Source organism: Arachis stenosperma, chromosome 10, assembly GCF_014773155.1.
Source record: "Arachis stenosperma cultivar V10309 chromosome 10, arast.V10309.gnm1.PFL2, whole genome shotgun sequence".
Classification (NCBI taxonomy): domain Eukaryota; kingdom Viridiplantae; phylum Streptophyta; class Magnoliopsida; order Fabales; family Fabaceae; genus Arachis; species Arachis stenosperma.
The window spans coordinates 52,814,687-52,886,775 of NC_080386.1; the positions used below are offsets into that span (position 1 = coordinate 52,814,687).

Below are 72,089 nucleotides of genomic sequence, written 5' to 3' on the forward strand. Positions count from 1 at the left end.
TCAGTATACCCGGGATCCAGACCCGTCCAACAGAGACGCCGGAAGCTCGGACCCGAGCGCATGCAGGCAATAGAAGAACAGGTACAAGCACTGCTAGATGCAGGATTCATTAGGGAAGTAAAATATCCCCTATGGCTCGCAAACGTGGTCCTGGTAAAAAAGCCCAACGGAAAATGGAGGATGTGCGTCGATTACACGGATCTCAACAAAGCCTGCCCCAAAGACCCATATCCACTACCAAACATCGACGCCTTAGTCGACGCAGCCTCAGGCTACAGATATCTCTCCTTCATGGATGCATACTCGGGATACAATCAAATCCCGATGTACGGACCCGACCAAGAAAGACCTCGTTCATAACCCCAAGGGCAAACTACTGCTACGTAGTAATGCCCTTCGGGCTGAAGAACGCCGGGGCAACCTACCAGAGGCTAATGAACAAAGTATTCTCAGAGCACATCGGGCTACAGCTAGAAGTGTACGTCGACGATATGCTGGTAAAGACACAAGAAGACAGAAACTTGGTTCCCGACCTCACAAGTGTCTTCGGCACCCTCAGGAAACACAACATGAGACTTAACCCGACCAAGTGCACCTTCGCCGCAGAAGCCGGAAAGTTCTTAGGCTTCATGCTGACTCAAAGAGGCATCGAAGCAAACCCGGACAAATGCCAAGCGATACTCAAAATGAAGAGCCCGACGTGTGTCAAAGAAGTACAACAACTAAATGGAAGGCTAGCCGCCCTATCAAGATTCTTGGCAGGATCAGCGATAAAATCACTACCTCTCTACTCACTCCTAAAGAAAGGGAAACCCTTCTCATGGACCCCGGAGTGCGAAAAAGCCTTCCAAGAATTCAAGGAATTCCTCGGGCAGCCACCAATCCTAACCCGACCTTTAAAAGGAGAAGAGCTCGTATTATACCTCTCGGTCGGACATCGGGCAGTTGCTTCAGCATTAATACGAGAAAATGACCAAGGACAACACCCCATATACTTCGTAAGCAAGGCACTACAAGGGGCCGAATTAAACTATCAGAAAATAGAGAAATTCGCCTACGCCCTAGTATTCACGGCTCGGAGGCTCCGTCCCTACTTTCAAGCCCACACCATCAAAGTCCGGACGAACCAACCCATGAGACACATCCTACAAAAAACAGACATGGCAGGACGAATCCTACAATGGGCGGTGGAACTGTCCGAGTTCGACCTCCACTATGAAGCCCGGACTGCCATAAAATCTCAATATCTAGCCGACTTCATCGCAGAATATACTGAGACCCCGGGAACCCCACTCTCGTGGAATCTGTATGTCGACGGGTCCTCAAACAAAACAGGAAGCGGAGCCAGTGTTATACTCGAAAGCGACCAAGGAACACGGATAGAGCTATCCTTAAAATTCGAGTTCCAGGCTTCAAACAACCAAGCCGAATACGAGGCCCTACTAGCAGGACTAAAGCTAGCCGAAGAGGTCGGAGCCCAGAGAATCACGATCTTCAGCGACTCCCAGGTCGTCACATCACAAGTAAATGGAAGTTACCAGGCCAAAGACCCTACTATGAAAAAATACCTGGACCAAACACAGGCACAATTACGACAATTCCCGGAAATACAAATCCAGCACATACCTCGGGAACAAAATGCCCGGGCAGACGCCCTCTCGAAGCTCGCTAGCACCAAGCCCGGAGGCAACAACAGAAGTCTTCTCCAAGAAACCCTACAATCTCCCTCCGTGCTAAGAGAGGAAGAAACGTTAAATATATCCAACCAACAACAAGGATGGATGACCCCCATACTCAACTACCTGAAGTCAGGAACTCTCCCCATAGAAAGAAAAGAAGCTAAAAGGCTTACAAAGGACGCCCAGAATTATACGCTAATTCACGACGTATTATACAGAAGAGGATTCTCAAACCCCTCCTTAGGTGCGTTCCGACCTCAGAAACAAAGGGCGTCCTCGAAGAAGTCCACGAAGGCATGTGTGGGAACCATCTCGGAGCTCGGGCACTATCCAAGAAAGTAGTCAGGGCCGGGTTCTACTGGCCGACCTTACAAAGAGACGCGACAGAGTTTGTGAAAATATGCCCCCCTGCCAAAAACACGCCATTTTTCACAAGGCACCGCCCGAAGACCTTATCAGCATCACTGCGCCATGGCCCTTCGCAAAATGGGGACTCGACCTACTCGGCCCGTTTCCACAAGGACCGGGGCAAGTCAAATACCTCATAGTAGGGGTCGACTACTTTACAAAGTGGATCGAAGCCGAACCCTTAGCCACTATTACGACTCAGAAAAGCCGTAAATTCCTATACAAAAACATCGTCACGAGGTTCGGAGTCCCCTACTCCATCACAACAGACAATGGAACGCAGTTCACGGACACAAGTTTTCAGAACTTGGTGGCCGAACTAAAAATCAAACAGCAATTCACATCGGTCGAGCACCCACAAGCCAATGGACAAGCAGAGGCTGCAAATAAAGTCATCTTGGCCGGGTTAAAGCGAAGACTCCAAGAGGCCAAAGGGGCGTGGGCCGACGAACTCCCCCAGGTACTATGGGCATATCGGACAACCCCGCACTCTACAACGGGAGAATCCCCATTCCGGCTAGCTTACGGGATGGAGGCAATGATTCCTATCGAAATAGATGAAGGGTCGCCCAGAGTCATCTTCTACAACGAAAGAGGCAACCCACAGGCACAAAGGGAAGAACTCGACCTCCTCCCCGAGGTCCGAGAAAGAGCCCGAATCCGAGAAGAAGCCTTAAAACGGCGAACGGCCCTCAGATACAATCAAAAGGTAATAAAGCGAAGCTTCTCCAGTCACGACCTGATTCTAATCCGAAATGACATCGGAACACAAAAGTCGGGAGAAGGAAAGCTAGCCGCAAATTGGAAAGGGCCCTACAAGGTAACAGAAGTCTTAGGGACAGGCTATTACAAAATATCCGACCTAGAAGGCAATGAGCTGCCCAGGACCTGGCACGCCTGTAATCTAAGACGCAAATCCTAGAAAGTACCCCACCAAGGTGCATTAATTTATGCTCGGCAAAACGCAAAAAATCATTTGCCAAGAGACCATACAAGGTCGGCAAAGATAAAGCGACGAGGTTCAAATTAATGTGAGAAGTTATAAAGTAACTCTGAAATGGCTCGAAAAGCCAAATAAAAAAGAGGTTACAAAAATAACTTAAAAAGGCCGACCAAACGACGAAGTCGGACCCAACAAAGAGTTATAAAGTAACTCTAAAATGGCTCAAAAAGCCAAATAAAAAGAGATTACAGAAATAACTCAAAAGGACCGACCAACGACAAAGTCGGACCTAACAAAAAGGAGGTACTCGAGCACCCGATGTCCGAGAAAAAGCTCGGCCCAAGAAAGAAGCCTTAAAACGGCAAGAACCAGGATTTCGAAAAACGCTTACTAAAAAGTTGCTTTACAAAAAGCAACTAAAAAGTACAAGCGAAAAGAACGAAATCGAAAGAAGTTTCAAAACGCTAGCTAAAAAGTTGTTAATCGAAAACAACTAAAAAGCACGAAAGCGGAAACATAAAGTCAAAACGCTAGCTAAAAAGTTGTTATCCGAAAAACAACTAAAAAGCACGAAAGCGGAAACATAAAGTCAAAACGCTAGCTAAAAAGTTGTTAATCGAAAACAACTAAAAAGCACAAAAGCGAAAACAAGAAGTCAAACGCTAGCTAAAAAGTTGTTATCCGAAAACGACTAAAAAGCACAAAAGCGGAAACAAAAAGTCAAGCGCGAACAAAAAACACCACATAATAAAGTTACTACAAGTAGCTAAATAAAACAAAAGGTGTCCAAAGTGTTCAACAGAAACCATCCAAAAACAGAAGAGCCCACAGGTCGGGCAAAACACCAAGAAGTACAAGATTACAGAGGATCGAGGCCCTTTCCGGACTCCACATCGACAGCAGGCTGAAACATAGATATCGGGACTGCATCGATGGCAACGTCATCCCGGTTTGAAACCTCCACACCAGATCTATCCTCAGCCAAAGGTGAAGTCGGGTTCACAACCGGAACCTCGGGGTCGGACACCGGAGCCTTGTGGTCGGACACCGGAACCTCATCCTCGGCAGGAGCAGGAACAATCTTTCCCTCCACAACAATGTTTTCCGTACTAAATAAGCTCAGATCCAGGTCGGGAGCAAGAACCCGGACCTGATCCCTCAAATTCACAAACATAGCATCCATACCCTTGGCCACATTATCTTCCAGCTCGTAAAAATCATCCCGAGCAGACTGCAACTTCTCCTTCGTCTCCACAAGCTCGGCATACAGCTTAGTATAGTTCTCCGTCGCCACCCTCGCCATCTCCTCAGATGTCTTCGCCGCCGCCACAGCCGCGGTGGCCCTAGTTTTCTCTTCCTCCAAAGAGGCCTCCAGCTCAGTAATCCTGGCAGCCTTCAGTTGACTAATCTTATCAAATCGGACCGTGCCTTCTCAAGTCGGGAGCTGGTCGCCCCAAGGGGAGCTTTCTTGAACTCCCGAGCAATAGCGGCATGAAGACTAGCCATCCGAACACAGCTCCGCGCCATATACTGAAAGTGATGCTCCATAGACGCATCATCAGTAGAAATAAAGGTCTGGGGGAGAATGTGCTGCTCAATCCAACCAAGAGCGTCAAAATCCTTATCATTGAAACCGGCAAGCTCTTGAGAGGTCTTCTGTTTCTTGGGGGGAGGACCCGAGGTCGAAGACGGGGAAAGGTGACCGGGTCCGGAGGTCGGAGGATCTTGAGTGATAGCTCGGAACTGAGGAGTCGGAATGGTCTTCGACCGAGTCTGAACACCCACGGTAGTCTTCTGCGGAGAAGATCGGGCAGAAGCCTCAGCCTCGATATTCCGAGCAGCCGCAGACTTCTTCGACCGACGAAGGAACTTCATGGAATCAGCCTGAGAAGACATCTCTGCAGAAACAAAAGAAAAGGATTATCACAACAGAAAAACCTCCAAAACGAAGCCAAAATACTAAGATGAAATCTCAAAGAGGTCGGGAACTACCTAACTCGGAACGGAGAAGGCTTGGATCTCCCAACATTTTCTTCGTATCCAAGTGAGGTGCCCGACCCCACAAACTGCTCAACACACCCACAAAAGCCTGCTCCACCTCATCTAGACTCTCAAAAGTATACTTAACCGACACTACATTCTCCTGCCAACAAAGAGGAAAAGAAGGCTCCCCACTCTCATCTAGAAAGAAAGGTCGGACATCTCCAGCAGCCCGGACCTTGAAATAGTAGTTCTTGAAATCATGAAACGACTCATCATACAAGGTACAAAACTTCTTTCCCAGGTTAGCCCTAAAAGAGACCCAGGACACCTTCCCAGCACCCGACCCCGGCTTCGTCAACACGAACAGATAGGAAAAAAGAGAAACAGAAGGGGAGACGCCCAAAAACTGACACAAAAGTTGAAACAGCTTTAAAAACGCCCAAGAATTTGGATGGAGTTGCGTAGGGGCAAGGTTACAAGACCAAAGGACCTCGGACTCCAAGTCGGTAAAAGGAAGTCGTACACCCAGCTTAGAGAAAAAAACAATCGTAAGCATAAAAGAATAGCTTCTCGGAACTTTCTAAAGGCGGGAAGCACACTCTCTCCTCGGACTCCGGGGCTACTAGCTCATAATCCCGCTCAGACTCCCTGTTCTCACAAATACTACACTCCCTACGGAACCTAACTAGATACTCAGAATCTACAACAGAAGGGACCCTTAGAGGAACAGGATCTACCCAACCAAGACCACTCGGAATCTTGGTCGACATTGCTTGAAACACCTTTCGAGACATAAAAAATCTTGCCTACAAAGAAGAATACAACAGCAAGCCAAAAATCACATAATAGGCAGACAGCAAAAAACCCATTCAGCAGAAGCAAGAAAACAAAAGTTCTTTTAGAAGAAAAAATGCAGTAACCCGAAAACAAAGTACCAAGAGAAAAGAGCCCCCCCCACATACAAACAACCAAAACAATGGCGGCGCCTCTTTTCGGGGCAACCCCAGCATAGAAGAAAAAGAAACAAAAGCATATGTGCACAGCGAAAGTAAAGACGAGAAACAAACCTGGAAGAAAGGAAGAAGACGACGAGCTCCGATGCAAGAAGAACGAAAACAGCGGCGCAGAGGAAACCCCGAAAAACAATGCACAGAAAGAATCGGAGAAGAAGAACAGAGAGAAAGAAGGAAGATGCTCGAAAGAGAGGTGGCGAAAAACCCAGAAAAAGGGAAAGGGAACAGAATAAACAAAGAAAATGAGGAAAGGGGCAAATAAATAATGCCTTCACAGAGCCCGAACGGAAATCGAGGAGAAACGGTAAAAAGCAATAAATGCTGAAACGGCCATTTTCAAAATTTTGAAAATACGACTATGCCCGAGCTCGACCTCTCAAAAGGACGAACTCGGACAGGGGCACTGTTCATACCCTGACCGAGCTCTCCAAACTCGGGAAGTTCGCAGAAGGTCCGACCTCATCCAAAGGCCCACGCCTAAAGGTCGGACCTCGGACATCATAGCAAGGAAGGCCCATCAAAAGGATAAGATAAGATAAGATAGAGATAAAACTCCCAAAAGATAAGATAAGATAAGAATATCTTATCCAGGGAAGATCACGGCCAACCACTATAAATACACTGGAGCACCCAGGTATAACTCATACTCTAATTCTACTCAATATCTGCTTGGACCCATGCTAACTTAAGCATCGGAGTGTCATTGCAGGTACAACCCCCAGCCGCTCAGCACACCAAGCTCGGGTCACGGTACCCCTACCTCGGGTCTTGCCAGACGACCGAGCTACACGTTTCAGGTAACCCTCGGAACACTATCCTTGTAGGTTGTGCCTCTTAAATTTACAGTCTTCTCATTATAAGCAGGGGCATCAGATTGGTATTTAAGCCAAAATTACAAAGGGTTGTGTCAAAAGTGACATTCCCAATAGTACAAGAAATCTGAAAGCTTGCTGGATCTGGCAGCTTGCTCTGAATGAGTGCACTATATTCCTTGGTTAGTACCACTATTTCATCCTCTTTAAGGCCTTTGATGAGCAGATAATTTATACGCTTTTTGGCATTGTTTTTAGGTAGTTTTTAGTATGTTTTAGTTACTTTTTATTATATTTTTATTAGTTTTCATGCAAAAATCATAATTTTTTACTTTACTATGAGTTTGTGTTTTTTTCTATAATTTCAAGTATTTTTTGGCTGAAATTGAGGGACCTGAGCAAAAATCTGATTCAGAGGCTGAGAAAGGACTGCAGATGCTGTTGGATTCTAACCTCCCTGCACTCAAATGTGCTTTTCTGGAGCTACAGAAGTCCAATTGGCGCGTTCTCAATTGGGCTGGAAAGCTAACATCTTGGGATTTCAAGCAATATATAATAGTCCATACTTTGTCCGAGATTTGATGGCCCAAACTGGCGTTAAAACGCCCACCAGAGACCCTTTTCTAGCGTAAAACGCTGGAACTGGCACCAAAACGGCAATTAAGTGCTCAAACTGGCATCCAAGCTGGTGTTTAACTCCAGAAAAAGCCTATGCACGTGTAAAGCTCAATTCTCAGCCCAAGTACACACCAAGTGTGCCCCGAAAGTAGATTTCTGCACTATCTGCACTTAGTTACTTATTTTCTGTAATCCTTAGTAACTAGTTTAGTATAAATAGCACTTTTTACTATTGTATTTTATCCTTTTTTCAGACTTTTATGAGATTTTTCATATTTGGGGAGGCTGGCCATTCGGCCATGCCTAGACCTTTTCTCTTATGTATTTACCAACGGTAGAGTTTCTACACCTCATAGATTAAGGTGCAGAGCTCTGCTGTTCTTCATGAATTAATTCAAGTACTATTATTTCTCTTTCAATTCACGCATACTTCTTCTCCAAGATATACTCTCGTACTTAATTTAGTTAAGTCAGAATGAAGGGGTGACCCGTGACAATCACCCACTATCTTCGTTACTCGCTTAGCCAAGATCCGCATGCCTGACAACCACAAGCGGTCTACATGATGTTCATCGTAGTTATTGGACGACAGCTGTAGTATAGTCTCTTGGGTCTCTGATCCACAGATCTGACTTGTCTCTCCTAACAATAGAGCATTCGAATCTGTAATATTAGAACCTTCGTGGTAGAGGCTAGAACCAATTGGCAGCATTCTTGAGATCCAGAAAGTCTAAACCTTGTCTGTGGTATTCTGAGTAGGATCTGGGACAGGATGATTGTGACGAGCTTCAAACTCACGAATGTTGGGCGCAATGACAGTGTGCAAAAGGATAGAGAGATCCTATTCCGACACTAGTGAGAACCGACAGATGATTAGCTGTGCGGTAGCTGTGCCTGGTATTTTACATCCGAGACGATAAATCCGACAGTTGATTAGCCGTACAGAAACCGTAGCTGGACTATTTTCACTGAGAGGACAGATGGTAGCCATTGACAACGGTGATCCACCAACATATAGCTTGCGATGAAAGGGAGCACGCATGATTGGATGAAGACAATAGGAAAGCAGAGGTTCAGAAGCAACAAAGCATCTCCAAACGCTTATCTGAAATTCCCACCAATGAATTACATAAGTATCTTTATTTTAATTTGCGTTTTATTTATCTTTCAATTATCAAAACTCATAACCAATTGAATCTGCCTGACTAAGATTTACAAGATGACCATAGCTTGCTTCAAGCCGGCAATCTCCGTGGGATCGACCCTTACCCGCGTAAGGTTTTATTACTTGGGCGACCCAGTGCACTTGCTGGTTAGTTGTACCGGAGTTGTGAAAAGTGTGATCACAATTCCGTGCACTAAGTTTTTGGCACCGTTGCCGGGGATTGTTCGAGTTTGGACAACTGACGGTTTATCTTGTTGCTTAGATTAGGTAACCTTTTCTTTTCTTATTTCAACCTTTATTTTCTTTTCAAAAAAAATTTGAAAAAAATACAAAAAGAAAATTAATAAAATCATAAAACCAAAAAAAAAATTATTTCTTGTTTGAGTATTGTGTCTAACTTTAAGTTTTGTGTCAACTGCATGTTTTAATTTTTCTTAATTTTCGAAAGTATATGCATTGTGTTCTTCTTGATCTTCAAGTTGTTCTTGATGATTTTCCTTGTTTGATCTTTAATTTTTCTTATTTTATGTATTTTCTTGTTTTTCTTGTGCATTTTCGAATTGTTAGTGTTCCTAGTACAAATGTTCTTAAGTTTGGTGTCTTACATGTCTTTCTTTTCTTAAAAATTTTCAAAAATATGTTATTGATGTTCATCATGATATTCAAAGTGTTCTTGGTGTTTATTTGACATTCAAAGTGTTCTTGCATGCATAATTTGTTTTGATCTTAAAATTTTATGTTTTGCTTCAATTTGTTGTTTTTCTCTCTCCTCATTAAAAATTCAAAAGTCAAAAAAATTATCTTTTCCTTTTTCTTCTCATAATTTTCGAAATTTTGAGTTGACTTGGTCAAAAATTTGTAAAATTTAGTTATTTCTTGTTTGTCAAGTCAAAATTTCAAATATATATATATATATATATATATATATATATATATATATATATATCTTTTCAATAAATAATACTGAGAAATGAAGGTTCAAAACATAAAGCAAAAGTATCATAGAGAAAAAGAGCTCACTGGCATTAAAACGCCAGTAAAGAGGCACTTTGGGCGTTAAACGCCAGAATAGCTATCATTCTGGGCGTTTAACGCCAGTAAAGGTATCATTTTGGGCGTTAAATGCCAGAATTGGCAGCATTTTAGGCGTTCAGAAAAACGCCCAGTAACAAGGGATTTCTGGCGTTTAACGCCAGCCAGGGTACTTGGCTGGGCGTTAAACGCCCAAAATGGCTACCAAATGGGCGTTAAACGCGAGAATGGCTATCATTCTGGGCGTTTAACTCTAGAATAGCAAAGGGGAGATAATTTCGTTTCCAATTCAATTTTTTTCAAATTTTCGTATTTTTATTCATAATTTTAAATGGTTATCCTTTTCATCTCTTTTAAATTTTAAAATCTTATCTTTTTTATATCATCTTTTTCTATCTTATCTTTTTTATTTTTCTTTTAATGTTTTCAAAAAATTTTAAAACTAATTTTTCAAAATCTTTTTTTTAATTTTATTTCATAATTTTCAAAATCCTTGCTAACAATTAATGTTTTGATTCAAAAAATTTCAAGTTTGTTACTTTCTTGTTAAGAAAGGTTCAACCTTTGAATTCTAGAATCATATCTTTTATTTTCTTATTAGTCAAGTCATCAACTTTAATTTTAAAAATCAAATCTTTTTAATTTCTTTTTCAATTCTTTTTCAAAATAAATTTCAATCATATCTTTTTAAAAATTTTAATATCAAAATTTTTTTCAAACTTCTTATCTTTTCAAAATTTATTTTCAAATCATTTTCAACTAACTACTTGACTTGTTTGTTTTAATTTTAAAAAAAAGTTTACTATTCCTTATCTTTTTCAAAACCACCTAACTATTTCTTTCACTTCTAATTTTCGAAAATCACCCACCACTTTTTCAAAATTCTTTCTAATTAACTAATTGTTTTAAATTCTAATTTTATTCTATTTCTTTTAATATTTTCAAAACTAACTTAGTTAATTAATTAAAAATAAGAATAATTTTCTTTTCCCTCTTTTAAAATTCAAATACTCTCTCTCTCTCATCTCTTTCTATTTATTCTATTTAATCACTAACACTTCTCTTCTACTCATAATTCGAACCCCTCTCTCTTCTCTCTATTCGAATTACCCATCCCCTCTCTCTTCTCATTCTTCTATTCTTCTATTCTTATACTCACATAAATGAATCTCTATACTGTGACATAGAAGATTCCACTACTCCCTTTGTTCTCTTCTTTTTTTCATATGAGTAGGAACAAGGATAAGGACATTCTTGTTGAAGCTGATCCTGAACATGAAAGGACTCTGAAGAGGAAGCTAAGAGAAGTTAAAGAACAACACTCCGGAGATGACCTCACAGAAAATCTCGAAAAAAAAGCAGACATGGCAGCCGAACCCAACAACAATGCTAGAGATGCAAGGAAGATGCTTGGTGACTATACTGCACCAACTTCCAACGTCTATGGGAGAAGCATCTCAATTCTTGCCATTGGAGCAAACAACTTTGAGCTTAAGCCTCAATTAGTTTCTCTAATGCAGCAGAATTGCAAGTTTCATGGACTTCTATTGGAAGATCCTCATCAGTTCTTAGCCAAATTCTTGCAGATCTGTGATACTGTTAAGACCAATGGGGTTGATCCCAAGGTCTACAGACTTATGCTTTTCCCTTTTGCTGTAAGAGACAGAGCTAGGATATGGTTGGACTCACAACCTAGAGAAAGCCTGAACTCTTGGGATAAGTTGGTCACTGCTTTCTTGGCCAAGTTTTTTCCACCTCAAAAGCTGGGCAAGCTTAGAGTAGACGTCCAAACCTTCAGACAGAAAGAAGGTGAATCCCTCTATGAAGCTTGGGAAAGATACAAGCAATTGATCAGAAGGTGTCCTTCTGACATGCTTTCAGAATGGAGCATCTTGGATATATTCTATGATGTTCTATCTGAATTGTCCAAGATGTCATTGGACCATTCTTCTGGTGGATCTCTTCATCTGAAGAGAACCTCTGCTGAAGCTCAGGAACTCATTGAGGTGGTTGCTAATAATCAGTTCATGTACACTTCTGATAGAAATCTTGTGAGTAATAGGATGACTCAGAAGAAATGAGTTTTTGAGATTGATACTCTGAATGCCATATTGGCTCAGAACAAAATATTGACTCAGCAAGTCAATATGATTTCTCAGAATCTGATTAGACTGCAAGCAGCATCCGGCAGTACTAAAGAAATCTCCTTTGAAGGAGAAGCTTATGACCCTGAGAATCCTGCAATGGAAGAGGTGCATTACATGGAAAAATCCTACGGAAACACCTATAATTCTTCATGGAGAAATCATCCAAATTTCTCATGGAAGGATCAACAGAAGCCTCAACAAGGCTTCAATAATAATAATAATGGTGGGAGAAATAGGTTTGGCAACAGCAAGCCTTTTCTATCATCTTCTCAGCAACAGACAGAGAATTCTGAGAAGAGCCTCTCTGGCTTAGCAACCATAGTCTCTGATCTATCTAAGGCCACTCTCAGTTTTATGACTGAAACAAAGTCCTCCATCAGAAATTTGGAGGCACAAGTGGGTCAGATGAGTAAAAGAGTTACTGAAACTCCTCCTAGTACTCTCCCAAGCAATACAGAAGAGAATCCAAAGAGAGAGTGCAAGGCCATCAATATAACCAAAATGGCTGAACCTATAGAGGAGGAAGAGGCAGTGATTTCCAGTGAGGAAGACGTTGTTGGATGTCCACTGACCACTAAGGGGTTCCCTAATAAGGAACCAAAGGAATCTGAGGCTCATATAGAGACCATAGAGATTCTACTGAACTTCCTATTACCATTCATCAGCTCTGATGAGTATTCTTCCTCTGAAGAAGATGATGATATTGTTGAAGAGCAAGTTGCTCGATACCTAGGAGCAATCATGAGGCTGAATGCCAAGTTATTTGGTAATGAGACTTAGGAGGATGAACCTCCATTGCTCATCAATGAACTGAATGCCTTGGTTCAGCTGAAATTACCTCAGAAGAAACCGGATCCTAGAAGGTTCTTAATACCTTGTACCATAGGCACCATGACCTTTGAGAAGGCTTTGTGTGACCTGGGGTCAGGTATAAACCTCATGCCACTCTTTATAATGGAGAAACTAGGGATCTTTGAGGTACAAGCTGTAAGAATCTCACTAGAGATGGCAGACAAATCAATAAAATAGCCTTATGGACTTGTAGAGGATGTCTTAGTGAAGGTTGAAGCCCTTTACATCCCTGCTGACTTCATAATCCTAGACACTGGGGAGGATGAGGATCAATCCATCTTCCCTGGAAGACCCTTCCTAGCCACAGCAGGGACTGTGATTGATGTGGACAGAGAAGAGTTAGTCCTTCAATTGAATGAAGACTACCTTGTGTTTAAGGCTCAATATCTTCCTCTGTAAACATGGAGAAGAAGCATGAAAAGCTTTATCCAATTCTCTCCATACAGAGTCAAGCATAGCCCCCACATTCAAACTCTAAGTTTGGTGTTGGGAGGTCACAATCATGCTCTGAGTATATGTGAAGCTCTGTAAGAGCTTACTGTCAAGCTATTGACATTAAAGAAACACTTATTGGGAGGCAACCCAATCTTATTTATCTATGTTAATTACTTTTTCATTTCATTTTCCATTGTTAGTTTATGTTTTCTTTAGGTTGATGATCATGTGGAGTCACAAAAACGGCTGCAGAATTAAAGCGAAATCAAAAACAGCATCAAAAATAGCACACCCTGAAAGACAGGCTTACTGGCGTTTAAACGTGAGTAAGGATAGCAGAATGGCGTTTAACACCCAGTCTGGTAGCATTCTGGGCCTTAAACGCCAGAATTGGCAGAGAGACTGGCATTTAACGCCAGAAAAGGGTGTCTGGTGTCTGGCTGGCGTTAAACGCCAGAAAGGGGCATCAGCCTGGCGTTAAACGCTAGAAAAGGGTATCAACCTGGCGTTTAACACCAGAAATGGCAGCAAAGCTGGCGTTAAATGCCAGAAATGGCACACAGATGGCGTTTAAACGCCAGAAAGGTGTGAGGACCAGAATTCCTTGACACCTCAGGATCTGTGAACCCTACAGGATCCCCACCTACCCCAACTCTTTTTCTCTCATTTTCACACCTTTCCATAACACTCTTCCCCAAAATAACCTCCACCAATCACTTCCATTTCTCCTCCAAAACCATCATACAACCCACCTATCCCCACCCATTCAAATTCAAACAATCGCCTTCCCAAACCCAACCCATATTACAAAAATTCCCTCTCCATTCTACTCCTATATAAGCCCTCATCACTTCTTCAATTTCACACATCATAACCACCTAAAACCCCCTTGGCTGAACCATTCACACACCTCCATCTGCTCCATCTCTTCTTCCTCTAATCCTTTCTTTCTTCTTTTGCTCAAGGACGAGCAAACCTTTTAAGTTTGGTGTGGAAAAAAGCTCTGATTTTTGTTTTTCCATAACCATTAATGGTACTTAAGGCCGGAAAAACCTTTAGGAAGAGGAAAGGGAAGGCAGTTGCTTTCAACTCCGAGTCATGGGAGATGGAGAAATTCATCTCAAAAGCCCATCACTAGAAAGAGGATGGAGCAAACAAGAGAGCCCACTCATGGACCTCAACAAGAGCATGAGGAAGTCCCTCATCAAGAAATTCCTGAGATGCCTCAAGGGATACATTTCCCTCCACACAACTATTTGGAGCAACTCAACACCTCTTTAGGAGAATTGAGTTCCAACATGGAGCAACTAAGAGTGGAGCACCAAGAGCACTCCATCATCCTCCATGAAATCAGAGAGGACCAAAAGGCCATGAGAGAGGAGCAACAAAGGCAAGGAAGAGACATAGAAGAGCTCAAGAACTCCATTGGTTCTTCAAGAGGAAGAAGAAGCCACAATCACTAAGGTGGATCCGTTCTTTAATCTCCTTGTTTATTTTCTTTTCCGTTTTCGGTTTTTATGCTTTATGTTTTGACTATGTTTGTGTCTTCATTACATGATCATTAGTGTTTAGTGTCTATGTCTTAAAGCTATGAATGTTCCATGAATCTTTCACCTTTCTTAAATGAAAAAATGTTTTCTGAAAAAGAAAAAGAAGTACATGAATTTCGAATTCTATCTTGAAAATAGTTTAATTATTTTGATGTGGTGGCAATACTTTTTGTTTTCTAAATGAATGCTTGAACAGAGCATATTTTTGATAGTGAAGTTTATGAATGTTAAAGTTGTTGGCTCTTGAAAGAATAATGAAAAAAGAGAAATGTTATTGATAATCTGAAAAATCATAAAATTGATTCTTGAAGCAAGAAAAAGCAGTGAAAAACACAAAGCTTGCGAAAAAAAATGGCGAAAAATAAAGAAAAAGAAAGAAAAAGAAAAAGCAAGCAGAAAAAAGCCAGTAACCTTTTAAACTAAAAGGCAAGGGTAAAGAGGATCCAAGGCTTTGAGCATCAGTGGATAGGAGGGCCCAAAGGAATAAAATACTGGCCTAAGCGGCTAAATCAAGTTGTCCCTAACCATGTGCTTGTGTCATGAAGGTCCAAGTGAAAAGCCTGAGACTGAGTGGTTAAAGTCGTGATCCAGAGCAAAAAGAGTGTGCTTAAGAACTCTGGGCACCTCTAACTGGGGACTCTAGCAAAGCTGAGTCACAATCTGAAAAGGTTCACCCAGTTATGTGTCCGTGGCATTTATGTATCTGGTGGTAATACTGGAAAACAAAATGCTAAGGGTCACGGCCAAGACTTATAAAGTAGCTGTGTTCAAGAATCAACATACTAAACAAGGAGAATCAATAACACTATCTGAATTCTGAGTTCCTATGGATGCCAATCATTCTGAACTTCAAAGGATAAAGTGAGATGCCAAAACTGTTCAAAAGCAAAAAACTACTAGTCCCGCTCATCTAATTGGAACTAAGCTTCATTGATATTTTGAAATTTGTTCTATTTTCCCTTCTTTTTATCCTATTTTGTTTTTAGTTGCTTGGGGACAAGCAACAATTTAAGTTTGGTGTTGTGATGAGCGGATAATTTATATGCTTTTTGGCATTGTTTTTAGGTATTTTTAGTATGTTTTAGTTACTTTTTATTATATTTTTACTAGTTTTTATGCAAAAATTACAATTCTGGACTTTACTATGAGTTTGTGTATTTTTCTGTAATTTCATGTATTTTCTGGCTGAAATTGAGGGACTTGAGCAAAAATCTGATTCAGAGGCTGAGAAAGGACTGTAGATGCTGTTGGATTCTGACCTCCCTGAACTCAAACGCATTTTTCTGGAGCAACAGAAATCCAATTTACGTGTTCTCAATTTGGCTGGAAAGCTAACATCTTGGGCTTTCCAGAAATGTATAATAGTTTATACTTTACCTGAGATTTGACGGCCCAAAGTGGCATTAAAACGCCCACTAGAGACCCTTTTTCTGGCGTAAAACGCCGGAACTGGCACCAGAACGGGAGTTAAACGCCCAAACTGGCATCCAAGCTGGCGTTTAACTCCAGAAAAAGCCTATGCACGTGTAAAGCTCAATGCTCAGCTCAAGTACACACCAAGTGGGCCCCGAAAGTGGATTTCTGTACTATCTGCACTTAGTTACTTATTTTCTGTAATCCTTAGTAACTAGTTTAGTATAAATAGCACTTTTTACTATTGTATTTTATCCTTTTTTCAGACTTTTATGCGATTTTTGATATTTGGGGAGGCTCGCCATTCGGCCATGCCTAGACCTTTTTCTCTTATGTATTATTCAACGGTGGAGTTTCTACACCTCACAGATTAACGTGCAGAGTTCTGCTGTTCTTCATGAATTAATGCAAGTACTATTGTTTCTCTTTCAATTCACGCGTACTTCTTCTCTAAGATATACTCTCGTACTTGATTCAATTAAGTCAGAATGAAGGGGTGACCCGTGACAATCACCCATTATCTTCATTACTCGCTTAGCCAAGATCTACGTGCCTGACAACCACAAGCGGTCTACATGATGTTCAACGTAGTCATTGGACGATAGCTGGAGTATAATCTTTTGGGTCTCTGATCCATGGATCTGACTTGTCTCTCCTGACAACAGAGCATTCGAATCCGTGAGATTAGAACCTTCGTGGTAAAGGCTAGAACCAATTGACAGCATTCCTGAGATCTGTAAAGTCTAAACCTTGTCTGTGGTATTCCGAGTAGGATCTGGGATAGGATGACTGTGACGAGCTTCAAACTCACGAATGTTGGGCGCAATGACAATGTGCAAAAGGATAGAGAGATCCTATTCCGACACTAGTGAGAATCGACAGATAATTAGCCGTGCGGTAGATATGCCTGGTATTTTTCATCCGAGGCGAGAAATTTGACAGTTGATTAGCCGTACAGAAACCGTAGCTGGACCATTTTCACTAAGAGGACGAATGGTAGCCACTGATAACAGTGGTCCACCAACATACAGCTTGCCATGGAAGGGAGCACGCATGATTGGATGAAGACAATAGGAAAGCAGAGGTTCAGAAGCAACAAAGCATCTCCAAACGCTTATCTAAAATTCCCACCAATGAATTTCATAAGTATCTTTATTTTAATTTGCGTTTTATTTATCTTTCAATTATCAAAACTCATAACCAATTGAATCCTCCTGACTAAGATTTACAAGATGACCATAGCTTGCTTCAAGCCGGCAATCTCCGTGGGATCGACCCTTACTCGCGTAAGGTTTTATTACTTGGACGACCCAGTGCACTTGCTGGTTAGTTGTACCAAAGTTGTGAAAAGTGTGATCACAATTTCGTGCACCAGCCTTCTTCTCAGAGAGTAAGTCTTTCATGAATACAGCATAGGGAGGCATTTTCTCAAGAGTCTCAGCAAAAGGAATATTGACTTATAGCTTTTTAAATACTTCCAAGAATTGAGAGAACTACTAGTCCTTGGTCTCCTCTTGGAGCTCCTGAGGGTGTGAAACTTCAGGTTCTTGTATAGGTGTCCTAGGTGGGGCGTGTGACAGTGTCGCTTTAGCCTGTTCTGGAGCTTCTTTCTCTTCTGACCCTTTAGCAACTTGCACCTCCTTCTTCAGTATGGATTAATTATCTATTGTGAGGGCCTTACACTCTTCTTTTGACTTTACCTTTGTGTCACCAGGAAAAGTGTTAGGAGGTCTCTCAGGTATTCTTTTGCTCAGCTGACCCACTTGTACTTCCAAATTTTGAATGGAAGCTCTAGTCTCCTGCATAAAGCTAAAAGTTCTGCAACTAAAGAAGCTAATTTAGAGCTGCTCTAAGACTGAGTGGATGCCTGTTGTGGCTGAGAAGCTTGAAATTGACGGTTGTTAAAATTATTGAACTTATTCTAATTGAAACTGCCCTGAGAGTTATTGTTGAAGTTCTACTAAGGCTTTTAGGATTGCTTTCTCCATCCAAAATTAGGGTGATTCCTCCATCACTGCAACTAACATGCAGAGATTTTTAATTATTTGCACGCATGGTGAGACAATATTGTGTGATGATTACACGTCTTAAGCATTTAACACTCATTAACCAACCTCACATACCACTACTGCATGCCAATGCCCACGTACCTATCTCACCCCATGGAGAAGATGAATCTTTAACTGTCAAAAACTAACACCCATCCTTTTCCCCTGGCCTCCATCGAGTAGGACAATAAAGAGTAGAGAGTAACGGTTGATTCAGCAATGGGAGCATTTGTCCTTGAGGTGGCCATTTGAAGCGCTAACAACATAAAGAAACAATGAGTTGATTGGCAAAAGGCAAGGAAAGAAAATTGAAAAGGCGTTGACTTTACTTGACTGCATTTGGAAAGGAGGATCTCTTGGGAAGGAAATGATGAGCTCTTGCAAAACATAGACGCCCATCAGAACAGCCAAGGGGACAATTCATACACATAGTAGCTTGAAACTGAACAAGCGACATCTCAATTCTCAAAACAATAACTGCCTCGCCTGGTCCACAAACAATTCAATACTTAATACTTAACAATATATGTATATGATATCATAGTAAAAGTAGAACAACCATGAGCAATTCAAGTTGAATAGCAATGAATTGAAGTTGAGATGAGGCCTACCTGAAATAACGCAATGGCAGAACCAGAACAGCAGCGAGTCGCACTGATGAGCTCCGGGACAGTAGAAGACAGTATGCTAAATGTTTACTTTGATTCCATGAATGGATCGAGGTATTTTCCTCAAAAGCCCCATTGAGCGAGGGGAAGCAGAATGGAAAGGTGCTCGCCGATGTGGAGGTTGCGGAGATTGGAGAAGCAGGAGGGGAGGAGGTGAAGGAAGATGTCAGGGGAGGCGGAGGCACCAATTTCGAGGTTGGAGATAACCTAAGGCGGCGACGGCGATGACGACGGCAACATTGAACTTAGGGTTTCTGCAATGAACTCTCCCTTCCCTTTGGATATGTTTTTCACACTCACTCACTCTGATCCCATTTCTCCTCTACCTTCGCTCTGGATCTGTTTTTCACACTCACTCATTTCTCCTCTATCGCAAATTGCAATTGACCAACTATTATTAAAAAAAATATTTTAATTAAAATAATACTGGCCATAGTACTATAGCCACTAAAAATTTCTCACTAAAAATAGTTTTTCATATACTTTTAGTGGCAATAATAATTGCAATTATAATAAATTGTATTAATGGCAAATATATAATAGCCACAAAAATATAACTAAAATTAAAAAAAGAGCGGCCATTATATATTGCCGCTAAAATTTTGTCACTAAAACTAATTATTTTTATAGTGTTTTGAGATTTGTAGACAAGTATAGTTATATTCTAGAAAGATTTTTTGATCTTATACATGTTTCTAATACATGTTCTTTGACAATGAAAACAGAAATTTCATCAGTTCTTTCTCGTCATAATCTTGATGTCCAAAATCTTAGGGGACAAGGGTATGATAGAGCTAGTAATATGTGTGGTGAATGGAATGGATTGCAATCTCTATTTTTGAAAGATTTTCCTTTTTCTTATTACATTCATTGTCTTGCTCATCGATTACAATTAGCACTTGTTTCTGCAGCCAAAGAAGTTTGCTATGTTCATCAATTCTTTTCAAAACTTACACTAATTGTGAATGTTGTGACTGTTTCTCCTACACGTCATGATCAGTTAAGGGTTGCTCTAGCAAATAATATTGCAAACTTAATTTCCCACGATCAAATTGTGACAGGTAGTGGACTTAATTAAATTGGTACTTTGCAAAGAGCTGGAGATACTAGATGGGGGTCTCATTTGAATTCTGTACGTAGCTTGCTATGAATGTTTGATGCTACTTATGAAGTTCTTGAAAGAAGCACCGAAGAAGGTAATTTCTCTATTTATGGTGATGCTAATGTTGCTTATGATGCTATCACATCCTTTAAATTTGTCTTTATTTTTTATTTGATGAGAAATATTTTGGAAGTTAGTCTTGATCTTTGTCAAGCTTTGCAACGAAAAAATAAAGACATATTGAATGCTTTAACTCTGGTTTTTACTACCAAAACTTTAATCCAAAGAATGAGAGAATCAAGTTGGGAGACTTTCATAAAAGAAGTTATATTATTTTGTGAGAAATATGAAGTTGAAGTTCCTGATATGAATGCATTGCATATTCCTAGAAGAGGCCGAACTCGCAAAATTGTTGACCGAATTTCAGTGGAGCATCATTACCGTGTTAATTTATTTCTACTGTAATTGATACATAATTGCAAGAGGTTAATGGAAGATTCAATGATAATATGGTGGAATTGCTTACTTCAAGTTCAACTTTAAATCCCAGAGATAATTATAAGTTCTTTAGTGTTAACAAAGTATGTGAATTAGTAAAACGGTTTTATCTAGGTGACTTCAGTGACCAAGAAAAATTTTACATTAGAATACAAGCTCAACATTATGAACTTGATATTCTTAATCATGTTGAATTAACTAACTTGTGCACAATTTCGGAGTTATGTCAAGGATTAACGAAGATAGAAAAGTCTTTAACATATCCTTTGATTGATCGTTTGATTCACTTGATATTAACTCTCCTTATTTCAACTGCTACAACTGAGAGATCTTTTTCAACTATGAATATTATGAAGAATAGACTCAGAAACAAAATAGAAGATTAATTTCTTGCTAATTGTCTTTCGATTTACATTGAGAAGAAGATTGTTGAAAGATTTGACACAGATTTTATTTTCGATGGATTTTATGATATGAAGAATCGACGTGCACCATTTCGTTAGTAAAAGGTACACATTATTTTGTACTTTAAATATATATTCTCTATCGGTATATTTTTGTAATGCATCTTACATTATAATTTATTTGCATATATTTTCTTACATTATATATATATATATATATATATATATATATATATATATTATTGGCCCCTATGTTAACATTTTTGGATCCGTCCCTGCCTATAACTTAGACGAACTGTATGAAATCTACTCACTTTAACCTTAGGCAAACTTCTTGCCACGTATACCCATTTGTCGTTTTTAAATTATATTTATCTTTATCTTTTTCTTACGCTATAATTAAATATGCATTACCCTATAAAAATATAAAAAATTCAATAAAATAATTACTCGTTAATACTTTTTATTGTACTCATTAATAATTTTAGAGTATGATAAAAATTTAACGAGTATTATAAAAATTACTATTAACAAATATTAACGAGTACAACAAAATATTAATATTTATAAATATTTTTATTTTAAATTTAACTAATACTAATGTATTAAAATGCAGTCACACACTAATGTGTATATTTATTAAATTTGTATAAAAAATTTATTTAATAAGCATGTTAACGAATATTAATATACTAATATTGATTAAATTTAACAAAATATATTCTTTATACTCTAGATAATAATGAGTATAATAAAACATATTAATGAATAATTATTTTATTGTAATAAATATTTTTATAATGTAATACATATTTAATTATGACGTAAAATAGAAAAAAAATAACAATAAAAAAGTGTGCAAGAAAATTTACTTAAGACTAAGGCAAATTTCAGCAAATTTTACCAGTCTTAGATCCTGAAAAATAAAAATGAAAATAATATTTTTTTAAGAAAAAGGGCTAATTTTTTTTATGAGGTTGACATATGAGTTACGCTGAGTTATGGAGTATTAGGAGGATATACACTACTATGACGGCGTTCAATTTTTTATTTTAGTGGAAAGAAATCGGACCATCCGATTTTATTGCAGAGAAAGAGGGCACGGTCCAATTTGTGTGGAGCAGAATTTCGTGGATACTGAAATCGAACTCAAAATTTTCTGGACTTAGAAAATCTTTTTAAAATGGAGATGGAGATGATTGTGGGGTTAGGGAGTAAACAGAGGGAGATTTGTGTGTGAGGGTGAAAACGATGCTGCTGGGAAGGGGGTAACATTCTAAAGGTTATTAGAAGCATCGAAGCCAACCGGAGCCCAGCTGCATGCGTGCCACGTGGAGCTAGTACATAAATCAGACCCAAAATTTTCTGTACCGTCTGTACTAGGTCCGTTCGATTACAGTACCTCCAATTGGACGATCCGATTTGTCTTGCGCAGTTCTCATACCCTGATGAAACACCATTGGTAGACGAAATTGTGATTCCTATTTTGTGCCTTTTGGCATCATTGTGAAATTATTCCTTTTAGAAATTGACCTTCTTTCACAACTCCGTTCAACTAACCAGCAAGTGTACTGGGTCGTCCAAGTAATAACCTTACATGAGTAAGGGTCGAATCCACAGAGATTGTTGGTATGAAGCAAGCTATGGTCACCTTGCAAATCTCAGTTAGGCAGATTAAAATAGTTTATGGGTTTAAATAAAATAGAAAGAAGTTAATTAAAAAGGGATAGAAATACTTATGTAGATTCATAGATGGGAATTTCAGATAAGCGGAATGGAGATGCTGTAGAGCTCTCGGACGCCTGCCTTCCTACTGCTTCTACTCAATCCTTCTTACTCCTTTCCATGGCAAGCTTTGTATAGGGGTTCACCATCAACTGTGGCTACTTTCATTCCTCACGGGGAAATATCCTATGCGGCTGTCACTCGCATAGCTAACCAGTCTGGAGGCATCACCCATGGTTGATAGCTACATCCCATCCTCGCAGTGAAAGCTAATGCTCACGCACTCTGTCACAGTACGGCCAATCACCGGTTGGTTCCCTCCCCTACTGGAATAGAATCCCTCTTTTGCGTTTGTCACTAACGCCCAGCAGGTTACAGGTTTGAAGCACGTCACAGTCATTCATGAACGGAATCCTACTCGGAATACCACAGACAAGGTGAGACTTTCCGGATTCCCAGGATCCTACTCGGAACACCACAGACAAGGTTGGACTTTTCGGATCCAGATAAATGCCGCCATCTATCTAGCTTATACCACGAAGATTCTGTTGGGGAATCTAAGAGATACACATTCAAGCCTTGTTGCATGTAGAACGGAAGTGGTTGTCAATCACGCGCGTTCATGAGTGAGAATAATAATGAGGGTTATCTAACTCATCATCATTCATCATGTTCTTGAGTACGAATGAATATCTTGGAATAAGAATAAGATAGAGAATTGAATAAGAGAAAATAGAACTTCATTAATCTTTGAGGTACAGCAGAGCTCCACACCCTTAATCTATGGTGTGCAGAAACTCCACCATTGAAAATACATAAGTAAAAGAAGGTTCAGGCATGGCCGAATGGCCAGCCCCCTAAAACGTGATCAATGATCTTCTAAGATGAAGAATAACACAAAACTGAGACCAAAGATGTACGTGGTCAAAAGACATCTAATACAATAGTTAAATGTTCTATTTATAATAAACTAGCTCCTAGGGTTTACATGAGTAAGTAATTGATGCATAAATCCACTTCCGGGGCCCACTTGGTGTGTGCTTGGGCTGAGCTTGATCTATCCACGAGCTGAGGCTTCTCTTGGAGTTGAATTTCGAGTTATGATGTGCTTTGGGCGTTCAACTCCGGATTATGACGTTTTTCTGGCGTTTAACTCCAGAAAGGAGTGTGTACTTGGCGTTCAACGCCAAGTTGCGTCGTCATTCTTCGAATAAAGTATGAACTATTATATATTGCTGGAAAGCCCTGGATGTCTACTTTCCAACGCCGTTGAGAGCGCGCCATTTAGAGTTCTGTAGCTCCAAAAAATCTATTTCGAGTGCAGGGAGGTCAGAATCCAACAGCATCAGCAGTCCTTTTGTCAGCCTTTTTCAGAGTTTTGCTCAAATCCCTCAATTTCAGTCAGAATTTACCTGAAATCACAGAAAAACACACAAACTCATAGTAAAGTCCAGAAATGTGAATTTAACATAAAAACTAAGGAAAACATCCCTAAAAGTAGCTTAATCATCCTAAAAACTATATAAAAACAATGCCAAAAAGCGTATAAATTATCCGCTCATCACAACACCAAACTTAAATTGTTGCTTGTCCCCAAGCAACTGAAAATCAAATAGGATAAAAAGAAGAGAATATACTATAAAGTCCAAAATATCAATGAATATTAATTTAATTACATGAGCGGGACTTGTAGCTTTTGCTTCTGAACAGTTTTGGCATCTCACTTTTTCCTTTGAAATTCAGAGTGATTGGTATCTCTAGGAACTTAGAATTTGGGATAGTGTTATTGACTTTCTTAGTTAAGCATGTTGATTCTTGAACACAGCTACTTTTGAGTCTTGGCTGTGGCCCTAAGCATTTTGTTTTCCAGTATTACCACCGGATACATAAATGCCACAGACACATAACTGGGTGAACCTTTTCAGATTGTGACTCAGCTTTGCTAGAGTCCCCAGTTAGTGGTGTCCAGAGCTCTTAAGCACACTCTTTTGCCTTGGATCACGACTTTAACCACTTAGTCTCAAGCTTTTCTTTTGCTTGGACCTTCATGACACAAGCACATGGTTAGGGACAGCTTGATTTAGCCGCTTAGGCCTGGATTTTATTTCCTTGGGCCCTCCTATCCATTGATGCTCAAAGCCTTGGATCCTTTTTACCCTTGCCTTTTGGTTTTAAGGGCTATTGGCTTTTTCTACTGCTCCTTCTTTTTCTATATACTCTTTTTAGATCCCTCTTTTTTTTTTTTCTTCACTGCTTTTTCTTGCTTCAAGAATCAATTTCATGAATTTTTCAGATCATCAATAACATTTCTCTTTGTTCATCATTCTTTTAAGAACCAACAATTTTAACACTCATAAACAACAAGATCCAAAGACATATGCACTGTTCATTCATTCATTCAGAAAACAAAAATATTGTCACCACATCAATATAATTAAACTAAATTCAATAATAATTTTGAAAATTATGTACTTCTTGTTCTTTTGAATTAAAACATTTTTCTTTTAAGAGAGGTGAAGGACTAATGGATTTTATTTATAGCTTTAAGGCATGGTTACATACTAATGATCATGAAATAAAGACACAAAACATAGATAAACACAATAATTAAAAACCGAAAACAGAAAGAAAATAAAGAACAAGGAATGAATCCACCTGAGTGAAGGTGGCGCCTTCTTGAAGGTCCAATGGTGCTTTTTGAGCTCCTTTATGTCTCTTCCTTGTCTTTGTTGCTCCTCCCTCATTGCTCTTTGATCTTCTCTTATTTCTTGGAGAATGATGGAGTGCTCATGATGTTCCACCCTTTAGTTGCTTCCAATATTTGTGTGGAGGATAACTTATCCCCTGAGGTATCTCAGGGATCTCTTGATTTGCAGCCACATGTTCTACCCCTGAGCTATGCTGGCTTTGTGAGTTTTTCCATCTCCCATGACTCAGAGGTGGAAGATTTTTGTCTTCCCTTTGAGGTTTTTCTGGCTTTAGGTGCCATTAATGGTAATGAAAAAGCAAAAAAAAGCTCTGCTTTTACTACACCAAACTTAAAATATTGCTCGCCCTCGAGCAAGAGAAGAAAGAAGAGAAGAAGAAGAAGAAGAGAATGGAGGAGAGTGAGGGGAGATGGATTCGATTATATGGGTGGGATTGGGTGGGAAGGAGAAGTTGAATGATAAAGGTAGGTGGGGTGTATGGGGAAGAGTGGATATATGTGGGTGGTGAATGAAAACAGAAGGGATGACCATGAATATAGAGATATAGGGCGAGGTAGGTGGGGATCCTGTGAGGTTCACAGATCCTTGAGGTGATCCTGTGGGGTCCACAGATCCTGAGGTGAAAACAAATACCATTCCTTCACCATATAGGCATGTAACATGCCTTCATGCAACATTCTGGCGTTCAAACGCCCATTGATGCACGTTCTGGGCGTTAAACGCCCATGTTATGCATGTTTCTGGCGTTGAACGCCAGTTTCATGCTTGTTTCTGGCGTTCAGCGCCAGATTGTCCTCTGTGTGCGCATCCTGGCGTTAAACGCCAGGTTGTTGCTTGTTTTGGGCGTTCAGCGCCAGAATGGTGCTCTGTTCTGGCGTTGAACGCCGGCCAGAAGCACCTTCTGGGCGTTGAACGCCAGCCCGTGCGTCCTCCAGGGTGAAAAATTTTTTTCTTCTGTTTTTGACTCTGTTTTTAATTTTTTTGATTTTTTCGTGACTTCTCATGATCATGTACCTAATTAAACACAAAAATAACACTAAAACAAAATAAAATAAAATTAGATAAATAAAATTGGGTTGCCTCCCAACAAGCGCTTTTTTTAATGTCAATAGCTTGACAGTGGCTCGCATGGAGCCACAAGGTGATCAGGTCAATTTAAGTGTGGTATTCCCAACACCAAACTTAGAGTTTGGATATGGGGTTTGAACACCAAACTTAGAGTTTGGTTGTGGCCTCACAACACCAAACTTAGAGTTTGACTGTGTGGGCTCTTCTTGACCTTGAACTGAGAGAAGCTCTTCATGCTTACTCTCTTTTGTCACAGAGGGATGGCCATGTGCCTTAAACACAAGGTAGTCCCCATTCAATTGAAGGACTAACTCACCTCTGTTGACATCTATCACAGCTCCTGCTGTGGCTAGGAAAGGTCTTCCTAGGATGATGCATTCATCATCTTCCTTCCTAGTGTCTAGGATTATGAAATCAGTAGGGATGTAAAGGCCTTCAACCTTTACTAGCACGTCCTCTACTATTCCATAAGCTTGTCTCATTGACTTGTCTGCCAATTGTAATGAGAACAAGGCTGGTTGTACCTCAATGATCCCCAGCTTCTCCATTACAGAGAGTGGCATAAGATTTATCCCTGACCCCAGATCACATAGAGCTTTTTCAAAGCTCATGGTGCCAATGGTGCAAGGTATTAAGAACTTGCCAGGATCTTATCTCTTTTGAGGTAGAGTTCTCTGAATCCAAGTATCTAGTTCACTAATGAGCAAGGGAGGTTCACTTTCCCAAGTCTCATTACCAAACAGCTTGGCATTCAGCTTCATGATAGCTCCTAAATATTGAGCAACTTGCTCTCCAGTCACATCTTCATCCTCTTCAGAGGAAGAATAGTCCTCAGAGCTCATGAATGGCAAAAGGAGATTTAATGGAATCTCTATGGTCTCTAGGTGAGCCTCAGATTCCTCAGGATCCTTAATAGGAAACTCCTTCTTTCTTGAGGAACGTCCCAGGAGGTCTTCCTCACTGGGATTTTCGTCCTCCTCCTCCTTTGTGCATTCGGCCACTTTGATTAAATCAATGGCCTTGCACTCTCCTTTTGGATTTTCTTCTGTATTGCTTGGGAGAATACTGGGAGGAGTTTCAATGACTTTCTTACTCAGCTGGCCCACTTGTGCTTCCAGATTTCTAATGGAAGATCTGGTTTCATTCATGAAACTGAAAGTGGCCTTTGACAGATCAGAGACTATATTAGCTAAATTAGAATTATTTTGGTCAGAGTTCTCTGTCTGTTGCTGAGAAGATGATGGATATGGCTTGCTATTGTTCAGCCTAGCACGTCCACCATTATTAAAACCTTGTTGAGGTTTTTGTTGATCCTTCCATGAGAAATTTGGATGATTTCTCCATGATGAGTTATAGGTGTTTCCATAAGGTTCACCTAAGTAATTAACCTCTGCCATGGCAGGGTTTTCAGGATCATAAGCTTCTTCAGAAGCTGCCTCTCTATTACTGTTGGATGCATGTTGCAATCCATTCAGATTTTGAGAGATCATGTTGACCTGTTGTGTCAACACTTTGTTCTGAGCTAGTATGGCATTCAGAGCATCAATTTCAAGAACTCCTTTCTTCTGAGGTACCCCATTATTCACGGAATTCCTCTCAGAAGTATACATGAACTGGTTGTTTGCAACCATGTCAATGAGTTCTTGAGCCTCTTCAGGCGTTTTCTTCAGGTGAATAGATCCACCTGCAGAATGATCCAATGACATTTTCGAAAATTCAGAGAGACCATAATAGAATATATCTAATATGGTCCATTCTGAAAACATGTCAGATGGACATCTTTTAGTCAGCTGCTTGTATCTTTCCCAAGCTTCATAGAGGGATTCACCATCTTTCTGTTTGAAGGTTTGAACATCCACTCTCAGCTTGCTCAGCTTTTGAGGAGGAAAGAACTTATCTAAGAATGCAGTGACAAGCTTATCCCATGAGTCCAGGCTATCCTTGGGTTGTGAATCCAACCATATTCTAGCTCTGTCTCTTACAGCAAAAGGGAAAAGCATGAGTCTGTAGACTTCAGGATTAACTCCATTTGTCTTTACAGTGTCACAGATCTGCAAGAACTCAGTTAAAAACTGATAAGGATCTTCAGATGGAAGTCCATAAAACTTGCAGTTTTGTTGCATTAAAGCAACTAGTTGAGGCTTAAGCTCAAAGTTATTGGCTCCAATGGCAGGAATGGAGATGCTTCTTCCATCAAACTTGGACGTTGGCTTAGTGAAGTCACCAAGCATTCTCCTTGCATTATTATTATTATTTTCGGCTGCCATGTCCTTCTCCTGTTCGAAAATTTCTGAAAGGTTGTTTCTCTTAAAGATGTTTTTGGATTGTTGTAATTTAGCTTCTCTTAATTTTCTCTTCAGAGTCCTTTCAGGTTCTGGATCAATTTCAACAAGAGTGCCTTTATCCTTGTTCCTGCTCATATGAAAGAGAAGAAAACAAAAAAGAAAAAGGAGTCCTCTATGTCACAGTATAGAGATTCCTTTATGTTAGTAGAAAAAGAAAGGGGTATAAGAAAGAGGAAGGATGGATTCGGATTTTTGGATGAAGAGAGGTGAAGAGAAGTGTTAGTAATTAAATAATTAAATAAAAGAAGAAAAGAGGAGAGAAGAAATTCGAAAATAATTTTGAAAAGGAGTTAGTGATTTTCGAAAATTAGAGATAAAATGTAATTAAAATTAAAACATGAAACAATTAATTAATTAAAAAGAATTTTTTGAAAAAGAGAGAGATATTTTCGAAAATAGGAAAGAGAAAAGTAGTTAGGTGGTTTTGAAAAAGATAAGAAACAAACAAAAAGTTAGTTAGTTGATTGAAAAAGATTTGAAATCAAAATTGAAAAAGATAAGAAGATAGTAAGTTAGATAAGATATTTTTGAAATCAAATTTTGAAAAAGATAAAATTTTTGAAAAAGATAAATTAAAAGATAAAAAGATTTAATTCAAAAATTTTGAAATTATTTACTTCACTAACAAGAAACTACAAGATAAGATTCTAGAACTTAAAGATTGAACCTTTCTTAACAAGAAAGTAACAAACTTCAAATTTTTGAACCAATCACATTAATTATTAGTGAATTTTCGAAAATTACATATAAAGATAAGAAAAAGATTTTGAAAATAATTTGAAAAATATTTTTGAAATTTTCGAAAATAAATAAAAATTTTGAAAAAGATATGATTTTGAAAAAGATTTTGAAAAGATAAGATTTTTGAAAATTGAAATTTTGACTTGACTTGTAAGAAACAACTAATTTTGAAAATTTTTGACCAAGTCAACCCAAAATTTCGAAAATTTGGAGAAAAATAAGGAAAAGATATTTTTGATTTTTAAATATTTAAAGAAAAACACAAAAATGACCCAAAACATGAAAATTTTGGATCAAGACACAAGATGCATGCAAGAATGCTATGAATGTCAAGATGAACACCAAGAACACTTTGAAGATCATGATGAACATCAAGAACACAATTTTGAAAAATTTTTGATGCAAAGAAAATATGCAAGACACCAAACTTAGAAATTTTTAATGCATGGAAAATATGAATGCAAAAATGCACATGAAAAACAAGAAAAGACACAAAACAAGAAATCATCAAGATCAAACAAGAAGACTTATCAAGAACAACTTGAAGATCATCAAGAACACTATGAATGCATGAGATTTTCGAAAAATGCAAGAAAAGTTTTTAAAAGCATGCAATTGACACCAAACTTAAAGATTAACACAAGATTCAAACAAGAACACAATATTTTTGATTTTTATGATTTTCTAATTTTTTTGTATTTTTATTTTAATTTTTTTTTTTCGAAAATAAAGTGATGAAGAACGAAAAATAAAAAGAAAAATTTTGAAAAAGATTTTTTTTTTTTTTGAAAAGAAAATTACCTAATCTGAGCAACAAGATGAACCGTCAGTTGTCCATACTCGAACAATCCCCGGCAACGGCGCCAAAAACTTGGTGGACGAAATTGTGATTCCTATTTTGTGCCTTTTGGCATCATTGTGAAATTATTCCTTTTAGAAATTGACCTTCTTTCACAACTCCGTTCAACTAACCAGCAAGTGTACTGGGTCGTCCAAGTAATAACCTTACATGAGTAAGGGTCGAATCCACAGAGATTGTTGGTATGAAGCAAGCTATGGTCACCTTGCAAATCTCAGTTAGGCAGATTAAAATAGTTTATGGGTTTAAATAAAATAGAAAGAAGTTAATTAAAAAGGGATAGAAATACTTATGTAGATTCATAGATGGGAATTTCAGATAAGCGGAATGGAGATGCTGTAGAGCTCTCGGACGCCTGCCTTCCTACTGCTTCTACTCAATCCTTCTTACTCCTTTCCATGGCAAGCTTTGTATAGGGGTTCACCATCAACTGTGGCTACTTTCATTCCTCACGGGGAAATATCCTATGCGGCTGTCACTCGCATAGCTAACCAGTCTGGAGGCATCACCCATGGTTGATAGCTACATCCCATCCTCGCAGTGAAAGCTAATGCTCACGCACTCTGTCACAGTACGGCCAATCACCGGTTGGTTCCCTCCCCTACTGGAATAGAATCCCTCTTTTGCGTTTGTCACTAACGCCCAGCAGGTTACAGGTTTGAAGCACGTCACAGTCATTCATGAACGGAATCCTACTCGGAATACCACAGACAAGGTGAGACTTTCCGGATTCCCAGGATCCTACTCGGAACACCACAGACAAGGTTGGACTTTCCGGATCCAGATAAATGACGCCATCTATCTAGCTTATACCACGAAGATTCTGTTGGGGAATCTAAGAGATACACATTCAAGCCTTGTTGCATGTAGAACGGAAGTGGTTGTCAATCACGCGCGTTCATGAGTGAGAATAATAATGAGGGTTATCTAACTCATCATCATTCATCATGTTCTTGAGTACGAATGAATATCTTGGAATAAGAATAAGATAGAGAATTGAATAAGAGAAAATAGAACTTCATTAATCTTTGAGGTACAGCAGAGCTCCACACCCTTAATCTATGGTGTGCAGAAACTCCACCGTTGAAAATACATAAGTAAAAGAAGGTTCAGGCATGGCCGAATGGCCAGCCCCCTAAAACGTGATCAATGATCTTCTAAGATGAAGAATAACACAAAACTGAGACCAAAGATGTACGTGGTCAAAAGACATCTAATACAATAGTTAAATGTTCTATTTATAATAAACTAGCTCCTAGGGTTTACATGAGTAAGTAATTGATGCATAAATCCACTTCCGGGGCCCACTTGGTGTGTGCTTGGGCTGAGCTTGATCTATCCACGAGCTGAGGCTTCTCTTGGAGTTGAATTTCGAGTTATGATGTGCTTTGGGCGTTCAACTCCGGATTATGACGTTTTTCTGGCGTTTAACTCCAGAAAGGAGTGTGTACTTGGCGTTCAACGCCAAGTTGCGTCGTCATTCTTCGAATAAAGTATGGACTATTATATATTGCTGGAAAGCCCTGGATGTCTACTTTCCAACGCCGTTGAGAGCGCGCCATTTAGAGTTCTGTAGCTCCAAAAAATCCATTTCGAGTGCAGGGAGGTCAGAATCCAACAGCATCAGCAGTCCTTTTGTCAGCCTTTTTCAGAGTTTTGCTCAAATCCCTCAATTTCAGTCAGAATTTACCTGAAATCACAGAAAAATACACAAACTCATAGTAAAGTCCAGAAATGTGAATTTAACATAAAAACTAAGGAAAACATCCCTAAAAGTAGCTTAATCATCCTAAAAACTATATAAAAACAATGCCAAAAAGCGTATAAATTATCCGCTCATCAACCATATACCTTCATAACCCTGCTATACACCAACCCTCTCTCCATACTAAAATTAAAAAGTTCAAAAAAAACTCTCTTTATTTTATAACAGTAAAAAATTCATTTATCTAACATCTCTTTCTAGTATTTATTTTAGGGGCGGTAATGAGTAGGGTAGGGTAGGGGTTTGGATCCAACTTTAACGCTACCTGCGAGTTAAAGATATCTCAATCCTAACCCTATCCGTTCTTAACCTTCGGATACACAATCCTACCCACGGGTTATAAAAAGATGCAATATTATTATATAATTTGATGATAATTTAAAATAGAACTAACTTTTATATAAAAAAACGTATTAAATTATCAATTAATAATCTTCTTTTAGTGGTTAAAGATCTTTTGTATCTAGTGAGAGGTCTTTAGTTTTTTTTTTTTTTTTTTTTTGGTAAGGGTGACAGGTTTTTAGTTCAACATCCACTTGAAATATATTTTTATATAAGTATATAACATATACATATATAACGTTCTTTATTCTTCTATTTTACATCATAATTAAATATTCATTACCCTATTAAAATATTACCGGTTAATATTTTTTATTATACTCAATAATATCTTTAGAGTACGATAAAACATATTAACGAATACTATAAAAATATTATTAACAAATATTAACGAGTACAATAAAATATTAATATTAACAAATATTTTTATTTTAAATTTAATACTATTGTACCTATATGTAGTCTAATGTGTGTATTTATTAAATTTGTATAAAAAGATTTAATCAATAAGCATGTTAATAAGTATTAATACACTAATATTGATTAACTTTAAAACAAAAACTATTTTTTTTTACTCTTAAAGATATTAATGAGTATAATAAAATATATTAATAGTGTTTGGTACAATTTTTTATACTTTTAAAGATATTAACAGTGTTTGGTATAATTTTTTAGATAAACTTTTAACTTTTTAAAAAGTTATTTAAGAGCTTTTAAGAAAATTAAAAAATGTGACTTATCCTATTTTCAAAAGCTATTTTATCACTCTTATTTAATGCACAACTTTAAACTAAGAATTTCTATAATAACTTTTCAAATACAAAATAACTTATTTAAAATTATTATTAATAAAAATCTTTATATTTTAAGTTCCTTTTTCAAAAGAACTTATTTAAGTTCCTTTTTCAAAAGAACTTATTTAAAAAGTTTAGCCAAACTGACCATAAGCCAAACTTAAGTAAATTTTACAGTTTGCCTCAAATCCTGAAATTTAAAATGAAATAATATTTTTCTAAAAATATTTTTTATTTATTTTATAACATCTCCTTCAAATATATATTTTATTATATAAAAATCAGATTTCTACACTTAATGATGAAGCTGATGTGGCATACTTCGGAGAGTATTTTTAGATTTAATTATTTTAACTCATTCAATACAATTTATTATCATGACTTAATTATATCAGCTAATTGCTTTGATTAGATATTTAAATATTAATATAATTTATTATAATATATATTACTTAATTAATTTTACTACATTAATTGTAATTTATTATATTAGTTAATTAATTTATTCATTTATAAAGTCTGAAATAAAATAAATAATTTGTTATTTATTCTAATTGAATTCACTAAATTTAATTATACATTATATACGAATTAATCATAATTTATAAATCACTATAATTTATAATATTCAATAAAATAATTTGTAAATCACTTTATATTATATATGTATTAACGAAATATTATATATATCTTAATGTGTTAATTAAATATTATATACGCATAGAAAAATAAATACAAAGATGATTTATATAATATTGATAATATTATATTAGCATGGTAATTTTTTTATAGTATTGATAATGATAATATTATTATATAGTATTATATAAACTTTCCAATATTAGTATAAAAAATTGAAAAATTATTCCTTATGGCAATCACTCTTAATGAAATAGTGTGTCTCTTATATAGTATTGATAATTGTTGCTTAATTTAAAATAATTGTATGTCGGTATATTAAATTTATTTTTCAATAATAATCTAAATAGATAAATCTAATTGAATTGAATGATTATATAAAATATTTTATATTATTAATATACTAAAATTAAATTTATTTTTGAGTACAGAATTTTATAGGTAAATTTTATACAAGATTAAGTTATTTTTTATTTTTTTATTTATTTTATCTGTGTTACTTTATTTAATTTCAAGTAGCGTCATATTTATAATTACCGCGAGTATAATATTTTATAAAATATGAAAATCAATTTTTTATAATTTAAATATCAATATTTGAGTTAATTTTAATTTAACTTTTTTAAATTAACGTTATCTTTCATTTAGATCTTAATTCATTTAAAATACAAAAATACTAATCTATTATTTTCTCTTTAGATAATAATAATTTTAATTTATTTGCTGTCTTTTTTTCTTTTTATATTTTGTTTAGCAAAGATAATATATAGATTAGGATGGAGTTAAAAAATACTATATATGATACATGTTTGGCACTGATAAATTCATATGAAATAAAAGAGGAGAAAATAGAAAGCTAAATAACACTGAGTTGAATGGTGTAAACAGATTCATTGAAGTCAAGTGTTTGTGTGTTCTCATGTCTCAACAGTCTTATCTCATTTTTCAAAGTTCAAACACATTTTGAATGTACGAATTTTAATTATATTTATTATTTTTCTTTTCAATAAATACTATCATCTCTTCTTATTTTTGCTATAGGTTTGTCTTTTATTTAAAAAACACAAAAAAAATGTAAAAAGAAAAATAAAAGAAATTAAAACTGTTATTGTATTTTAAAAAATAAAATACTCTTTTAATTAAATATCTATGTAATTCTTATCTAAATATAAATTGTATTTTAATATATTGAGTGGTAAATATAAAAAATATATATAATAGATAAATTAAAATAACAAATAATGATATATCTATCTATCTATTCTATCATATAAAAATCAAATTTTTGCACTTAATAATGATAAATTTGACGTGGCATGCTTCTTAGAATGTTTTTATTTCTTTTTAACTCATTAAATACAATTTATTACGGTGGATTAATTATATCAACTAATTGATTTGATTAGATATTTAAGTATCACACAATTTAATATTATGTATATCAATTAATTGAATATAATTGTTAGAGTATAATTAGGATCAATTAGATCAATTAGCATTATTTAACATATCTAAATATTTATTATAGGATATTACATCTTTATTATTTCGATTCTCTTAGCACCTATAAATACCATTCTATATTGTATCATTCTACACAACTTGAATACACACAAACATTTTCTCTACTGCTCTCTCTTACCCTTTTTAATAATAATAAATACAATTTAATTTAGTTAGAAGTTCATTATTTTATAGTCTTCTATAAAATAATTTTTTTATCACTTTGAATATTTTAACTCTTTTTTTTTCTCTTTATATGTAATTTATTGTGCGTTAACTTTATTTATTTAACGCTGAAGAAATATACTCATATTAATTCTATTATATAATAGTTTGTTTTTCTCCTATGTATTTTAATTTGTATAGTTACTATTAATCTTACTGTTTTCGATCTTATTGTTTTCGTTTTTTTGAATTGTTCTTTATTTTTTTATGACTTGATAATTTAAAAAAAAAAAGCAAAAAAAGAAAAAATTATTGCCAAAAACAAAGGTTAGAAGCCTAAAGAAGCAACATCATTCCTCAATATTATTATTATTAATATGAACTTTATTATTTCTTTTCTAACATTCTTTAATACAAATTTCATTTATTTTTCTTAATTATTATTAACACTTTTATTCTTTTCTTCTCTAATTATAAATCTCTTTATAATAATTTTTTAATAAAATATTTTTTTAGTCTAATAATTTTTTTTCTCTATTTTTTGTCAAAAATAATTTATATTAGAAAAAAATACAAATTAAATTTTAAAATTTAAATTTAAATAAGATGTGCAAACGATAACTATTGAATTCATTTGATCGATTTAAACACTTTGTATTATCGTCATTGAAAATTTCAAATACTATTATAAAATTTTAGATATTTTTATTTTATTGTTCTTAAATTATATATTATACCGTGTATTTAAAGAGTTTTATCTTTTTTAACATAAGTGTGACATTATATACTTTTTTTAGATACAATAAATGAATAATAATATTAAAGTGAGTAACAAAATTGATTATATAATAAGATACAAATTTTTAGAATTTTTAGCACAATTAACAAATCTTTTTTAGTTTCGAAATAAATGTTTACTGTATTTTTTATCTTTTATTTGATTTTTTATAATTTTTTCTTGATTTTTTAATTAATTATATACTTTGTATTTTGTAGAAAAAATTTATCAATCATAAAATATAGAAGACATAACCAAAAAATTTAAAAAATGTTGATGAATCACAAAATAAAAATTATGAATTGTGCTTTAATTATGTTGTAAAATTCAAATTTCTCTATTTAAAATTAGTTTTTTACCATTAACTAGTATATGTTCCCGTACCTTGTACGGGATAATACATAAAATTATATTAAAAATTTTATTAAAAAATTAAATATAAATAATGAGTGTCACATTCAAATATAAATAATGACTTTAGAATTTTGGTTTAATGAGTGTCACAATTTTAGTTTTAGGGTTTATTGAGTGTCACACTCAAATATAAATAATGACTTTAGAATTTTGGTCTCCAACACATCAAACTCGCCTTCGTAGCTCTTTTCCCACAATAAAATTGTGATTTAGCCCTATAAAAATACAGAAGGTTTTGGTTGACGAAGATCAAAGAACCACAAGAGCCAAGCTCTCTGATCTCAATCATACTCTCGAATGAAGAGACGCTTCCACGCTCTTAGACCATCTCTAATAGGGAACTCATCCCAATTCCTATTTATGGCCCATCTGTCATAAAAAGTAACTTCACATCAGCTTTTGCATCATAACTGTAAATAAGAACTCAAAGCATCTCTCTCTTCTCCATCAGGAGAAACTAACTTTAGTCCATATTGTGGTCCCATTTAATTAATTAATTAAAATACTTAAAATTAATGTAATTAATTTTTTTCAATTATATAAATTATATTTATAAATTTAAAAATAATTCACTATTAAAAGATATTAATATTAAATAAATTCATATATAACAATAATACACAATATATAATTCGAAATTACACTAAATTGTAAAATTACTTAATACAAAGAAAAACATAATTCAGCTCTATAGTTGACGACAAGTATTGTTAAATAATTAATATAAATTATTAATTAAATAAAAATATCAGTATTTCATATAATTAATTATTATCATTATTATTGAATTATTTATTATTTAATTATTTAATATAACTATTTAATTAATTAACATAGCTATTTAATTAATTAATATTTTATATAATTATTTATTTTTTACATAACTTGCCATTTGGCAAGTGTTGATTGGCGTCCCTATTCAAAGAGACTCCCTCTTCTTGAAATTAGTCAGGGAACTCACTTTCAACCCACTCCAACGCTCCAATTCTTCTTTTTCTCTGACACAACAGTAATCGGGCTCCAATTGCCTTCCCGTTGGAGATGCTCTTAGTTATATTTTTTAATGATTTAACATGAATAATGATAATCTATCATAATCTTAATCTTTTAATATAATTAATTAATAATAATATAATTAATTTACCATAATCTTAATATAATTTTTTAATATAATTAATTTTAATTAAATAATTAAATAAATTGAATATAAATATGTCTAATTTAATCGTATAAAAAATAGTAAATTTTTTACAATTAGACATATTATATATATATATATATATATATATATATATATATATATATATATATATATTGAGAATAAAACATCACTTTAAAATGAGATTATTATTATTAATGACATATAAATATTAAAATTATATTAATACATTAATAGAAATACATTATTATAATAAAAAGTTACAAGAATTAAAATAAATGAAATTTATTAACTTTAATTAGTTAAATTAGCATAAAATAAGAAAGAGATGATTAATCAGATTAAATAAATTAAAAAAAAAGCATATTACTAAACAAAGTAAATATCATAATAATTATATTACTAATTAAAAAATAATTTATTTAATCAATTCAAATTTTTATTGAAAATAGAAAACTAAATATTATCAATGAATAAAAATAAATAGGATATAATACATCAAAGAATAATGTTGGTAGTATAAATAATAAAATTAAATTATTATATACAATTTTTATTTTTTACCTTATTATGATTGAAGTTAACATTATTAATGGTAAAAACTAATTTTAAATAGTCCCAATTTATATTTTACAACATAATTAAAGCACAATTTATAATTTTTTATTTTGTGATTAATCAATATTTTTAAAATTTTTTGATTAAGTCTTCTGTATTTTATGATTGATAAATTTTTTTTACAAAACACAAATTTATGATGAATTATTACAATCATAATTAATTAAAAAAATGATAAAAAATTAAATAAAAGATAAAAAATAGAGTAAACATTTATTTTGAAACTAAAAATTTGTTAATTGTGCTAGAAATTCTAAAAATTTGTATCTTATTATATAATTAATTTTGTTTACTCACTTCAACTTTATTATTCATTTATTGTATCTAAAAAAGTATATAATGTCACACTTAAAATTTACTTTTATCTTTTTTTTTCTAATATAAATTATTTTTGACAAAAAATAGAGAAAAAAATTTATTAGACTAAAAAAATATCTAATCAAAAAATTATTATAAGGAGATTTATAATTAGAGAAGAAAAGAATAAAAGTATTAATAATAATTAAGAAAAAGAAACGAAGCTTATATTAAAGAATGTTAGAAAAGAAATAATAAAGTTTATATTAATAATAATAATGTTGAGGAATGATGTTGCTGCTTTAGGCTTCTAACCTTCGTCTTTGGCCATCTTTTCTTCTGTTCTTTGCTTTTTTTTTAAATTATCAAGTCATAAAAAAATAAAGAACAATTCAAGAAAATGAAAATAGTAAGATCGAAAACAGTAAGATTAATAGTAACTATACAAATCAAAATACATAGGAGAAAAACAAACTATTATATGATAGAATTAACATGAGTATATTTCATCATTAAATAAACAAAATTAATGCACAACAAAATTACATGTAAAGAGGAAAAAAAAGAGTTAAAATATCCAAAGTGATAAAAAGATTATTTTATAGAAGACTATAAAATAATGAACTTCTAACTAAATTAAACTGTATTTATTATTATTAGAAAGGGTAAGAGAGAGCAATAGAGAAAAGGTTTGTGTGTATTCAAGTTGTGTAAAATGATACAATATAGAAGGGTATTTATAGGTGCTAAGAGAATCGAAATAATAAAGACGTAATATCCTATAATAAATATTTAGATATGTTAAATAATGCTAATTGATCTAATTGATCCTAATTATACTCCAACAATTATATTTAATTAATTGATATACATAATATTAAATTGTGTAATACTTAAATATCTCAATTAGTTGATATAATTAATTCACCATAATGAATTGTATTTAATGAGTTAAAAGAAATAAATAAAAAAACATTCTAAGAAACATCTCACGTCAACTTTATCATTAAGTGAAAAAATCTAATTTTTTTTATATAATAGAATAAATAGAATATATAGATATCTCATTATTCGTTATTTTAACTTATCTATTATATATTTTTTTTTATTTATCACTCAATATATTAAAATACAATTTATATATCTAGATAAGAATTACATAGATATTTAATTAAAAGAGCATTTAATTTTTTAAAATATAATAACAGTTTTAATTTCTTTGATTTTTTTTTTTACATTTTTTTGTGTGTTTTTTTAAATAAAAGACAAACCTATAGCAAAAATAGGAAGAGATTGTAGTATTTATTGAAGAGGAAAAAAACAAATATAATTAAAATTCATACATTTAAAATGTATTTGAACTTTAAAAAATGAGATGAGACATGAGAACACACAGACACTTGGCTTCAATGAATCTGTTTACACCATTCAACTCAGTGTTCTTTAGCTTTCTGTTTTCTTCTCTTCTATTTCATATGAATTTATCAGTGCCAAATATGCATCACATAGAGTATTTTTTAACTCCATACTAATTCATATATTATCTTTGCTAAACAAAATATAAAAGGAAAAAAAAGAAGTAAATAAATTAAAGTTATTATTATTTAAAGAGACAGTAAATATATTAGTATTTTTGTATTTTAAATTAATTAAGATCTAAATGAAAGATAACGTTAAATAAAAAAAGTTAAATTAAAATTAACTCAAACATTGATATTTAAATTATAAAAACAAATTGATTTTCATATTTTATAAAATATCATACTGGCGGTAATTGTAAATATGACGCTACTTAAAATTAAATAAAGTAACACAGACAAAATAAATAAAAAAATAAAAAATAACTTAATCTTGTATAAAATTACCTATAAAATTTTTTACCGAAAAATGAATTTAATTTTATTATATTAATAATATAAAATATTTTATATAATCATTCAATTCAATTAGATTTATCTATTTAGGTCATTATTGAAAAATAAATTTAAGATACCAACATACAATTACTTTAAATTAAGCAATAATTATCAATACTATATAAGGGATACACTTTTTCACTAAGAATGATTGTCATAAGGAATAATTTTCTAATTTTCTATACTAATATTAGAAAGTTTATATAATACTATATAATAATATTATAATTATCAATATTTTATGATATCAAAACAAAACAAAAAAAATACCATGCCAATATAATATTATCAATATTATATAAATTATCTTTGTATTTATTTTTCTGTGCGTATATAATATTTAATTAACACATTAAGACATATATAATATTTTGTTAATACATATATAATATAAAGTGATTTATAAATTATTTTATTGAATATTATAAATTAGAGTGATTTATAAATTATTATTAATTCGTATATAATGTATAATTAAATTTAATGAATTCAATTAGAATAAACAACAAATTATTTATTTTATTTCAGACTTTATAAATGAATAAATTAAGTAACTAATATAACAAATTACAATTAATGTAGTAAAATTAATTAAGTGATATATATTATAATAAATTATATTAATATTTAAATATCTAATCAAATCAATTAGCTGATATAATTAAGTTATAGTAATAAATTGTATTGAATGAGTCAAAATAATTAAATCGAGAAACACTTTCCGGAGTATGCCACATCAGCTCCATCATTAAGTGCAGACATCCGATTTTTATATAATAGAATAGATGTTAACTTTAATCATAATAAGGTAAAAAGTAAAAATTGTATATAATAATTTAATTTTATTATTTATACTACCAAAATTATTCTTTAATGTATTATATCTTATTTATTTTTATTCATTGATGATTTTTAATTGTCTATTTTCAATAAAAATTTTCTCTGATTAAATTGATTTTTTTTCAATTAGTAATATAATTATTGTGATATCTACTTTGTTCAGTAATATTTAATTATTATTATGTGTTAAGTTTAACAAAATATTTTTTAACATAAAATACAAAAGAACTATTTATATTTTATTTTGAGACAAATATAATATAATAAGTGGTATATATGTATATAAGTATTAATTTTTTTTAAAAAAATTGTATATTAAACGTGGGTCCGTCCCTGACTGTGAAGGAAGAAGATGGGAGTTGTGAAGGGGTAGGCGGCGATGGACTCAACAACAACGATGACAGGTTTTGAGTGAGGATGACTGAGTTTATCTTGCATGGCTATAGAGTATAGACTAAAGCTATGAATCACTGAATATGTGATGTGAGGAAAATCCTAATTCATAAAAAGTGTTTATATGTATATATCCGGGGCGGGTACACCCTAAACCCGACCATGCCCTGTCCTGAACAAAATCTGCCTCGAATGGGGTCAAGTTATTACTCTCTCCATCCGAGTATGGACGGGTCGGATACCCGCATATTCGGGAACTTCTGCTAAGTCTAACCATATATTGATACTCCATTTATTAAGAGTTTATCGCTAGCTAATGGATTGCTATATACACAAGGCGAGATTCTAATTCCTAATAGTTGTTTAGGCGAACGAGTGAGATGATCACTTAACAAACTCAAATTAATTAAGACAAATACTAATTATTTTTAATATTTTAATATTAAAAATTTTGAAATTTTGATTTTAATTATAACTTTATAAAATATTTATAATAATAATTACTATATATATTATTTAATTTTTAATAAATTTTTTTATATAATTTTATGTATTATTCCGTACAAAATACGGGAACATATACTAGTTTATCTAATAATCCGAATTGCATCTAATTGACTGAATAACATTTAATATAAAATATACCTCCTTTTCTCCTCTCTCAAAAATATTTCTTTGAACAAAGCATAATCCTCCTTTCTGTACGTTTTAGACCTTTACTTACCACTTGCTATTACTTTCTTCAAGAAAGTACATTTCCTTCTTTTTTTTTTTCGACTTTTCACTTATCATTTGATAATTTGATATTACATGACCTATATATACAAGTTTGCATTTTCGTGAAACAAACATCTAAAACACACTCTTCATCTTCACCCTCCCACGAGCCATTTTGGCTCACCGGGGTGACCCTTTCATGTACTTAACAATTAGTAAAATTTACAATTTCCAAACAAAAGCTTTAACACCCCTAAACTCTATTTACTTCTTAGAGATGAGTATCACAAAATTTCCTACCCATTCTGTTCTGAACGACTTTGACTGCAGCAACTCTTGCAGCAGTTGCAGCTCTGTTGGCAGCAATTACTGCTTTGTTCACCTGGTCATCCTTTCGGTCAACTTTCACAGCATCTTCTGCTGTTTTCCTAGCAGCCTGCATTTCAACCACCATAATTTAACATTCGCTTATGACTCGAGAAACAGCATCAAATGAATTTCGGAAAGATCCAGCCAAATTTATTTGGTTCTCATGTTAAATTTATATCTATGTGAATTTTTCACATTTTTCTACAAAGTTAATTACAAGAATTTTTAGTATAATTTCTACATTAAATTATAACTGAATGGTAAACTATCAACCTCCATCATTGTGAAAATTAAGTTAATTTAAGAATTAACCAAATTTACACACAAAAAAGGGGGAAAAATATTATAACTATTAAATACAGGAATTTTGGTCAATATTTTTCAGTTAACATTAACCTATAACTTTTTCTACACCAAAAAACCGTATGGTTTTCAGTTCCTTGATTGATACCATATTACCATATCAATGACTAAAGTGACATATTACAAATCGGAAGAAATATGAATAAAATGGCCAATTATACTTAGTAGCAGATCTAAGTTAACCAAACATTGCGTTAGAATGAGGTGACATTGTCACTATTCAAAGCAGCCAAAACTAAAAAGGAAAAAAAAAAAAGAAAAAGAAAGAAAAGAAACAAAGAAAGATTCCACTGTAGATAATCATACGGCCACCGTAGTTATTTGTGTGAAAATTCCTAATACAAATGTATTTTCCTAATCATGTAGGACAATAACATATTTTAGGCTTTAAGCCGACAATTACCTGAACAGCTCGAAGCACAGCATCAGTTATTGTTGGTAGATTGTTCTTGAGGTTGCCAGAATCCCATTCACCAAATCTCTTGTCGCCATTTCGGAAAGTATACAACCCATAACCTTGCCTACGCCCTTCATGCCATGCTCCCTCATAACAATGCCCATTGGCAAAGTGGTACACACCAAACCCATGTATTTTGTCTCCAAAATACTCCCCTGCATATCTATCTCCATTCCTGCCCAAAGTTGTAAATTATTTAATATTATGTCAAAGTAACTAAATCCAAAGCTGTTACGGTCAACTGATACTATAAAACTATTATTATGTCAAATAGTCAATGGGCATAAACAATGACTTAGAAATCATCACTTATATCGTTGAACAAGGAAAATATAAATCAATCAATATTTGCATAATATAAAATAAAAAATCAGCAAATAGGACATCCAAATTGGGGTCTTCAAAGCATAGAATAATTTCAATTGCATAAGGATGAAAATAACTAACATTAGGTACCCCATCCAACTAAGTCTTGATTAAAAATTAAAAATCTAAAGAGAACTCTTCCCATGTGCTCAAAAGGAGAAAAAGAAATGAAACCTAAAAATCTAACTAAAATGGAGCCACGAGGAAAACCTGGATGTCCAAGAAATCCAATCTCAGGGACAAACCCACCAATGATTTAATCGACAAAACATCAAAAAAGAGTCACTGTTCTATCATCACGGATCAAAAACTGTACACCCCAAAGAGTCTGTTCATTATTCAACTAAAATCAAATCCACTAAAAGGATTGCAAAATAAAAAACACAAATTCTTCAAACTCAGCACCAAGTTTTCAATGAATCAAGCAAAAACACGAAAGCCACTGGGAGTTGTTTAGTGGTGAGCAATTCAAGTAGTATGCACGAGATTTTAACTGTGTAATGTAATCAACAAATAAATAAATAAAAAACGAAAGAAATTAAAGTCACCTAAAATGGTAACACCCAAGACCATGCTTGACACCAAACTTGAACTCTCCAACATAGGAGCTGCCATCATTACAACTTTGAACTCCAATCCCATGGCTCTGTCCATTAAACCATTCCCCAGCATAGGAGTCTCCAGCGTAGAACCTATAAACCCCAAACCCATGCCTCAACCCATGCCTATACTGTCCTTTATAGCGGCTCCCCCGGGCCCACCCTTCAACCCCAAACCCCTCATACCTTCCATCAACCCATTCCCCTTCATACCTTCCACCCACAAAGTAATGGTACACACCGAAACCATTGCTCTTCCTTCCGCCTACTCCGCCGGAGAACTCCCCCTCGTAGAAATCACCGTTGCTGAAGAACTCAACACCTTCCTTCTCAGCACTTTTCTCTTCTTGATTCTCTTGCTCCCCCTCTGAGTCCCCGATAGACCACTGAACCGGCCTAGCGGATCCGCCGCTGGAGAAACTGAGTCTTCTCAGAGCCGCACCGGTTTGGTGGATCAGGGCTCTGTTCTTTGAGATGAGGTAGAGAAAAACGGCCACGAAGATCAGCGCGAGGAGAACGTTCTCCGAAGTTGGTACCTCCTGGGAGAATCTGAAAGAGAGGAAGTAGAAGAGGTAGAAGGAGAGAAAGCATGCACCAAAGAAGCCAAGAACCGGTCCAGAAATCAACCGGTTCGAACCGGGTTTGATGCTCTTCTTGCTCTTGCTCTTAATCTTCGTTTTCTTGCTGTTACCGTCATTCTTCTCTTCATCTTCTAGAAGGTTCTGTTCGTTGTGGATGGGGGATCGGGCGGTTGGGGAAGAACATCGTAGAAGAGAGGATTGGGTTCGGGTCAGCTTGGTTTGGCTCTTCTTCGGAGTTTCCATCGTTCTTGACGACGTTTCTTCTTTTCGGATCTTCAGTTCAAAGTCGCTACCTGTAGCGAGAGATTGTTACGACAGCGTCTCTTTCCGGTGGTGCCGGAAACATTTCAGGCGGCGGAACACCTTGGCGGAGACAGTAACTGAACCCAATCGAACCGAACTTGTACTTTCTCTTTTCGGGCGTATAAGTTGGGCGATAAAAGGAGAAAAGGCGCAATCTTGTTCCTTTTTTTTTATGTTTAACAGAATTTTTGGGGTTCTTCTTTCTCCCTTCGAATTCGAAGCGGGGGACGAAAGGGATAAAAAGTGTCACAGTTTACAATGAGTGTATTTTGTTTAGTGTGTGCTACGTTTGTTTGGAGTGGTGGGAAGGGGAGGTTTCCAGATTTCATGAAAGGCGTACGATGCAAATCGACCGGTTGCTCTTTTATTTGAGGTTTGTGACCGTGGATTGCGGATAGTGATAGCAAATTTAGTTCGACCCATTCTATTTCGCCCGGTAGAAACTCAAATGAAGTCGACTTCACGTGAAGTTGATACCTGAAAGTTATTAGATAATTTAATTGATTTGGCTAAATTTTTATCCAATGGCTCTCAGGTATCAACTTCACGTGAAGTCGACTTCACCTAAGTTTTCACCATTTTGCACTATTTTGATTGGGTTAAAGAATTTTTCTACTAAATTTTGGTATAATTTAATTGCTTTTACTTTTTAAAAAGAACTAGTGTATTGTGTATATTCTTCTAGAATGTATAAAAAATATTTATCTTTTATATTTATATCTAAAATAGATTTTTAAAATAAAATATTTATCAGTATATTTAATTTATATAAAATAATTTTATATATATATTTTTTGTTTTTTATATTGATATCAAAAATCTATAAAATAAAAAAAATTCACACAATACTTAGACGTGATTTAAAAATATCTCTAAAAATTATTTTCTGAACTACTAGAATAAATGAAACTAGTAACATATTTATTATGAGAATAAAACATGTATGATGAGCCCTTAGCATTGCTAAAGTCATCAGAGAGTGCTGGTGCTAAGCTGCACCAGTAAACCATAAACCTGGTTAAACCGATTTCCTGTTTTTAACTAAAACAGACCAGGTAACCTTATAATATCTTTCAAGCAACTTCTAATACTAATATAATGATAATATTATACTATTATCTTTCTTCTCTCATGAATCGAGTCCGGTTCGTCAAACTGAGCCTATTTACGAAAACTAGAATCAAAACTCCTAACCGATACGGTTCAAAAACTAGGTTTTCCGTGGCCACGTTGTCGAGCTTGCCTCAAAAGAAGTTTTGGCTTAAAGATGTCATAATGACAATGAGGATTGAGATGCTTGATGATACAGCAGAGGTGTTCCCTTTACTGATCTTCCGGAGAAATTCGTGCCTGTAGAAAAGATCTGCGTACTCGAAAATCAGGGTTGTTACATTCTACCCTCCTAAAAGAAAATTTTGCCCTCAAAATTTGAGGCGTGGGTAAAAAGTTACAATTATATCCGACTTAACCAAATTCGTAGCATAGAACTTACCTCGAGCGATAGATCCAAACTTTATAGTATTGCCAGCAGACTCATCTACCATTCTTTTTCGACTGTCTCTTGCCGATGTCCTTCCTTATTACAATAGTAACATAAACCTATTCTGACCCAGCAAAGCCTACTACCATGATTCTTTCCATAAGTTGGGCATACTACACCACTCTGAGCTTGGTGAGGTTGACTCTCATGTCCTTTTCGAATGTCACGGTTATTGTCTGGTGGACGAAATTGTGATCCATGTTCTAATTATTTTGAGATGAAGGCTTCTAAGGGGCAGCACCTGCATTCACAACTCCGTTCAACTAACCAGCAAGTGTACTGGGTCGTCCAAGTAATAACCTTACGTGAGTAAGGGTCGAATCCACAGAGATTGTTGGTATGAAGCAAGCTATGGTCACCTTGTAAATCTCAGTCAGGCAGATTAAATTGGTTTATGGGTTTCGAAAATTAATAATAAGAAAATAGGTAATAAATAATAAAAAGGATAGAAATACTTATGTAGATTCATTGGTAGGAATTTCAGATAAGTGTATGGAGGTGCTGTATGACTCACGGACGCCTGCCTTCCCACTGCTTCTACTCAATCCTTCTTACTCCTTTCCATGGCAAGCTGTGTATAGGGGTTCACCATCAGCGGTGGCTACTTTCAATCCTCTCGGGAAAATGATCCTATGCGGTTGTCAATCGCACGGCTAATCGTCTGGAGGCATCACCCATGGTTGATGGCTACATCCCATCCTCGCAGTGAAAACTAATGCTCACGCACTCTGTCACAGTACGGCTAATCACTGGTTGGTTCCCGCTCCTACTGGAATAGAATCCCTTGATTCTTTTGCGTCTGTCACTAACGCCCAGCACTTGCAAGTTTGAAGCACGTCACAGTCATTCATTACCGGAATCCTACTCGGAATACCACAGACAAGGTTAGACTTTCCGGATTCCCAGGATCCTACTCGGAACACCACAGACAAGGTTGGACTTTCCGGATCCTCATAAATGCCGCCATCTATCTAGCTTATACCACGAAGATTCTGTTGGGGAATCTAAGAGATACACATTCAAGCTCTGTTGCATGTAGAACGGAAGTGGTTGTCAATCACGCGCGTTCATAAGTGAGAATGATAAAGAGGGTTATCTAACTCATCACATTCATCATGTTCTTAGGTGCGAATGAATATCTTGGAATAAGAATAAGATAGAGACCGAATAAAAGAAGATAGAATTGCATTGATACTTGAGGTACAGCAGAGCTCCACACCCTTAATCTATGGTGTGCAGAAACTCCACCGTTGAAAATACATAAGTGAAATAGGTTCAGGCATGGCCGAATGGCCAGCCCCCTAAAACGTGATCAATAGCCTCTTAGGATGAAGAATAAAACAAAACTGAGACCAAAGATGTCTAATACATTAGTAAATCATCCTATTTATAATAAACTAGCTCCTAGGGTTTACATGAGTAAGTAATTGATGCATAAATCCACTTCCGGGGCCCACTTGGTGTATGCTTGGGCTGAGCTTGATCAATCCACGAGCTGAGGCTTCTCTTGGAGTTGAACTCCGAGTTATGACGTGTTTTGGGCGTTCAACTCCGGATCATGACGTTTTTCTGGCGTTTAACTCCAGACAACAGCATGTACTTGGCGTTCAACACCAAGTTACGTCGTCATTCTTCGAATAAAGTATGGACTATTATATATTGCTGGAAAGCCCTGGATGTCTACTTTCCAACGCCGTTGAGAGCGCGCCATTTAGAGTTCTGTAGCTCCAGAAAATCCATTTCGAGTGCAGGGAGGTCAGAATCCAACAGCATCAGCAGTCCTTTTGTCAGCCTTTTTCAGAGTTTTGCTCAAATCCCTCAATTTCAGTCAGAATTTACCTGAAATCACAGAAAAACACACAAACTCATAGTAAAGTCCAGAAATGTGAATTTAACATAAAAACTAATGAAAACATCCCTAAAAGTAGCTTGAACTTGCTAAAAACTACCTAAAAACAATGCCAAAAAGCGTATAAATTATCCGCTCATCACAACACCAAACTTAAATTGTTGCTTGTCCCCAAGCAACTGAAAATCAAATAGGATAAAAAGAAGAGAATATACTATAAATTCCAAAATATCAATGAATATTAATTATAATTAAATGAGTGGGACTTGTAGCTTTTTGCTTCTGAACAGTTTTGGCATCTCACTTTTCCTTTGTAGTTTAGAGGGATTGGCGTCTCTGGAGAACTTAGAATTTGGGATAGTGTTATTGACTTTCTTAGTTAAGCATGTTGATTCTTGAACACAGCTACTTATGAGTCTTGGCCGTGGCCCTAAGCACTTTGTCTTCCAGTATTACCACCGGATACATAAATGCCACAGACACATAGCTGGGTGAACCTTTTCAGATTGTGACTTAGCTTTGCTAAAGTCCCCAGTTAGAGGTGTCCAGAGCTCTTAAGCACACTCTTTTGCTTTGGATCACGACTTTAACCATTCAGTCTCAAGCTTTTCACTTGGACCTTCATGACACAAGCACATGGTTAGGGACAGCTTGATTTAGCCGCTTAGGCCTGGATTTAATTTCCTTGGGCCCTCCTATCCATTAATGCTCAAAGCCTTGGATCCTTGCTTTAAAATTTTCGCCCTTTTTTTTTTTGCTGCTTTTTCTTGCTTCAAGAATCAAATTCATGATGTTTTTCAGATCATCAATAACATTTCTCTTTGTTCATCATTCTTTCAAGAACCAACAATTTTAACACTCATAAACAACAAGATTCAAAGACATATGCACTGTTCAATCATTCATTCAGAAAACAAAAAGCATTGTCACCACATCAATATAATTAAACTAAATTCAATAATAATTTCGAAAACTATGTACTTCTTGTTCTTTTGAATTAAAACATTTTTCTTTTAAGAGAGGTGAAGGATTAATGGAATTTATTCATAGCTTTAAGGCATGGTTACATACTAATGATCATAAAGTAGAGACACAAAACATAATTAAACATAACATTAAAAACCGAAAACAGAAAGAAATAAAGAACAAGGAATGAATCCACCTCTTAGTGGCGTCTTCTTCTTGAAGGACCAATGATGTTCTTCAACTCTTCTATGTCCCTTCCTTGCCTTTGTTGCTCCTCCCTCATTACTCTTTGATCTTCTCTTATTTCTTGGAGAATGATGGAGTGCTCATGATGTTCCACCCTTAATTGTTCCACATTATGGCTCAAATCTTCCAAAGAGGTGTTGAGTTGCTCCCAATAATTGTTGGGAGGAAAGTGCATTCCTTGAGGCATTTGTTGATGATGAACTTCCTCATGTTCTCCTTGAGGGCCGTGAGGAACTTCTCTTGATTGCTCCATCCTTTTCTTGGTGATGGGCTTGTCTTCTTCAATGGAGACATCTCCTTCTATGATAACTCCAGCTGAGTAACACAGATGGCATATAAGGTGGGGGAAGGCTAGCCGTGCCATGTATGAAGGCTTGTCAGCTATTTTGTAGAGTTCATTGGAGATGACTTCATGAACTTCCACTTCCTCTCCAATCATGATGCTATGAATCATGATGGCCCGATCCACAGTAACTTCAGATCGGTTGCTTGTAGGGATGATGGATCTTTGGATGAACTCCAACCATCCTCTAGCTACAGGCTTGAGGTCCAGTCTTCTTAGTTGGACCGGTTTGCCTTTGGAGTCTATTCTCCATTGAGCGCCTTCCACACATATGTCCATTAGGACTTGGTCCAACCTTTGATTAAAGTTGACCCTTCTTGTGTAGGGGCGTTCATCACCTTGCATCATGGGTAAGTGAAACGCCAACCTCACATTTTCCGGACTGAAATCCAAGTATTTCCCCTAACCATTGTGAGATAATTCTTTGGGCTTGGGTTCATACCTTGGTCATGGTTCCTAGTGATCCATGCATTGGCATAGAACTCTTGAACCATCAATATTCCGACTTGTTGCATGGGGTTGGTTATGACTTCCCAACCTCTTCTTTGGATCTCATGTCGGATTTCCGGATACTCATTCTTTTTGAGCTTGAAAGGGACCTCAGGGATCACCTTCTTCTTTGCCACAACATCATAGAAGTGGTCTTGATGGCTCTTGGAGATGAATCTTTCCATCTCCCATGACTCGGAGGTGGAAGCTTTTGCTTTCCCTTTCCCTTTTCTTGAGGAAACTCCGGCCTTAGGTGCCATTGGTAATGGGAAAAACAAAATAAAGCTTATGCTTTTACCACACCAAACTTAGAATTTGCTCGTCCTCGAGCAAGAAAGAAAAGAATAGTAGAAGAAGAAGAAGAAAATATGGTAGAGAGGGAGAGAAGTAGGTTCGGCTATGTGGGAGAAGAAGGGGTTTTTGTTGTGTGAAAATGAAGAAGAATGGGAGGGTATTTATAGGGAGAGGGGAGGGTATAGGTTCGGCCATTTTGGGTGGGAATGGGTGGGAAATTGAATTTGAATTTTATGAGGGTAGGTGGGGGTTATGGGGAAGAGGAGGTTGATGTGAATGGTGAATGGGGTAATTGGGAAGAGGATTTGAGGTGATTGGTGAAGGTTTTTGGGAAGTGTGATATGGGGAAGAGTGAAATGAGATTTGGATTAGGAGAGTGTGATTAGGATTAAAAGGTAAGGTAGGAATATGGTAGGTGGGGATCCTGTGGGGTCCACAGATCCTGAGGTGAGGATCCTGTGGGGTCCACAGATCCTGAGGTGAAAACAAATACCATTCCTTCACCCTATAGGCATGTAAAATGCCTACATGCATCATTCTGGCGTTCAAACGCCCATTGATGCATGTTCTGGGCGTTCAACGCCCATGTAATGCATGTTTCTGGCGTTGAACGCCAGTTTCATGCTTGTTTCTGGCGTTCAGCGCCAGCTTGTCCTCTTCGTGCACCATCCTGGCGTTTAACGCCAGGTTGTTGCTTGTTTTGGGCGTTCAACGCCAGAATGGTGCTCTGTTCTGGCGTTGAACGCCAGACAGATGCATCTTACTGGCGTTGAACGCCAGTCTGCGCTACCTCCAGGGTGAAAAAATTTTTTCTTTTGTTTTTGACTCTGTTTTTAATTTTTTTGATTTTTTTCGTGACTCCTCATGATCATGTACCTAATTAAACACAAAAAATAACAAAGAAACAAAATAAAATAAAATTAGATAAATAAAATTGGGTTGCCTCCCAACAAGCGCTTCTTTAATGTCAATAGCTTGACAGTGGCTCTCATGGAGCCACAAGGTACTCAGGTCAATTTAAGTGTGGTCCCAACACCAAACTTAGAGTTTGGATATGGGGTATGAACACCAAACTTAGAGTTTGGTTGTGGCCTCACAACACCAAACTTAGAGTTTGACTGTGTGGGCTCTTCTTGACTCTGAACTGAGAGAAGCTCTTCATGCTTACTCTCTTTTGTCACAGAGGGATGGCCATGTGCCTTAAACACAAGGTAGTCCCCATTCAATTGAAGGACTAACTCACCTCTGTTGACATCTATCACAGCTCCTGCTGTGGCTAGGAAAGGTCTTCCAAGGATGATGCAATCATCCTCTTCCTTTCTAGTGTCTAAGATTATGAAATCAGCAGGGATGTAAAGGCCTTCAACCTTTACTAGCACGTCTTCTACCAATCCATAGGCTTGTCTCAATGACTTGTCTGCCAGTTGTAATGAGAACAAGGCAGGTTGTACCTCAATGATTCCCAGCTTCTCCATTACAGAGAGTGGCATAAGATTTATCCCTGACCCCAGATCACATAGAGCTTTTTCAAAGCTCATGGTGCCAATGGTGCAAGGTATTAAGAACTTGCCAGGATCTTGTTTCTTTTGAGGTAAAGTTCTCTGAATCCAAGTATCTAGTTCACTAATGAGCAGGGGAGGTTCACTTTCCCAAGTCTCATTACCAAACAGCTTGGCATTCAGCTTCATGATAGCTCCTAAATATTGAGCAACTTGCTCTCCAGTTACATCTTCATCCTCTTCAGAGGATGAATAGTCTTCAGAGCTCATGAATGGCAGAAGGAGATTTAATGGAATCTCTATGGTCTCTAAATGAGCCTCAGATTCCTCTGGATCCTTAATAGGAAACTCCTTCTTGCTTGTGGGACGTCCCAGGAGGTCTTCCTCACTAGGATTTTCGTCCTCCTCCTCCCTAGTGCATTCGGCCATATTGACTATGTCAATGGCCTTGCACTCTCCTTTTGGATTCTCTTCTGTATTGCTTGGGAGAATACTGGGAGGAGTTTCAATAACTTTCTTACTCAGCTGGCCCACTTGTGCCTCCAAATTTCTAATGGAGGATCTTGTTTCATTCATGAAACTGAAAGTGGCCTTTGACAGATCAGAGACTACATTGGCTAAATTAGAAGTGTTTTGTTCAGAATTCTCTGTCTGTTGCTGAGAAGATGATGGATATGGTGGCTTGCTATTGCCCAGCCTATTACGTCCACCATTGTTAAAACCTTGTTGAGGTTTTTGTTGATCCTTCCATGAGAAATTTGGATGATTTCTCCATGATGAGTTATAGGTGTTTCCAGACGGTTCACCCATGTAATTAACCTCTGCCATGGCAGGGTTCTCAGGATCATAAGCTTCTTCAGAAGCTGCCTCTCTAGTACTGTTGGATGCATGTTGCAATCCATTCAGATTTTGAGAGATCATGTTGACCTGTTGAGTCAACGCTTTGTTCTGAGCCAATATGGCATTCAGAGCATCAATTTCAAGAACTCCTTTCTTCTGAGGTACCCCATTGTTCACGGAATTCCTCTCAGAAGTGTACATGAACTGGTTATTTGCAACCATGTCAATGAGTTCTTGAGCCTCTTCAGGCGTTTTCTTCAGGTGAATAGATCCACCTGCAGAATGGTCCAATGACATTTTCGAAAATTCAGAGAGACCATAATAGAATATATCTAATATGGTCCATTCTGAAAACATGTCAGATGGACATCTTTTGGTCAGCTGCTTATATCTTTCCCAAGCTTCATAGAGGGATTCACCATCTTTTTGTTTGAAGGTTTGAACATCCACTCTCAGCTTGCTCAACTTTTGAGGAGGAAAGAATTTATCCAAGAATGCAGTGACAAGCTTATCCCATGAGTCCAGGCTATCTTTTGGTTGTGAATCCAACCATACTCTAGCTCTGTCTCTTACAGCAAAAGGGAAAAGCATGAGTCTGTAGACTTCAGGATCAACTCCATTCGCATTCACAGTCTCACAGATCTGCAAGAACTCAGTTAAAAACTGATAAGGATCTTCAGATGGAAGTCCATAAAACTTGCAGTTTTGTTGCATTAAAGCAACTAGTTGAGGCTTAAGCTCAAAGTTATTGGCTCCAATGGCAGGAATGGAGATGCTTCTTCCATCAAACTTGGATGTTGGCTTTGTGAAGTCACCAAGCATTCTCCTTGCATTATTATTATTATTTCCGTCTGCCATCTCTTTCTCTTGTTCGAAAATTTCTAGAAGGGTTCTTCTGGATTGTTGTAATTTAGCTTCTCTTAATTTTCTCTTCAGAGTCCTTTCAGGTTCTGGATCAATTTCAACAAGAGTGCCTTTATCCTTGTTCTTGCTCATATGAAAGAGAAGAAAACAAGAAAAGAAAAGGAATCCTCTATGTCACAGTATAGAGATTCCTTTATGTTAGTAGAAAAAGAAAGGGGTATGAGAAAGAAGAAGGATGGATTCGGATTTATGGATGAAGAGAGGTGAAGAGAAGTGTTAGTAATTAAATAATTAAATAGAATAAGAAAAGAGAGAGGAGAAAAGAATTTCGAAAATAATTTTAAAAAGGGGTTAGTGATTTTCGAAAATTAGAGATAAAATGTAATTAAAATTAAAACATGAAACAATTAATTAATTAAAAAGAACTTTTGAAAAAGGGAAGAGATATTTTCGAAAATTAGAGAGGGAAAAGTAGTTAGGTGGTTTTGAAAAAGATAAGAAACAAACAAGAAGTTAGTTAGTTTGATTGAAAAAGATTTGAAATCAAAATTGAAAAAGATAAGAAGATAGTAAGTTAGATAAGATATTTTTGAAATCAAATTTTGAAAAAGCTAAAATTTTTTGAAAAAGATCAAATAAAAGATAAAAAAGATTTAATTCAAAAATTTTCAAATTATTTACTTCACTAACAAGAAACTACAAGATAAGATTCTAGAACTTAAAGATTGAACCTTTCTTAACAAGAAAGTAACAAACTTCAAATTTTTTAACCGATCACATTAATTATTAGTGAATTTTCGAAAATATGATGTAAAGATAAGAAAAAGATTTTGAAAATAATTTGAAAAAGATTTTTGAAATTTTCGAAAAATAGAAAATTTGAAAAAGATATGATTTTTGAAAAAGATTTTGAAAAGATAAGATTTTTAAAATTGAAATTTTGACTTGACTTGTAAGAAACAACTAATTTTGAAAATTTTTGACCAAGTCAACCCAAAATTTCGAAAATTTGGAGGGAATTAAGGAAAAGATATTTTTTTTTTATTTTTGAAATTTTTAAAGATGAGAGAGAAAAACAACACAAATACTCAATGCATGAAGTTTTTAGATCAAAACCATGAATGCATGCAAGAATGCTATGAATGTCAAGATGAACACCAAGAACACTTTGTAGATCATGATGAACATCAAGAACATATTTTTGAAAAATTTTTGATGCAAAGAAAATATGCAAGACACCAAACTTAGAAATTTTTAATGCATGGAAAATATGAATGCAAAAATGCACATGAAAAACAAGAAAAGACACAAAACAAGAATTCATCAAGATCAAACAAGAAGACTTATCAAGAACAACTTGAAGATCATGAAGAACACTATGAATGCATGGGATTTTCGAAAAAAATGCAAGAAAAATTTTAAAGCATGCAATTGACACCAAACTTAAAAATTGACTCAAGACTCAAACAAAAAACACAAAATATTTTTTATTTTTATGATTTTCTAATTTTTTTGGATTTTTATTAATTTTTTCGAAAATAAAGTTTTGGAAAACGAAAATTAAAAGAAAAATTTTGAAAAAGATTTTTGAAAAGAAAATTACCTAATCTGAGCAACAAGATGAACCGTCAGTTGTCCATACTCGAACAATCCCCGGCAACAGCGCCAAAAACTTGGTGGACGAAATTGTGATCCATGTTCTAATTATTTTGAGATGAAGGCTTCTAAGGGGCAGCACCTGCATTCACAACTCCGTTCAACTAACCAGCAAGTGTACTGGGTCGTCCAAGTAATAACCTTACGTGAGTAAGGGTCGAATCCACAGAGATTGTTGGTATGAAGCAAGCTATGGTCACCTTGTAAATCTCAGTCAGGCAGATTAAATTGGTTTATGGGTTTCGAAAATTAATAATAAGAAAATAGATAATAAATAATAAAAAGGATAGAAATACTTATGTAGATTCATTGGTAGGAATTTCAGATAAGTGTATGGAGGTGCTGTATGACTCACGGACGCCTGCCTTCCCACTGCTTCTACTCAATCCTTCTTACTCCTTTCCATGGCAAGCTGTGTATAGGGGTTCACCATCAGCGGTGGCTACTTTCAATCCTCTCGGGAAAATGATCCTATGCGGTTGTCAATCGCACGGCTAATCGTCTGGAGGCATCACCCATGGTTGATGGCTACATCCCATCCTTGCAGTGAAAACTAATGCTCACGCACTCTGTCACAGTACGGCTAATCACTGGTTGGTTCCCGCTCCTACTGGAATAGAATCCCTTGATTCTTTTGCGTCTGTCACTAACGCCCAGCACTTGCAAGTTTGAAGCACGTCACAGTCATTCATTACCGGAATCCTACTCGGAATACCACAGACAAGGTTAGACTTTCCGGATTCCCAGGATCCTACTCGGAACACCACAGACAAGGTTGGACTTTCCGGATCCTCATAAATGCCGCCATCTATCTAGCTTATACCACGAAGATTCTGTTGGGGAATCTAAGAGATACACATTCAAGCTCTGTTGCATGTAGAACGGAAGTGGTTGTCAATCACGCGCGTTCATAAGTGAGAATGATAAAGAGGGTTATCTAACTCATCACATTCATCATGTTCTTAGGTGCGAATGAATATCTTGGAATAAGAATAAGATAGAGACCGAATAAAAGAAGATAGAATTGCATTGATACTTGAGGTACAGCAGAGCTCCACACCCTTAATCTATGGTGTGCAGAAACTCCACCGTTGAAAATACATAAGTGAAATAGGTTCAGGCATGGCCGAATGGCCAGCCCCCTAAAACGTTATCAATAGCCTCTTAGGATGAAGAATAAAACAAAACTGAGACCAAAGATGTCTAATACATTAGTAAATCATCCTATTTATAATAAACTAGCTCCTAGGGTTTACATGAGTAAGTAATTGATGCATAAATCCACTTCCGGGGCCCACTTGGTGTATGCTTGGGCTGAGCTTGATCAATCCACGAGCTGAGGCTTCTCTTGGAGTTGAACTCCGAGTTATGACGTGTTTTGGGCGTTCAACTCCGGATCATGACGTTTTTCTGGCGTTTAACTCCAGACAGCAGCATGTACTTGGCGTTCAATGCCAAGTTACGTCGTCATTCTTCGAATAAAGTATGGACTATTATATATTGCTGGAAAGCCCTGGATGTCTACTTTCCAACGCCGTTGAGAGCGCGCCATTTGAAGTTCTGTAGCTCCAGAAAATCCATTTTGAGTGCAGGGAGGTCAGAATCCAACAACATCAGCAGTCCTTTTGTCAGCCTTTTTCAGAGTTTTGCTCAAATCCCTCAATTTCAGTCAGAATTTACCTGAAATCACAGAAAAACACACAAACTCATAGTAAAGTCCAGAAATGTGAATTTAACATAAAAACTAATGAAAACATCCCTAAAAGTAGCTTGAACTTGCTAAAAACTACCTAAAAACAATGCCAAAAAGCGTATAAATTATCCGCTCATCATTGTCACTACCATTATTGCGAGTTAGAAGGCTGACATCTCGGTGGTTTCCATTCCAACGCTGGAATTGACCAATGGCTTTAAAGTTGCGACCTTGAGGGGCTAAATTCTGAACAAAGTCTCTTTGTAAATCCTCCATACGACTTGCTCGAGCTATTGCCAACTTCTTTGAACATTCTTCCACTAGTTTACTTTTATTCACTAGTTCAGCAAAATTTCGTATCTCTAGCGGAACAACAGAATTCATCAGTTCTTCTCGGAGTCCTCCTTCAAACTTTAAGCACTTCCATTCCTCAAAGTCTGCTGGATTCCTTTGACAAATCTTGGAGAAACAACACAAGTCATCAAACTTACGGGCATACTCAGCAATAGTCATATCCCCTTGTTTCAACTGCATAAGCTCCATCTCCTTAGCATCTCGTGCTGCTCCCGGAAAATACTTTTTATAAAATTCGTCCCTAAAGATATCCTAAGGAATGTCATTTTCATTCTGTTATAGCAGTCGCTGTATCCCCTGCCACCAGTACTCAGCTTCTCCCTCGAGCATATAAGTAGCAAACTCCACGTGTTGTCCTTCCGGAACATGCTGTGCTCGTAGTGATCGCTCGATACCTCAGAACCAGTTGTCAGCATCAGTCGCAATGAGTGTACCTTTGAACTTAGGTGGATTTACTTTCAAAAAAATAGCAAGGGTCATGGGTTTATCAAGATGCGTTGAATCAGCCTCGTTGTTTCCATTATCCTCACCGTTTTCATTTCGGTTTTCATTTCTCACTCCGAGATGCTCAACAGCCCTAGAAGCAGCCATCGCAGCCTCATGCACTGCCTCAGCTACAATGTTCATCGTAGCCATAAAGGTTTCCTGTTCTCTCTCTCGGTTATCACTAGGGGTTCCTTCCCGCGCACTCCGTCTCCGTGGTCTTATTGTAGTCCTGTTCACACCAAACAATCGTTATTAAGGTGATCAGTCTTAACACTTCAAGTCAAGTGTGAACATTCCGAGAATGAAAACACAGAGACAATCATGCAACACATATCACATAGATATTCTATAAGCATGAGACACACAACAGATTATGAAATGAAGCATAGTCAGTCCACTCCCCAGGCTCTATTGGGAACGAACTGCTCTGATACCTGGTGGACAAAATTGTGATCACATACTCTTTGTATTTGTATGAAATTTAATAATTGGCTCTATTTGAAGTCACAACTTCGTTCAACTAACCAGCAAGTGCACTGGGTCGTCCAAGTAATACCTTACGTGAGTAAGGGTCGATCCCACAGAGATTGCTGGTATGAAGCAAGCTATGGTCATCTTGTAAATCCCAGTCAGGAGGATAAAATTATGGAATTCAGAAAATCAAATATGATCAAAAAAAATAAACAGAAAATAAAATAGGATAGAGATACTTATGTAAATTAATAGTGGGAATTTCAGATAAGTGTATGGAGATGCTGTGCTCCTCTTGAATCTCTACTTTCCTATTACATTCATCCAATCCTTCTTACTCCTTTCCATGGCAAGCTGTATGTAGGGCATCACCGTTGTCAGTGGCTACATCCCATCCTCTCAGTGAAAACGTTCCTATGCTCTGTCACAGCACGGCTAATCAGCTGTTGGTTCTCGATCATGTTGGAATAGGATCCATTGATCCTTTTGCGCTTGTCATCACGTCCAGCAATCACGAGTTTGAAGCTCGTCACAGTCATTCAATCCCAGAATCCTACTCGGAATACCACAGACAAGGTTTAGACTTTCAGGATCCTCATGAATGCCGCCATCTATCTAGCTTATACCACGAAGATTCTGTTGGGGAATCTAAGACATATGCGCCCGGCCTAAGGTAGAACGGAAGTGGTTGTCAATTACATGCGTTCATAGGTGAGAATGATGATGAGTGTCACGGATCATCACATTCATCAAGTTGAAGTGCAACGTATATCTTGGAATAAGAATAAAAGAGAATTGAATAAAAAGTAATAATAATTGTATTGAAACTTGAGGTACAGCAGAGCTCCACACCCTTAATCTATGGTGTGCAGAAACTCCACCGTTGAAAATACATAAGTGAAAGGTTCAGGCATGGCCGAATGGCCAGCCCCCATGATCTGAGAACTAATCGTCCCAAGATGTCTAATACACTAGTAAAAAGTTCTATTTATAATAAACTAGCTCCTAGGGTTTACATGAGTAAGTAATTGATGCATAAATCCACTTCCGGGGCCCACTTGGTGTATGTTTGGGCTGAGCTTGATCTATCCACGAGCTGAGGCTTTTCTTGGAGTTGAACTCCAAGTTATGACGTGTTTTGGGCGTTCAACTCCGGATCATGACGTTTTTCTGGCGTTTAACTCCAGACAGCAGCATGTACTTGGCGTTCAACGCCAAGTTATGTCGTCAATTTCCGAATAAAGTATGGACTATTATATATTGCTGGAAAGCTCTGGATGTCTAATTTCCAACGCCGTTGAGAGCGCGCCATTTGGAGTTCTGTAGCTCCAGAAAATCCATTTCGAGTGCAGGGAGGTCAGATTCCAACAGCATCAGCAGTCCTTTTGTCAGCCTTTTTCAGAGTTTTGCTCAAGTCCCTCAATTTCAGCCAGAAATTACCTGAAATCACAGAAAAACACACAAACTCATAGTAAAGTCCAGAAATGTGAATTTAACATAAAAACTAGTGAAAACATCCCTAAAAGTAGCTTGAACTTACTAAAAACTACCTAAAAACAATGCCAAAAAGCGTATAAATTATCCGCTCATCACAACACCAAACTTAAATTGTTGCTTGTCCCCAAGCAACTGAAAATCAATAGGATAAAAAGAAGAGAATATACTATAAATTCCAGAATATCAATGAATATTAATTATAATTAGATGAGCGGGACTTGTAGCTTTTTGCTTCTGAACAGTTTTGGCATCTCACTTTTTCCTTTGAAGTTTAGAATGATTGGCTTCTCTAGGAACTTAGAATTTCGGATAGTGTTATTGACTTTCCTAGTTAAGCATGTTGATTCTTGAACACAGCTACTTATGAGTCTTGGCCGTGGCCCTAAGCACTTTGTTTTCCAGTATTACCACCAGATACATAATGCCACAGACACATAACTGGTGAACCTTTTCAGATTGTGACTCAGCTTTGCTAGAGTCCCCAGTTAGTGGTGTCCAGAGCTCTTAAGCACACTCTTTTGCTTTGGATCACGACTTTAACCACTCAGTCTCAAGCTTTTCACTTGGACCTTCATGACACAAGCACATGGTTAGGGACAGCTTGATTTAGCCGCTTAGGCCTGGATTTAATTTCCTTGGGCCCTCCTATCCATTGATGCTCAAAGCCTTGGATCCTTTTTACCCTTGCCTTTTGGTTTTAAGGGCTATTGGCTTTTTCTGCTTGCTTTTTCTTTTTCTTTCTAATTTTTTTTTTGCCATTTTTTTTCACAAGATTCTTCTTTTTCACTGCTTTTTCTTGCTTCAAGAATCAATTTCATGATTTTTCAGATCCTCAATAACATTTCTCTTTGTTCATCATTCTTTCAAGAGCCAACAATTTTAACATTCATGAACAACAAGATCAAAATTATGCACTGTTCAATCATTCATTCAGAAAACAAAAAGTATTGTCACCACATCAATATAATTAAATTAAATTCAAGGATAAATTCGAAATTCATGTACTTCTTGTTCTTTTGAATTAAAACATTTTTCTTTTAAGAAAGGTGAAGGATTAATGAAATTTATTCATAGCTTTAAGACATAGTTACTACATACTAATGATCATGAAGTAGAGACACAAAACATAAATAGACATATAACATAAAAACCGAAAAGCAGAAAGAAATAAGAACAAGGAATGAATCCACCTGAGTGAAGGTGGCGCCTTCTTGAAGGTCCAATGGTGCTTTTTGAGCTCCTTTATGCCTCTTCCTTGCTTCTGTTGAATGATTCCTAATAATTTTGGTGTTCCTATCCTTATTCCTGCTCATGTGACAGAGAAGAGAAAAAGAAAAAAGAAAGAGGAATCCTCTATGTCACAGTAAAGAGGATCCTTATTGTTAGTAGAAAAAGAAAGGGCAGAGTATTGAAGAAGAATGGTTGAGGAAAGAGGTAGTGATTTGAGATGAAGAGAGGTGAAGAGAAGTGTTAGTAAATAAATAAATAAATAGAGAAAGGGGAGAGATAGAATTCGAAAATAATTTTGAAAAAGTGGTTAGTAATTTTCAAAAATTAAAGATAAGATATAATTAAAATTAAAATTCAAAACAATTAAAAAGAATTTTTTTTTTTAAAAAGAGAGGTATTTTCGAAAATTAGAGAGGGATAGGTAGTTAGTTGGTTTTGAAAAAGATAGGAAACAAACAAAAAGTCAAATAGTTAGTTGAAAAAGATATTAAAATCAAATTTGAAAAGATAAGAAGATAAGAAGTTAGATAAGATATTTTGAAATCAAAATTTTTTTTTTTGAAAAAGATAAAATTTTGAAAAAGATATGATATAAAAGATAAGATAAAAAGATATGATTAAAAAGATAAAAAAAAGATATTTTAAAAAAGATTTGATTTTGAAATTAAAATTAATTACTTGACTAACAAGAAACTAAAAGATAAAATTCTAGAATTTAAAGATTGAACCTTTCTTAACAAGAAAGTGACAAACTTCAAATTTTTGATCAATCACATTACTTGTTAGCTAATTTTCGAAAATATGATGTAAAAGATAAGAAAAAGATTTTGAAAAATATTTTAAAAAAAATTTCGAAAATTAATAATAAAAAAAGGAAAAGATTTAATTTTTGAAATAGTTTTGAAAAGATAAGATTTTTAAAATTGAAAATTTGACTTGACTTGTAAGAAACAACTAATTTTTAAAATTTTTGACTAAGTCAACTCAAATTTTCAAAAATTAGGAGATAAAAAAGGAAAAGATATTTTTTTTATTTTTGAATTTTTTTATGATGAGAGAGAAAAACACAAAAATGACCCAAAACATGAAAATTTTGGATCAAAACACAAGATGCATGAAGAACACTATGAATGTCAAGATGAACACCAAGAACACTTTGAAGATCATGATGAACATCAAGAATATAATTTTGAAAAAATTTTTTGATGCAAAGAAAACATGCAAGACACCAAACTTAGAAATCTTTAATGCATGGACTCTAACAAACAAAAATTGCATATGAAAAATAACCTACAACACAAAACAAGAAATCATCAAGATCAAACAAGAAGACTTACCAAGAACATCTTGAAGATCATGAAGAACACTATGAATGCATGAAGTTTTTCGAAAAAAATGCAAGAAAAAATTTTTAAAGCATGCAATTGACACCAAACTTAAAAATTGACTCAAGACTCAAACAAGAAACACAAAATATTTTTGGTTTTTTATGATTTTATGATTTTTTAGTATTTTTATTATTTTTTTTCGAAAATTATATTAAAAAAATGAAAATAATAAAAAAATATTTTTGAAAGATTTTAGAAAACTTTTTGAAAAGAAAATTACCTAATCTGAGCAACAAGATGAACCGTCAGTTGTCCATACTCGAACAATCCCCGGCAACGGCGCCAAAAACTTGGTGGACGAAATTGTGATCACATCAATGTAGTATTTTTTTTGTTGTTGTATGGAATCATTATTATGGCACTTATGTGTGGACACAACTCCGTTCAACTAACCAGCAAGTGTATTGGGTCGTCCAAGTAATACCTTACGTGAGTAAGGGTCGATCCCACAGAGATTGTTGGTATGAAGCAAGCTATGGTCACCTTGTAAATCTCAGTTAGGCAGATTAAATTGGTTTATGATGAGTTTGAAAATTAATAATAAATAGAAAATAAAAGGGATAGAAATACTTATGTAAATCAATAGTGGAAATTTCAGATAGGCGTATGGAGATGCTGTGCTCATCTTGAATCTCTACTTTCTTATTACATTCATCCAATCCTTCTTACTCCTTTCCATGGCAAGCTGTATGTAGGGCATCACCGTTGTCAATGGCTACATCCCATCCTCTCAGTGAAAATGGTCCTATGCTCTGTCACAGCACGGCTAATCATCTGTCGGTTTTCAATCAGGTTGGAATAGAATCCCTTGACTCTTTTGCGTTTGTCATCACGCCCAACCTTCAGGAGTTTGAAGCTCGTCACCGTCATTCAATACCGGAATCCTACTCGGAATACCATAGACAAGGTTTAGACTTTCCGGATCCTCATGAATGCCGCCATCTATCTAGCTTATACCACGAAGATTCTGTTAGAGAATCTAAGAGATATGCGCCCGGCCTAGAGTAGAACGAAAGTGGTTGTCAATCACGCGCGTTCATAGGTGAGAATGATGATGAGTGTCACGGATCATCACATTCATCAAAGTGTTGTGCAACATATATCTTGGAATAAGAATAAAAGAGAATTGAATAGAAAGTAATAGTAATTGTATTGAAACTTGAGGTACAGCAGAGCTCCACACCCTTAATCTATGGTGTGCAGAAACTCCACTGTTGAAAATACATGAGTGAAAGGTTTAGGCATGGCCGAATGGCCAGCCCCCATGATCTGAGAACTATACGTCCCAAGATGACTAATACACTAGTAAAAAGTCCTATTTATAATAAACTAGCTCCTAGGGTTTACATGAGTAAGTAATTGATGCATAAATCCACTTCCGGGGCCCACTTGGTGTATGTTTGGGCTGAGCTTGATCTATCCACGAGCTGAGGCTTCTCTTGGAGTTGAACTCCAAGTTATGACGTGTTTTGGGCGTTCAACTCCGGATCATGACGTTTTTCTGGCGTTTAACTCCAGACAACAGCATGTACTTGGCGTTCAACGCCAAGTTACGTCGTCAATTTCCGAATAAAGTATGGACTATTATATATTTCTGGAAAGCCTTGGATGTCTACTTTCCAACGCCGTTGAGAGCGCGCCATTTGGAGTTCTGTAGCTCCAGAAAATCCATTTCGAGTGCAGGGAGGTCAAATTCCAACAGCATCAGCAGTCCTTTTGTCAGCCTTTTTCAGAGTTTTGCTCAAGTCCCTCAATTTCAGCCAGAAATTACCTGAAATCACAGAAAAACACACAAACTCATAGTAAAGTCCAGAAATGTGAATTTAACATAAAAACTAATGAAAACATCCCTAAAAGTAGCTTGAACTTACTAAAAACTACCTAAAAACAATGCCAAAAAGCGTATAAATTATCCGCTCATCAAGTACCACTCCCCCTCAATGCACAATTCGAACCCTATCTCACTAAGTTCGAATTCTTCTACCTCTTCCTTCTAATTTTCTTTTTCTCTGACACCTCAAGGAATCTCTATACTATGACATAGAGGATTCCATATTTTCTTGTTCTCTTCTCTTTCATATGAGCAGGAACAAAGACAAAGGCATTCTTGTTGAAGCTGACCCTGAACCTGAAAGGACCTTGAAGCGAAAGCTAAGAGAAGCTAAGGCACAACTCTCTGTAGAGGACCTAACAGAAATCTTCAAAGAAGAAGAACCCATGGCAGCTGAAAACAACAACAATGCCAACAATGCAAGGAAAGTGCTTGGTGACTTTACTGCACCTACTCCCGACTTCTATGGGAGAAGCATCTCTATCCCTGCCATTGGAGCAAGCAACTTTGAGCTTAAGCCTCAATTAGTTTCTCTAATGCAACAGAATTGCAAGTTCCATGGACTTCCATTGGAAGATCCTCATCAGTTCTTAGCTGAATTCTTGCAAATCTGTGACACTGTCAAGACTAATGGGGTTGACCCTGAGGTCTACAGACTAATGCTATTCCCTTTTGCTGTAAGAGACAGAGCCAGGACATGGTTGGACTCACAACCTAAAGAAAGCCTGAACTCTTGGGAAAAGCTAGTCAATGCCTTCTTGGCAAAGTTCTTTCCACCTCAAAAATTGAGTAAGCTTAGAGTGGAAGTCCAAACCTTCAAACAGAAGGAAGGAGAATCCCTCTATGAAGCTTGGGAAAGATACAAACAATTAATCAGAAAGTGTCCCTCTGACCTGCTTTCTGAATGGAGCATCATAGGTATTTTCTATGATGGTCTGTCTGAACTATCCAAGATGTCTTTGGATAGCTCTGCTGGAGGATCTCTTCATCTGAAGAAGATGCCTACAGAAGCTCAAGAACTAATTGAAATGGTTGCAAATAACCAATTCATGTATACTTCTGAAAGGAATCCTGTGAACAATGGGACAAGTCAGAAGAAAGGAGTTCTTGAGATTGATACTCTGAATGCCATATTGGCTCAGAACAAGATATTGACTCAGCAAGTCAATTTGATTTCTCAAAGTCTGTCTGGAATGCAAAATGCACCTGGCAGTACTAAGGACGCTTCATCTGAAGAAGAAGAAGCTTATGATCCTGAGAACCCTTCAATGGAAGAGGTGAATTACCTAGGAGAACCCTATGGAAACACCTATAATTCTTCATGGAGAAATCATCCAAATCTTTCATGGAAGGATCAACAGAGACCTCAACAAGGTTTCAATAACAATAATGGTGGAAGAAACAGGTTTAGCAATGGCAAGCCTTTTCCATCATCTTCTCAGCAACAGACAGAGAATTCTAAGCAGAACAACTCTGACTTAGCAACCATGGTCTCTGATCTAATCAAAACCACTCAAAGTTACATGACTGAAACAAGGTCCTCCATTAGGAATTTGGAGGCACAAGTGGGACAGCTGAGCAAGAAAATTACTGAACTCCCTCCTAGTACTCTTCCAAGCAATACAGAAGAAAATCCAAAAGGAGAGTGCAAGGCCATCAACATGGCCGAATTTGGAGAGGAAGGAGAGGCGTTGAACGCCACTGAGGAAGACCTCAATGGGCGTGCACTGACCTCCAATGAGTTCCCTAATGAGGAACCATGGGAATCTGAGGTTCAAAATGAGACCATAGAGATTCCAATGAATTTACTTCTGCCATTCATGAGCTCTGATGAGTATTCTTCCTCTGAAGAGGATGAGTATATCACTGAAGAGCAAGTTGCTAAATACCTTGGAGCAATCATGAAGCTAAATGACAAGTTATTTGGAAATGAGACTTGGGAGAACAAACCTCCTTTGCTCACCAAAGAACTGGATGACTTGTCTAGGCAGAAATTACCTCAAAAGAGACAAGACCCTGGGAAGTTTTCAATACCTTGTACCATTGGCACCATGACCTTCAAGAAGGCTCTGTGTGACTTAGGGTCAAGTGTAAACCTCATGCCTCTATCTGTAATGGAGAAGCTAGGGATCTTTGAGGTACAAGCTGCAAGAATCTCACTAGAGATGGCAGACAATTCAAGAAAACAAGCTTATGGACTTGTAGAGGATGTTTTGGTGAAGATTGAAGACCATTACATCCTTGCTGATTTCATAGTCCTAAAGACTGGGAAGTGCATGGATGAATCCATCATCCTTGGCAGACCCTTCCTAGCCACAGCAAAGGCTGTGATTGATGTTGATAGAGGTGAACTGATCATTCAAGTGAATGAAGAATCCTTTGTGTTTAAGGCTCAAGGATATCCCTCTGTCACCATGGAGAGGAAGCATGAAAAGCTTCTCTCAAAACAGAGTCAAACAGAGCCCCCACAGTCAAACTCTAAGTTTGGTGTTGGGAGGCCACAACCAAACTCTAAGTTTGGTGTTGAACCCCTACATTCAAACTCTAAGTTTGGTGTTGGGAGGTTCCAACATTGCTCTGAGCATTTGAGAGGCTCCATGAGAGCCCACTGTCAAGCTACTGACATTAAAGAAGCGCTTGTTGGGAGGCAACCCAATGTTATATTTTATCTATTTTCCTTTGTTATTTTATGTTTTCTGTAGGTTGATGATCATGAGAAGTCACAAAATCAATTGAAAAAGCAAAAACAGAATGAAAAACAGGAAGAAAAATAGCACACCCTGGAGGAAGAACCTACTGGCGTTTAAACGCCAGTAAGGCTAGCAGATGGGCGTTTAACGCCCAGTCTGGCACCATTCTGGGCGTTTAACGCCAGAAAGGGGCACCAGACTGGCGTTAAACGCCAGATATGGGCAAGCACTTGGCGTTAAATGCCAGAAATGGGCACCAGCCCGGCGTTTAACGCCAGAATTGGCTCAAAACGCATTTTTGCATGCCATTTGGTGCAGGGATGACTTTTCCTTGACACCTCAGGATCTGTGGACCCCACAGGATCCCCACCAACCCCACCCATAATGGCCGAACCCTACCTCTCCCCTCACCCCTATATAAACCCATCCTCACTCCTTCATTTTCACACAACATAAACACTACTTCTCCCCCTTTGGCCGAACGACAAAGCCACCTCCATCTCCTCTATTTCTTCTTCTTCTCCTCTATTCTTTCTTCTTTTGCTCGAGGACGAGCAAACCTTTTAAGTTTGGTGTGGTAAAAGCGTTGCTTTTTGTTTTTCCATAACCATTTATGGCATCCAAGGCCGGAGAAACCTCTAGAAAGAGGAAAGGGAAGGCAAAAGCTTCCACCTCCGAGTTATGGGAGATGGAGATATTCATCTCAAGGGTGCATCAAGATCACTTCTATGAAGTTGTGGCCTTGAAGGAAGTGATCCCCGAGATCCCTTTCAAACTCAAAAAGGGTCAACTTTGATCAAAGGTTGGACCAAGTCCTCACAGACATTTGTGAAGAGGGCGCTCAATGGAAGAGAGATTCAAGAGGAAAGCCGGTTCAACTGAGAAGGAGACATCCTCATTGATGAGGACAAGCCCATCACTAAGAAAAGGAAGGAGCAAACAAGAGACCCCACTCATCATGAAATCCCTGAGATACCTCAAGGGATGCACTTTCCTCCATAAAACTATTGGGAGCAACTGAATACCTCCCTAGGAGAATTGAGTTCCAACATGGGACAACTAAGGGTGGAGCACCAAGAACACTCCATCATCCTCCATGAGATTAGAGAAGATCAAAGAATCATGAGAGAGGAGCAACAAAGACAAGGAAGAGACATTGAGGAGCTCAAGCACTCCATAAGACCTTCAAGAGGAAGAACAAGCCGCCATCACTAAGGTGGACCCGTTCTTTAATCTCCTTGTTCTTTATTTTTCTGTTTTTCGAAAATTTATGCTTATGTTTGTCCCTGTTTGTGTCCTATGATCATTAGTGTCTTAGTGTCTATGCCTTAAAGTTATGAATGTCCTATGAATCCATCACCTTTTTTAAATGAAAACTGTTTTTATCACAAAAGAACTAGAAGTACAGGATTTCGAATTCATCTTTAAAACTAGCTTAATTAGTTTGATGTGGTGACAATACTTTTTGTTTTCTGAATGTATGCTTAAACAGTGCATATGTCTTTTGAATTTGTTGTTCATGAATGTTAAAATTGTTGGCTCTTGAAAGAATGATGAAAAAGGAGACATGTTACTGAGGATCTGAAAAATCATAAAAATGATTCTTGAAGCAAGAAAAAGCAGTGAATACAAAAAAAAGGGAGGAGAAGAAAAAAAAAAGAGACGAAAAAAAGAAAGAGAAAAAGAAAGAAAAAGAAAGAAATAAAGTTGTGATCCAAGGCAAAAAGAGTGTGCTTAAGAACCCTGGACACCTCTAATTGGGGACTCTAGCAAAGCTGAGTCACAATCTGAAAAGGTTCACCCAATTATGTGTCTGTGGCATGTATGTATCCGGTGGTAATACTGGAAAACAGAGTGCTTTGGGCCAGGGCCAAGACTCAATAAGTAGCTGTGTTCAAGAATCATCATACTTAACTAGGAGAATCAATAACAGTATCTGGATTCTGAGTTCCTAAAGAAGCCAATCATTCTGAATTTCAAAGGATAAAGTGAGATGCCAAAACTGTTCGGAGGCAAAAAGCTACTAGTCCCGCTCATCTAATTTGGAGCTAAGTTTCATTGATAATTTGGAGTCTATAGTATATTCTCTTCTTTTTATCCTATTTGATTTTCAGTTGCTTGGGGACAAGCAACAATTTAAGTTTGGTGTTGTGATGAGCGGATAATTTGTACGCTTTTTGGCATTGTTTTTAGTATGTTTCTAGTATGATTTAATTAGTTCTTAGTATATTTTTATTAATTTTTAGTTAAAATTCACTTTTCTAGACTTTACTATGAGTTTGTGTGTTTTTCTGTGATTTCAGGTATTTTCTGGCTGAAATTGAGGGACCTGAGCAAAAATCTGATTCAGAGACTGAAAAGGACTGCAGATGCTGTTGGATTCTGACCTCCCTGCACTCGAAGTGGATTTTCTGGAGTTACAGAAGCCCAACTGGCGCGCTCTCAACAGCGTTGGAAGGTAGACATCCTGGGCTTTCCAGCAATATATGATAGTCCATACTTTGCCCAAGATTTGATGGCCCAAACTGGCGTTCAAAGTCACCCTCAGATTTCCCAGCGTTAAACGCCGGAACTGGCACCAAAATGGGAGTTAAACGCCCAAACTGGCATAAAAGCTAGCGTTTAACTCCAAGAAGAGTCTCTACACGAAAATGCTTCATTGCTCAGCCCAAGCACACACCAAGTGGGCCCAGAAGTGGATTTTTATGTCATTTACTCATCTTTGTAATTCTTAAGCTACTAGTTCCCTATAAATAGGACCTTTTACTATTGTATTTTCATCTTGGTTCTTCTGGTTCCCTCTCTGGGGCCGAAACCAATGATCACTCTTGTTCTTATGTATTTTCAACGGTGGAGTTTCTACACACCATAGATTAAGGTGTGGAGTTCTGCTGTACCTCGAGTATTAATGCAATTACTATTGTTCTTCTATTCAATTCCGCTTGTTCCTGTTCCAAGATATCACTTGTTCTTCAACTTGATGAATGTGATGATCCGTGACACTCATCATCATTCTCACCTATGAACGTGTGACTGACAACCACCTCCGTTCTACCTTAGATTGGGTGAATATCTCTTGGATTCCTGATACACGATGCATGGTTGATCGCCTGACAACTGAGCGCTCGCCTGACAACCGAGCCAGCCATTCCATGAGATCAGAGTCTTTGTGGTATAGGCCAGAACTGATGGCGGCATTCAAGAGAATCCGGAAGGTCTAAACCTTGTCTGTGGTATTCTGAGTAGGATTCAATGATTGAATGACTGTGACGAGCTTCAAACTCCTGAGGGCGGGGCGTTAGTGACAGACGCAAAAGAATCACTGGATTCTATTCCGGCCTGATTGAGAACCAACAGATGGATAGCTGTGCCATGACAGGGTGCGTTGAACATTTCCACTGAGAGGATGGGAGGTAGCCACTGACAACGGTGAAACCCTTGCATAAGCTTGCCATGGAAAAGAGTAAGAAGGATTGGATGAAGACAGTAGGAAAGCAGAAAGACGGAAGGGACAAAGCATCTCCATTCGCTTATCTGAAATTCTCACCAATGGAATACATAAGTATCTCTATCTTTATCTTTATGTTTTATTCATATATCATCCATAACCATTTGAGTCTGCCTGACTAAGATTTACAAGGTGACCATAGCTTGCTTCATACCAACAATCTCCGTGGGATCGACCCTTACTCGCGTAAGGTTTATTACTTGGACGACCAAGTGCACTTGCTGGTTAGTTGTACGGAGTTGTGATAAAGAGTTGAGATTGCATTGAGCGTACCATGTTGATGGCGCCATTGATGATCACAATTTCGTGCACCAACAGTACTACACTATTATAAACAACACGCTGTACAAAAGAGGAATATCAACACCTTTACTAAAATGCGTACCAACTTCCAACACAAAGGAAGTCTTGAAGGAAGTATACAGCGGCATCTGTGGAAATCATCTCGGAGCGCAAGATCTCGCTAAAAAGATACTCCGGGCAGGATTCTACTGGCCAACTCTACAAAAGGAGGCTACAGAATTTGTAAGGACATGTCCACCATGCCAGAAACATGCCAACTGTCACATTGCCCCACTAGAAAAACTCATCAGCGTGACCTCACCCTGGCCATTTGCGAAATGGGGACTCGACCTTCTCGGACCCTTCCCACAGGGATCGGGACAAGTAAAATTCCTCATAGTAGGAGTAGACTATTTCACAAAATGGATCGAGGTAGAACCCCTGGCCAACGCCACCGCTCAAAGAAGTCGAAAATTCCT

At 36.4% G+C, this 72,089-nt stretch overlaps 1 protein-coding gene and 2 non-coding genes across 3 annotated transcripts; 1 reads left to right on the top strand and 2 right to left on the bottom strand.

The window, feature by feature from the left end:
- Window positions 1-11,422: 11,422 nt before the first annotated feature.
- Window positions 11,423-11,530, bottom strand: LOC130959173 (small nucleolar RNA R71). Its single transcript, XR_009078268.1, has one exon. It is a non-coding gene; the product is annotated as a small nucleolar RNA R71 (small nucleolar RNA).
- A 16,505-nt stretch (window positions 11,531-28,035) lies between these two features.
- LOC130959314 (small nucleolar RNA R71) lies at window positions 28,036-28,139 on the top strand. Its single transcript, XR_009078406.1, has one exon. It is a non-coding gene; the product is annotated as a small nucleolar RNA R71 (small nucleolar RNA).
- Window positions 28,140-42,515: 14,376 nt separating this feature from the next.
- LOC130954530 (uncharacterized) lies at window positions 42,516-45,915 on the bottom strand. The gene is made up of 3 exons (XM_057881280.1): window positions 44,660-45,915; window positions 43,692-43,920; window positions 42,516-42,992 (listed from the first exon to the last, which is right to left on the bottom strand). The coding sequence occupies exons 1-3, from the start codon at window positions 45,532-45,534 to the stop codon at window positions 42,828-42,830; spliced, it is 1,269 nt and encodes a 422-aa protein (XP_057737263.1). The 5' UTR covers window positions 45,535-45,915; the 3' UTR covers window positions 42,516-42,827.
- Between the last annotated feature and the right edge of the window lie 26,174 nt (window positions 45,916-72,089).

Excerpts from the sequence above, each read along its gene's own strand:
- LOC130954530 (XM_057881280.1), bottom strand. The coding sequence starts at position 45,534 with ATGGAAACTCCGAAGAAGAGCCAAACCAAGCTGACCCGAACCCAATCC. Across the intron at positions 43,921-44,659 it reads CTTGGGTGTTACCATTTTAG|GAATGGAGATAGATATGCAG; the intron begins GTGACTTTAATT and ends AACTTTGGGCAG. Across the intron at positions 42,993-43,691 it reads CTGTGCTTCGAGCTGTTCAG|GCTGCTAGGAAAACAGCAGA; the intron begins GTAATTGTCGGC and ends GTTGAAATGCAG.